A 72,089-nucleotide genomic window follows, 5' to 3' on the forward strand; every position below is an offset into this window, starting at 1 on the left:
AGGAAGAGGCAAACATCACTGCATGAGATGGGGGACAATGTAGACACACAGAATTTTAAAAATTAAGAGCATAGCACAAACCATATGTTTTAATAAACATGAACTTTGAAATACGATGGATCGATTTCCTTAAAAATATAACAAATAACAAGGGGCAAAGACACAAAGTGGAAAGCTTTCTTTAGAAATCTCAATCTTAATTTGAATCCTTTTTATAGTACTCCAGACCCAGACAGCTTAACTAAAGAATTCTTTCAAATATTTAGGGGAAAAGGAACATATAACATACATAATCCTTCCCTCTAAATACAAAAACAAGACACGTTTTCTAACTTGTAATAACAAAAGCATTCTAAGAGAAGAAAATTATAGGTAATCTCCCTTGAACATAGATACAAGGTTGCTAAGCAAAACATTAGCAAACTATTTGCATAAAAGGGGTATTACTTCTTGACCAAGTTGACTTCAATCCAAAGATGTAAAATTAGATGAATAATTGAATTTTTAATCACTGGAATATGCCACAGAAGAAAAATAGAAAACAATTACAATTGAAGAAAAGCAAAGCATTTGATTTTAAAAATTATATCTAATCTTGAAAAATACTAGAAAAAAGCAGGAACAATAAGTTATAACCTTAATCTTATATAAAATATTTAAAGAAATTATACAGTAAACATTCCATCTATTAGCAAAATATAAAATTTCACTTGAAATAGGAACAAGCAGAGGTCTGCTGTGGTGATATGTTGTTTATGATCTAACAAATAAAGCTTGCCTGAAGATCAGAGAGCAGAGCTAGCCACACTAGTTAGCCATAAACCACAGGCAGTGGTGGTACACACCTTTAGTCCCAGCACTCAGGAGGCAAAGGCAGGTGGATCTCTGTGAATTCAAGGCTACCCTGAGCCTTGATTGATCCAGTATAAAAGAGAAAGAGAGCCAGGTGGTGGTGGCTCACACCTTTAATCCCAGTATTTGGGAATCACATGCCTTTAATCCAGCCCTAGGGAGGTGGAGACAGGAGTGATATGGCTGTCCGCAGCAGGCGGGTTATAAGGTGGGAGGAGACAGGAGCTCATGGCATTCAGTCTGAGGATTCATAGGGACAGATCGCCCCTTTTTCTCCTACTGAGTTGCTTCATTCAGCCTTGATATGAGGGTCTGTGCCTAGTCTTATTATAACTTGTTTTGCTGAATTTGGTTGATATCTCTGGGAGACCTGCTCTTTTCTGAAGGGAAACAGAGGAGAAGTGGATCTGGGGAAGAGAGGAGGTAGTGGTGGGAAACTGGGAGGAGTGGAGAGAGGAGAAATTAATGGTGGTGGGGATGTATTGTATTGGAGAAAAATCAAAAAAGATTAGGAAAATAGTTACTGTTTGTGAGTAACATGGCTTTCTGCCTAGCAAATCCTAAAGAACCTATGGTAACCATTAGAATTTGTTAAGACTGCTAGTTAGAAAATTAAAATATTCAACTACATTCTTATATTTTAGCAACAATTAAAAACAAAACTTAAATAATTACTTCATTTTCAATAAAATTACACAATAATAATTAGAATGAAATCTAACCAAAAATAAAACTGTAAAATGAAAAATAATCAAAGACTAAAATAAATTAATATATTATCATATTCATGATTGGAAAATCTCATTTAAAATATGAGTTCTACTCAAATTGGTCTATAGGTTAAGTCCATTCTTTCTTCTTCTTTTTTTTTCTTTAGAAACAATCGTTTTACATATTCCTCTCCCTCCCATTCTCCCATGCTCCCTACCAACCCCACAACCCACCTCCCACCCGCTCCCCAAGGACAGTGAGGGCTTCCATGGGGGATCATCAAAGTCTGTCACATCATTTAGGGGAGGGCCTAGACCCTCCTCTGTGTATCTGGGTTTTGGGGCCTAGCCCCCACAGGGTCTCTGAGTTATTTGTCAGCTGATAAGCCACAGGTGCATCCTGTTCCTGGCTTACTGCCTCTGCATTGCCCCACTGACATCAACATCTAGCAGGAGGAAAACATGCTCTCTTCCACCTGGGGTTTTTCTACTGTGTTGTAAGACTATATATAAGACTACTCCCTCCTACAAGGGAGAGACCTCTTAACACTTATAAAATAAAGACAAGAGAGAGACCTCTTAACACTTACAAAATAAAGACACTTCTTAATATAAACAGCTGGACATCTGGTCTTTCTTTTCCTGATATCTTGGACTAGCTTGTGGTGCGGATGCCGCATCTGAGCTAAAATAGTATCCCCCCATAGGGAATGGGTGCTTCCAAAGTCCATTTGTGCACTAGGGATAAATACTGGTCCCACTGTTAGAGGTCCCATAGACTGTCCAGACCTCCTAACTAGTACCTACATTCAGAGGGGTTGGTTCAGTCCAATGGTGGCTCCCCAGCTTTACGACTGGGGTCCGTGTGCTCTCAACAGGTCAGGTCAGCTGGTTTTATAGGTTTCTCCAGCACAGTCTTGACTCCTTTGCTCATTCCTCCTCCCTCTCCACAACTGGATTCCAGGAGTTTGGCTCAGTGCTTAGCTGTGGGTGCCTGCTTCTGCTTCCATCAGCTACTGGATTAAGGCTCTAGGATGGCAATTAAGGTAGTCATTAATCTCATTATAGGGGAAGGGTATCAAAGGCGGCCTCTCCACTATTGCTTATTCTTAGTTGGGGTCACCTTTGTGGATCTCTGAACATTTCCCTAGTGCCAGAATTCTCTTTAAACCTATACTGACTCCCTCTATTAAGGTTTCTTTTTCCTTGCTCTCCTCTATTCCTCCCCTGTTTCAGTCTTCCTGATCCCTCTTGTTCTCCCCCCTTCTCTTCTCCCCTTCTCTTTTTCCTACCCCCTCCCCTCACCCATGCTCCCAATTTGCTCAGGAGTTCTTGTCCCTTTCCTCTTCTTCGGGGGACCATGTATTTTTCTCTTAGGGTCCTCCTTGTTTCCTAGTTTCTCTGGTGGTGTGGATTGTAGGCTGGTAGTCCTTTTCTCTATGTCTAGTATCCATATATGAGTGAGTACATGCCACGCTTGTCTTTCTGTGACTGGATTACCTCACTCAGGATGGTTTTTTCCAGTTCAATTCATTTGCCTGCAAATTTCAAGATTTCAATGTTTTTCCCTGCTGTGTAATACTTCATTGCATAAATGTACCACATTTTCTCCATCCATTCTTCAATTGAGGGGAATCTAGGTTGCTTCCAGGTTCTGGCTATTACAAACAACACTGATGTGAACATTGTTGAACATATGTCTTTGTTGTATATTTGGTTATATGCCCAAGGGTGGAATTGCTGGATTAGGAGGTAGACTCCCATTTTCCTGAGAAACCATCATACTGATTTCCAAGGTGACTGCACAGTTTGCACTCCTACCAACAATGGAGGAGTGTTCCCCTTTCTCCACATCCTCTCCAGTACAGACTGCCATTGGTGGTTTTGATTTTAGCCATTCTGACTGGTGTAAGATGGTATCTCTGAGTAGTTTTGGTTCGCATTTTCCTGATGACTAAGGATGTTGAACACTTTTTAAGATTCCTCTATTGAAAATTCTCTATTTAGTTCTTTACCCCATTTTTCAATTGAATTGTTTAGTGTTTTGGTGACTAGCTTCATGAGTTATTTGTATATTTTGGAAATCAGCCCTCTGTCAGATGTGGGATTGGAGAAGACCTTTTTCCATTCTGTGGGCTGTTGTTTTGTCTTGTTGACTGTGTCTTTTGCCTTTCAGGAACTTCTCAGTTTCCCAGTTGTCCATTTCAGTGTCTGTGCTAGTGGAGTTACATTCATGAAGTGATCTCCTGTATCAATTTATTCAAGGGTACCTCCCACCTTCTCTTCTAAGAGGTTCAGTGTGGCTGGGTTTATGTTGACACCTTTGGTTTGTGCATGGCGATAGATACAGATCTATCTGCAATCTTCTGCATGTCTGCATCCAGTTATGCCAGCACCATTTGTTGAAGATGCTATCTTTTTTTCCATTGTATAGTTTTAGCTTCCTTGTTAAAAATCAGGTGTTCATAGGTGTGTGGGTTAGTATCAGGGTATTTGATTTGATTCCATTGTTCTACCTGTCTTTTTGTGCCAATACTAAGCTGTTTTCATTACTATAGCTCTATAGTAGAGCTTGAAGCCAGGTATGATGATGCCTTCAGAAGTTCCTTTATTGTACAGGATTGTTTTGGCTATCCTGGGTTTTTTGTTTTTTATATAAAGTGGAGTATTGTTCTTTCAAGGTCTGTGAAGAATTGTGTCAGTATTTTAATGGGGATTGCATTGAATCTGTAGATTGCTTTTATCAAGATTGCCATTTTTACTATGTTGATCCTACCTATCCAAGCTCATGGGAGATCTTTCCATTTTCTGGTATCTTCTTTAATTTTTTTAGACTCAAAGTTCTTGTTATATAGGTCTTTCACTTGTTTGGTTAGCATTACCTCAAGACAATTTGTGCTGTTTGTGACTATTGTAAAGGGTGATGTTTCTCTGATTTCTTTCTCAGCCCATTTATCGTCTATATATAGTATGGCTACTGATTTTTTTTTGAGTTAATCTTGTATCCTGCCACTTTCTTGAAGGTGTTTATCAGCTGTAGGAGTTCCATGGTAGAATTTTTTGGATCACTTACGTAAACTATCATATCATCTGCAAATAGACTTCTTCCTTTCCAATTTGCATCCCCTTGATCTCCTTTTGTTGTCTTATTGCTCTAGCTAGAACTTCAAGTACAGTATTGAAGAGATATGGAGAGAGTGGACAGCCTTGTCTTGTTCCTGAGTTTAGAGGAATTGTCTTGAGTTTCTCTGCATTTAATTTGATGTTGGCTGTTAGTTTGCTGTATATTGCCTTTATTATGTTTATGTATGTTCCTGTTATCCGCGATAGCTCCAGGACCTTTATCATAAAGGGGTGTTGGATTTTGTCAAAGGTTTTTTTCAGCATCTAGTAAGATGATCATGTGATTTTTCTTTCTCAGTTTGTCTATATGGTGGACTACATTGATGGATTTTCGTATGTTGAACCATCCCTGCATCACTGGGATGAAGCCTACTTGATCATGGTGTATGATTTTTCTGATGTGTTCTTGGATACTATTTGCCAGTGTTTTATTGAATATTTTTGCATCAATGTTCATGAAGGATATTGATCTGTAATTCTTTCTTAGTTGTGTCTTTGTGTGGCTTGGGTACCAAGTAAGGCCATTCTTTATGAAAGTCCTACTATATGTATATGTAAACTCACAATTGGATTCTAAATAACATATGGAAATAAAGAAATTAAGCATAACAATACTGCCATAAAGATCTTGGAGATAATTAATACTCCATTGAAGAATACTACCTTTAAAATGGAATACTATGTTACATTAGTATTAATATCTGCTATAGAGATTATAAAGTAGCAATAACAAATAATGTAAGAGTACACAAACCAATCAAACATAATAGAGTCTACAAAAAGACCTCCCCACATATGACATTCAATGTATGAGAAGTATTTCATTAAACAGAAAAGAGGAAAACTTTTTGTCTAAGTAGATGGTGCTTGATGAATTGTGTCATATAAGAAATTAATTTGATGATGTGTGTCACATTAGCCCCCAAATCAGTCCCAAGGAGATGTATATCGAAATGTAAAAGATAAAATGATAGGGTTTCCAGAAAATAACAAAAGATGTGATCATCACAATTGTGAAGGGAACAAAGACTTCTTAAATGGGACACAGATGCATGTGCCAAAAAGGTCACTGATTGGCAGATTGGATAAGAATTAAAGTTGAAAAGTTCTGCTTATCAAAATACCATTGAGTAACTAAAAAGGGGAAGCCACAGAATTTATTGACAATTGTATCAAGCAAAAAAATTACTCTTCCTGGAAATACAAAGTGTTCCTCCAAGTAAAAAGAAAAGGGTGGGCCTGCAGGCAAAGGGGACAGACCTTGATGTGCATGCCAGTGACAGGGTCTTCATGTGGCAGACATGGATACAGTGACACTCGGTCTCACTGCTCATGAGGGAGTGGCAAGCCAAAACCACGGTGGACATCACTACCTATCTTCAAAGTCTAAAATAAATGCAGCGTATGACGTCCCATGTTGGGGAAGACAGGAAGCAACTGGAACTCTCAGCGCACTAGTAGCACAATTTCCTTGGGAAGTTGCTGCTATCTGTTAATAGCCCATTACTCACCCCTCTTTGGAAACAGCTAACTTAGACAGTGGTTGAATGAATTTGATTACCAATACTGGAATGGAAAAATTGCGGTATGGATTACTATATGACAGTGAATGAATAAATATTCCTGTAAGACAAAATATAGGTGAATATTATGTCTATATAGGTGTGAGCAAAAGAGGCCAGGCACAAAACGCTTTTACAAAATACTAAACACATCTCCCACCACATGCATGCTTAAATAGGCAAAGACAGCATTTAGGAAGGTGAGTCCCTCTGGAGAAGGGGAAGAGAAACTTAAGAAGCTGGTGGGATGTTCTATTTCTTGACCCAGATCATACTTTTTAAGATTTTAAAGATAAATGGAAAAGTTAAAGGAATAATTTTTTTTTTGGTTTTTGAAGTTGTGGTTTTGTAGATACCACACTGCACATCAGCTGTTGGTGACTCTTGTTTCCATTTCCCAGAGTTTGTCAGTTGTGAGCAGCCCAGCTCACAAGACAAGCCTCTGGTCCGAAAGTGCCAAGTGGACCTGGCAGCTCAAACGTGATTATCAAAACTCTCTTCTTTTGGTCTCACAGCTCCACTTAACCCCTCTCCAACCTTATGTTGCATTCAGGCTAACATTTCCCAGTGCTAGATACAATTCCTGCAGAAAGAAATAACAAATAGCATGGGCAGCAAGCTTCTTGGGCTATTTAGACATACTACCTGGAGGGGCTCCAGTGCTTGCTAACGCCAGATCACATATGATTGTACGAAACAACATATCATCTTGAAGCAAACAATCTTTTGCCTCGTTTTCAAATGTTTTGAGCTTTAAAAAAAAGATTTATTTTTATCACACGGTTATGTATTTTGCTTACATATATGTAAGTGTATGTTTATGTGTGCCTGCTGCCCAGGGTGGCAGACATAGGGAGGTACCAGATTCCCTTGTAACTGGAGTTATGGCCAGTTGTAAGACACCATATGGGTGCTAGGAGCCAAAGGTCCTCTGCATGATCAGCAAGTGCTCTTTACCACTGAGGCATCTATCTAATCCCTGCTTTTGAGCTTTTAAGGACATTTTCTGTAGGAATTCTGCAGCTGTCACTGCCTCTGAGTGGAACACCCTATAAGGTGTTCTGCTGAAGTAGCCACAGCCCTCAGGCAGAAGGGAGCGAGAGGAGTAGGGCCCTGCCATTGATAGTTCCTGGAATTGGGTGAGAGGGAGGGACAGCTTCACTCACACTGAATATATACTAAGAACTTCCCTTGAGAATGGAATGCAAATGCTATATGTGTACTGTGTGCTAAGTAATTTTCGGTTTTGCACATTAGAAATAGTTTAAGACTGTGTTAATTTTCCCATTGCCTGAATGAACTACAATTGGACAAGCAATAGAGAGAAAGCCCAACCCTTAACAACAATTTATGGGTGTGGCCGTTGTGCTGTTACCCTTGCTGATATTAGATGTTATCAACATTTAAAGTTAGGTTAGGCAGATGAGCAAAGGTGATGATATGTGATGCATTTTATGCATTTGTGTTTCTCCTACACCTTATCTAGCATGGCAGGAAGCTTGCAAATGTTGATGAGGGCACAAGCAAACATGATGATCTCTGGTAATGAGGGCAGCTTTACCACTGGCATTATTTAGGATTAGTATGAAGAGGAATAAAAAGCAGGCTAGCTGGTAGTCAGTTTTTATTATTATTTTAATTATCTCCAGACAGTGCATCAGCTACCTGTACCTAGATCCACTGTCTACATACTTTCTGACTTGTTTACTTGGTTTATTATTGTTATAATACTATCTGTATTCTGGACATTGATATCCTCTCACAGTTTTTTGTGACCGTCTTTGTTATTACCTTTTAATTTTGTTTATTGCATATGTAGCTGTCTCCCTTTAACTTTTGAAGATTCTTAATTCTTTGAATGGCAGGCAATAGACATTGCTTCAACTTACTCCCTGACTGAATTAGAAGATTCTTGTATTGGTCCCCTAGTAATGTCAGAGGAGCAGCCAGATGGTCCAGCTGTGACAGCACAGCCCATCAATACTGGATATTTTTAGGAGATGAATTGTATCATGGAGGAAAAAAACTCCCCACAGAAAGAATGAGTCATGGGCATGACAGATTGGCTGGCACTATTTGCAGTAAACGCTGGCTTACTACCTTCTGACTCATGATTAAAGTGTAAATGGATTAAAATAATTTCTCTTTGGCTTTTGGTTTAAGGAAACATTCTTAATATCCAGAGTTTCAGTTATTGCTGCAGGTAACGTGGCAGAGATTGAGGAGACTATAATTTAGCCCTTAACATTGCCGCCATGGTAAAAGACAGTGACCAAGGGGGAGCTTCTCCCTCCCCAAGGAAGGCATGAATGAAGACAGCTTGCTTTCCAGCAGCGTGCTGCTCCTTACTCCAGCTGTGGGTCTCTGTGAGGAATGGCATAGAGAATTTCTCAAGATGCACATTTGCCTTCCTGGGATGAGCGCTGTCACCTTGGACTAGTGGCATGTGCAATTATCTAATGAACAACTGCCAGTGGACACGTGCGGCCTCACCCTCCTGCTTGTTTGTTCGGAAGGCAGAGTCAGCCAACAAAACAAAACAACACAAGCAACCAAAGCAAACAAACCCAGTAAGCTTTGTGACTTGTAAGCCAAGGATTTACTGAGCCAAGTGCAGCAAGACGTGCTCCTCTGAAAAACTTGTTAACCACGTGACCAAAATTATATCTTCAGAGTGAGCTTTCAGTCCCTACTCCCCAACACACACAGAGTGAACAAAAATATAACTACACAGACTTATGTAAGTTCATGTTAATTTATTATGCATACAGGGCCATATTTGGTCATAAATATTCACAGATAATACATGGTATGCAGTATACTTGCATAAAGCTACACATATACATATTATACATGCACACATATACATAGCCTTACATATACATACAAATAGCCATGTTCTATTAGAAAGCATGCATCCTCAGGAGAATGTTCTCCACTTGGAGATTGGTGTATCCCATTTGTTATAAAGTGATTAAAACATTCGTTTTTGTATTTCTCTCACAAGGCATGGGGTGGGACTCCTCAGGCCTGAAGTCTTCCTTCCTTTAGTCTTCTAACTACTATCATCATGGGACCTGGCACAAAAACTCACATGCAGAAGAACCTTGATGCATGTTGGAAAAATCCTGTTGTGTGATTTCTAAAATAAAAGGTTGGGGATTTCTTGTCTCCTTTTCCTTTTCTGGCCTGTAACAGAAGTGCCAAGACGGTGCCTCCATCTCTTGGAATGAAGCGCTCCTCAGAGAGTAGGAAGCTTGACCTAGTTTTATGGTCTTGAAGACTTAATCAGAAATACCCAAATCCTCCAAGACCATCCAGTGCAAGTGTATTAGCCAACTGTTGCTGTGTACAGACACCTGAGGTGTGAACTGAGGCAATGAAAAGCTTGTTTTGCTATGTTTGTAGAGGTGTCCACCCATTCCAGCAAGGGCAGGATGATGGAAGAATTCACATCACGGTGTCCAGGAAGGGGAGAGGGGGGAAGGGGGAAGGGAGGGACAATGAGAGGGAGAGGGAAGAGAGAGAGAGAGAGAGAGAGAGAGAGAGAGAGAGAGAGAGAGAGAGAGAGAGAGAGAGAGAATCTCTTTAAATTTTTATTCATTTTTCCCTTTTTGTTCCATCCAGGTCCCTCATCTATGAGACAGTACTACATACGCTGTAGTGACTCCTCCCTGAAAATGCTCTCCCACTCTCAGTCAGTGGCATGTGTCACTAACCCATTCAATGCTTCTCAGTCCAGTCAAGTTGACAGTCAAGATTGGCCATCCCAAATCCTCCTCTTTGTAAGTAAACTTGATACCAAGGTAATTCCTTAAACCATAACATCAAGGTTCTTATTTTGTAGATAAGTGAACTGATGCTCAGAAATATTAGAAAGTTCTCCAAAGTAATTCAGGTAGCTGGCAGCAGACTGAGAACTAGGAATTCAATAGTGATTCTTGGAGCAGTGTCCTCTATTAGACTTGGGCAATGCTATGCCCAATTAATTAACTCCTTAATTAAAACGCTAAGTGAATTGAACATACTTGGAGTCTCAATTTTCCAAGTTTCTGAGTCTATGGATTCTTTCATCTTCTGGTTGATATATTAGCACAATGCTGTGTTCACAAGGTTTCTAGCCTTGCCATACTTAATATACAGGGTGTAGATAATGCTGGTGGATACCATTTCAGTAGAACCACATAACCACCACTTGTTCCACAGATTTTGGAGTGCATAGAGACTTTTGTTGTTTTTTTCTAACTACTGGCTCTACTTAGTCAATGTGGTAATTTTTGAAATTATCATTCTTGTCACTTCATAAAGAGGAGTTTTACTTTTTCTTATGTTATATTGTATGTATGTATGTTTCTAGAATTGGGCTTTTTTTTCGTTTTGAGCTATATCAACTTGTTTAATATTTTGAGACAAGGTTTTGTTATGTGGTCTTAGCTGTCCTAGAACTCATTATGTAGACCAGGCTGGCCTTGAACTCACAGAGATCCTCCTGCCTCTGCCTCCCAAGTGCAGGAATTTGAGGTGCTTCAGCTTTGTCAAGTTTAAATATCTCAGCTATCCAGTGTCCAGTAAGCAAACCTGAAGTGTGTGCAATGGGAACCTGTGTGTGTGTGTGTGTGTGTGTGTGTGTGTGTGCACGTGCACTGCAATAAGTGCAATGTATGATGTTCCCTTGTCAAACTATGCAACTGGGCATCCTGTTTGTACTTGCTTTCACAGAGCTGAGTGTTTTGACTATAGCCTTATTACTATGGTCTTTCCCTTTATTCCTTAGCCCCTCTCCCATTTATGTTCCCCCAAAACTTACTACATATGCATTTTATTTAGAAAGCCCAAACTCAATCAAAATAGAGTAATGCCATATTTTTACTTGGTATTGTTGAATCATGGAAGAATAAAACAGAAAAATAATTTTTAAAAACTACTAGAAAATTTGGGAGAAAAGCCTTTTTGATTGGTACAGACATTGTTATTACATTTAGTAAACAATAATTCTAGTGTTTCTAGAATGATTTGGCATCTCTAAAAATAGTTGCATGAGCTTGATAAAGAAGAGATACATTTTCTGCTTTCAGAGCCTATGACTTATTATGAGTAAGGCCAAGTTTGAACACAAAGAACTCTAATAAAATAATCTTTGACTATTAAAATAATTCTCCCAAAGCCTATATTAAAGCTTTACAGACTTCAGGGAAGTTATAGCCTCTGAAAGTGTGCCAAAGGTACACACACTTGTGAGCGATGTGTTGCTGTGAAACCCTTTTGGATGAAAATAATAAACTTTGGGTGTTAGAATACTTAATTTATTGGATGTCAGTGCCTCCTGACTGTCTGTCTCCCTAAGCTTTAGGTCCGAGACCTAATTGTGGTGATCTTACTGCATTCTTTGAAGCTCAACTCCTGTAAACAGAAGGGATTATTATGGTGAATATTTGGCTTTGAGTTAATTGAATGTTTAATTTCCAGTAGTGTTGAACTTGGCTGGATAGCTTTGTGATTATAATATGCAAAGCCTCTAAAAACACATGGGTTCTCAAATAATGGCATCCTTTTTTTCCCTCTGATTTTTTTCTCAGATGGTATTTTTGTTATTTCCATTACTGTCTACTTTGAACACATTTTGTACAGTTTTATAATTCTTTTAACATATGGCTATTGCATACCAGCTCCTTGTGTGCCTTGGCAAACAGCCACATGCACCACTGAAGAATGGTTTTCTGGATGAGTAGTCAGGAATCTTCCTTTATTCATTTTTCTTCCTGAGGCCAACTTTGTTGTTGTTGTTGTTTTTTGAGGCAGGGTTTCTCTGTGTAGCCCTGGCTGTCCTGGAACTCACTCTGTTGACCAGACTGGCCCCAAACTCACTGCCTCTCTCTCCCCAATGCTGGGATTAAAGGCATTTGGCATCTCTGTCCAGCAAGTTCAACTTCTTAAAGTTGATTAGACATTTCTCTCTTGAAGCTCCTTTTGTCTCCCTCCTTTCCAACTCTTCTGTTTTGTTAGTATAGTCTTTTAGCCTAGGCCAAGTGATATATGCTGTCAGTGTTATTAGAGGTTCTTATCGACAATGAGAGTGTAAAACTTGTAGGAACAGTTCCTGGTGCTTCTAGCTTTTGACATCTATGGAGTCCTCACCTGCTATGTTTGAATTATGAGTAGAGTCCCCTCTCCTTTTTAAATTTTTGTACTTCTGCCTATGCAAAAATTCTTAAGCAGAAAATGTGTTGGCTTTGTTAAGCCTCACATTGTATTGAAAACTTGTGTGGATTTCTGCTTTGGAAAAATACATTTTGCTTAACATTATTTGAGATGTGGGCCAGGCATGATTACTTGATACAGAGGAGGGAATTTGGAAGGAACAGATGCCTTGAGATGAAGACAAGGTTAGAGACATCAAGAAGTGGGTATTTTCTTGAGTAGCAAAAGAGGCAGGTACCAGAGGACATTCAACCCCTCAAACCCTAGATTCTCTTCCCATTTCCAGCTCTTTGCTCACATGTAGCCAGAAGTAGGCTGCTTGTTCCAGAGAAGTGATGCTGGGAAGTTGGGAGGAAACTGGCTCAGAATATGAGGAGAAGCTTTAGAAGAAGGGACCCACCTCCTCGTGATTTTTCCCCTTTACTGTCTAGGATCTCTTGTGGTCCACTTTGCATACACATGCTGTCTGCACAAGTGTTCTAACACGCTTGCTATATCTGTCCTTTGACCATTGGGTTGAGGTTCTTTATCTTAAATTGGGTTACTTTTTTCAACCAAAGTAGTAATGGCCTAAATATTTGTGTTCCGAACCTATTTCTGATTCATAGGGCATTAGTCTACTGCAGTCCAGAATGTAAATTAGAACTTTTGGTCAGCATATAAATATCTTGCAATAGAGAAAAATCTGTAAGAAGTGAAATATACTTGTATGATGACTTTATATACATGTGTAAAAATATGTGTATATATACACATAAATGTATTACTTATCCATACATGTACATATGTGTATTATATACACACATAAGCACAGTGTATATTTTGCTATTTAAATGAAACCTGAATAGTCATTATAGCTCTTTGTAGTTGTGAAAATAAATATAACATCTTAGAATATTTATATATTGTAATGTGAATCCTTAAATAACAAATCTTACTGTTAATAAACTGGATTAAAGTACCAACTTAATGGAAATTAAATGTATATTTGCTATTGGTATGTTTGGCTTCCAATGGGAAAATGATACAATTACAGAAAATTTACACATTAGTTATACAATGCAAATGGCAGCAAAGACTTAACATTAAAAATGTCTTGACCCTAACTCTCTTCCTAGTATTTGAATTTTCTTTCACAGACATTCTGAAAGGAAGATGGAGCAGGGTGAACAGCTTGCAGAATCGATGAGGCTTAGTCTACTCCATCCAGACTGGTGTAGGCCTCTACAGGGAGCCCTGTGGAAGGGCCTGGAGGGATCTCTGTGGCTGCTGGTAGGGGCTGCTCCCTGTGCTCACAGCCAGGCACCACAGTAGGGACTCCCTCACTCTCTGGAGATGGTAGAACAGTGCATTTTGCCTCCACTACAGCTAGGGAACCCTGGGCTGGGGACACTGGGGCCTGATCAGAAGCTTTTGCCTCTGGCTTCTGGAGCTTCAGGTCCAGGGGGTTTCCGGCAGGAAGTCCCTGGCTTTGGAGCTCTGCCCCAGCAGGGGTACAGCTGGCTGTAGAGGCAGGCACAGCCTCACAGAGCCCTCCTGCCTCACCCTGAGAATCCAGAGAAGGCTCAACACTCCCTGAAGCAGTGACAGGGTTCAGAAGGGCTAGTTCGGGCTGCTGGGAGATGATGTCACTTCCACCCTGAGGACCAATCACTGCTGGTTGTCTTTCCTCTGATTGGTCCAGGGTGGACTCTGGATGATGAAGGATGGTGAAAGCTGTGGCCAAGTTTGTCACAGCGTTTTGAACACTGTTGGCTTCCTCTGCATCTGTTTCTTTATCTTCAGAGACATTTGACTCTGGCTCTTCGTCAGAGGTGTGCTGACCCTGGTCTTCCTTTTCGGATACTTTTGCTTCTCTGATTTTTTTATAGAGTTCCTTTCTCTCTTCTTGTAAAGCACGACACAGGTTCTCCAGCCTCTGGATTTTCATCACGAAACACTCGTATTCCTTAGCTCTGAGGGCTTTCTGTGACACACACAAACACACACACACATGGCATGATTAGGGAACTGCTTAGGATGCTTTCCAGAGACAAAACCATTTATCCCAGAATTTGTCTACTAGGTTTGAACGAACATTTATGGAAACCACTTGGCCTTTTTGTTTTGCTTTTTGCACTGATTATTAAACTAATAGAATTTTAATCACCATTGCCTGTTCTTTGAGAAAGATACATGGCGAGCCTTCTTTGCACTTCAATGAAGAACCTCTCAATTCTTAAACCTACATGAATTTTGTGCTTCTAAGAACTAGAGGGTAAGCAAGAGCTTGCATAAAATGAGTAAAACCAACTGGGACTTCACCCTCAGCACTCCTTTATGTATTCTAGGGAGTATGTCTTCTTGATAGATAAACTGCTACATGCTAATCATTGCAGCCATTTGACTCATGTTGATGAGTCATGAACACATGTCTTGGGAATGGTTGCAACTTGGGATGAATAGTTAAAGTGGTAATTATAACCACAGAAACTTGTCACATACTAATTCATGATGCTGGATGATTAAACTGTTCAGTTCTTCTTTTCTCTGGTAATAGTGGTGGGAATGTGAGCAGGAATCTGTTCCTAAACATCTTACTGCCTACTCCCACCCCAGATACTCTATACCTATGAGACCCTTCTTACTTGTTAACATGAAGGGCTCTTCACTTGGAAGCCCTGTCACTCATGTCACAGCTTATATATCTTTGCCTTTGGAGTTGAAAGCCCTGAATATCCTGATATAGCATCAGCAATCTAATACCCAGTGAAGGAGTTTTCAAAAAAGATTTCCTCATAACTGTCTATAAAATAATCTATACATGGGCTACCTGGGCTGGTGTCTTCTCTCAGTATGATCAAACCAATGTACCCATTGTATTTGCTGGGTGCTAAACAGTAGAAATTGTAGGTCAAGTAAAACCTTTATCAAAACCTTTACAGTCCAGCAGGCATGGTACCACAGCTTTCTACTCGATAATCTTGTGACTAAAGTCCCTAAAGGTCTTTGACACTTCCTTAGGTTTCTAAATAAACTTTGATCTTATTTCCACTATATTTTAGTGTGTCACATCTCCCTTGAAATTCAGCCTATTTTCAAGCACAATCATTTTCCACTAGTAGGTTATATTGATTATTTTGACAGGATTGGGGAAATGGAGATAAAAGCTAAGAAATGAATTTCCTCACCTCTTCAATCATGTCCAGTAGAGCTTTGTTGCAGTTCTCAAATCGGGCTTTCCATGTGGCTGTATCCTTCTCCAGCTTCTTCATTTTCTTGGTTGTCTAACAGAAATTAGAGTGTTTTAGTGTTAAGCCTGAGGAAGCAATTAGTTCCACATGTGACACCAAGGGCAGTTCTTTTGCTACCAGCTGGTGAAGCAAACAAATATTCAATGTCAACAATGAAGATTGCAGAAGAGGAGTGATTTATTTCTGAGTCCTCTAGAACAGTGATGAATAAACTTATTTGCACCAGAGCCAATTCAGGAGGAAGGAAACTACTTAGGAACACATCGTTGTTGTTGACTTTTCTTTCATTTGAAATAAAAAATTTCCTTAGTTGAGACCCATGAATAAGCTTGCATTTAGATCAGTTACTTTATTGAATAGAAGGCTATCACAGTGAGAAAGCCGGCATTGCTTTTAGGCATTTAACTGTAGATAATAATTCGTGTATACACAAAAACTGCTTTCAACCTCTTTATTTATGCTTAAAGGGTGAAGGTGAGTTCACAGAATGTGGTTATTACACATTCATTTCATCTTTGAAACAGTCCAACGAGAAAGGCCCCACTCCCATCCCTAGTTTATAAATGGGGAAACTGAGGCTCAGGGACATGTGGTAATATCTAGGCAAGTTGACAAAAGAGCCAGGCTGTAGACACCTCATTTTCTGCAACAGATGAAGTAACGTTTAGTCATTGTGTATGAATGTGGGTGACATAGAAGTGATCAGATCGTTTTTGAGTATAAGATTGATGGATATTATTGTAGGCTCTCCTCTCTGCTTCTATAAATTGAAGGGTAAGGCTTGTGTTCAGGTATTATTTATTCCCTTTCACGAGTCACACCTAGGTGCTTGCTTCTTTTTTATTTTATTTCAGTTATTTTGAGACCAGGTTCGTTCTGTAGCCTTGGATGGCCTAAACTTGGTAGAAAAACAAGACTAGCCTGGAATTCACAGAGGTCTGCCTGCTGCTGCCTCCTAGTAAGTGCTAGGATTAAAAGTGTGAGCCTCCATGCTTGCTTCTTGAGCAAAGTTGTCTTGAGGCACCACGGACTAAGGTCAGAGACTGAGCCCAAACTATCAGTTCTTGCTCTAAGAGAAGCTAGATGAGTCTTGCATTTATTTTTTAGTTTTGATCATATGTTAGCCACATTAGGCACTTGTTAAAGTTTAAGAGGTTAACTTTAATAATTTGATGAAAGATATAGGGCCATATTGAGAGTTATACAAACACGCATGCCAGGTCTTTTGTTGTTTTTTAATCTGGAATTTATTGGGTTAACTAATAGTTATAAACAGATTTCAGATTAAGAACACTTGATTTAATATCCCAGTCTGAAAATATGCAATTCTGAGAAAAATTCTAATCCTATAATCTTATATTTATAATTAATCTAGAATTAAAAAAACAACTAATGGATTGATCTATTCAGAACCAAGAAAACTAACTTAGCAAATATTAGTGTAAATGTTACATTATTACAATAAAATAGATTTTTGAAAGATGCTTCTTGCAATTATAATTAATGCCTGTGGCTATTCAGGAACCCAGTGTGTGTGTGTGTGTGTGTGTGTGTGTGTATGTGTGTGTGTGTGCATGCCAAACTATGCTGTACTTGTGGAAGTCAGAAGGACAACTTTTAGGGATCAGTTGTCTTTATCCGCCTTGTTTTGAGGCAGGAACTCTCTTGGTCTGTTGCTATGCTCCCTATGCTAGGCCAGCTGACCCATGAGCTTCCAGAGGATTTTCCTGCTTCTGCCTCCCTTGTTGCTAGAGGATGACAGGTGTGCCCCCACCTCACCCAGCTTTGAGCATGATTCCAGGGATCTAGAGACTCAGGCCATCAGCCTTGAACAGCAAGTGCTTCCACTCTCTGCCCTTAGAGACAGAATGCTGATGCTGACTTTCTGTTGGGAAGATTCTGTTCTGAATATAATGCCAATGTTACTTCCGTCAGTAATATTTGTACCTTATATTTGTAAAAGACTCCCAAAAACCTTTTAATAGATTAATTTACTTGAACATCAGGGCTTTCTGACTTGTGCAAAGAAAATAATATCTCAGTTTATAGATTAAAAAAATGAAAGTTAAGAGAGAGAGGCAGGTGGATCTCTGTGAGTTCAAGGCCGGGCTGGTCTGGCAGCCTCCAAAAAACAATACAGAGAAACCCTGTCTCGTAAAACCAAAAAAATAAAAATAATAAAAAAAGAAAGTTAAGAGAGGTAAGTAAATAGCCCAACAGTACTTGGCAGACAATTACAAACTCAGTATTTGAACTTATTCTTCCATCCTCTTACTCATATTCTTGTCCATCAGTTATATTACAATTATGGGAAGGAGTCTATCAACTCTAGTGTTGTATTTTTAGATATTTAAAAGTTTGTCTTTAATTGTTAGGTGAGACTTAACTTAATGCTAGCTCCTGTCCTCTTTAAAGCTAGCTATCAAGATGAAAAATATTGTTCATGTTAGTAAAAATGAGTTCTAGAATTTTAAGACTGTTAATTAATTTACTGGAAAAATTTTCAAAGATTAAAAAAAACCCACCCAGTGAAAGTCTCATTCCTGCCTATAAAAATGTCATTACATTGTGAAATGCATTAAAGTATCTTAGCCAGAGAAAAATGAATGCAAAGAACTGCCTATCAAAACAAAAAATGATGTCAGTCTTCATGGATACACAATACTCACTTTATCCATTTCCTGCTTGAAAGTGGCAAACACTTCATTGCTTTTCGACAGTGTGCTCTGGAACTCTTCAAACCTTCCTGAGTAGAGGGTGAGCTGTAAGCAGAGGGAAGAGCACATCTGTTTTAGCGCTGCTTCCAGAAAAAATGTCATTGTTCATTATCTGAGAAGAAAAATTATTTCAAAGTATTCTCAATACAGGGTTAGTCATATGTCTAGTTATTCTGTTTACTACAAGATCCATCTAGCTTGGTGAACATGATTGAAATTTTTCATTTAAAAAGTGTGTGTGTGTGTGTGTGTGTCTGTCTGTCTGTCTGTAGGTATCTCCTATAGCTCTACACCGTACCATTTGAAAGAGGGGCTCTCGGTGAGTCTAGCGTGTGTGTGTGTGTGTCTGTCTGTCTGTCTGTCTGTCTGTCTGTCTGTCTGTCTGTAGGTATCTCCTATAACTCTACACCGTACCATTTGAAAGAGGGGCTCTCGGTGAGTCTAGCGTGTGTGTCTGTCTGTCTGTCTGTCTGTCTGTAGGTATCTCCTATAGCTCTACACTGTACCATTTGAAAGAGGGGCTCTCGGTGAGTCCAGCGTTTGCATTTCAGCTGCACTGGTTGGCAAGGAAGGCCCAGGAATCTTTCTGTCTCTTCTACCCATCAGTGCTGCGTTTGTAGGCATGTGTCACCACACCTGACTTTTAGATGAGTGCTTGAGATTCGAACTTGGTTCCTTATTCTGTTACAGCATGCTCTCTACCCACTCAGCCACCTTTCCAGACCCACCACCATTCTCTCCCTCTAGTTTCTCCCTTATCCCCTCATCAACCTTTCCCTTCCAATTTCTTGTGCTCTATCTTCTGAAGAATCTATTGAATTCTCTTCAGTGTTGCCTAAAATGTTGTTTAAAGAAAAATAAAATGATAAGATATGTCATTACAGATTTATTACATCTTAATTTTTGTAAGCATTTATTGATCATGAACATACATATGTACCACATATATAGATATTTATTTAACACATGGGTCTTGCTTTTGAGGTACTTGCATTCATAATGGGAAGACAAACTCTATGATAGCTTGACTATGAGATGTTCAATACAAATTGCCAGGTCAGAATTTCATTTGCCTTGTATTCCCATGTAATCAACCTAAGCTAATAAATAGCTATAATCTTAAATTATGTACTTTTCCATGCTCCTGACCCAAGAGTAACACATAATGGGTTTGTACATGTACTGTGATAATCATTTGCTGAAAACAGCAAATAGAGATCAACATCAATCTTACACGTGCATATCTCTCATAAATATTGAAAGGGGCCTTTGGCTATTGCTTGGCAGTATTTGTTTGATATATGGGCCAACTGGAGCCATTGGGGTCAGCTGGAGTCAGTGACTCAATCCCTTGTAAGACTCTGTTAATGATTCTGTAAAGTTCCTTCCCATTCCTTCCCCATGTGATACTTTCTGTGCTGATCAATAATTACACAGCAAAGCCCTTCATTAGGGACAGACAGAACTGGGACAAATTCACAAGACAGTTTTCAGGCAGAAAACAGATTCTGGCTCTTACAACAGGTACATCAGGATGACAGAAGAAATGGGGGGGGTGAAATAGAGAATTCAAATCTGGATTCATTGAACTGATATGCTAGTTCAGAGGTTAAACACACGGTTACAGCTAAAACATCCTATCTGGACTCACTCTTGGTTACAACAGCAAGGGTCAGTGCTTTGATTTCTTTCCTTCATGGGACACTAATGCAGCATTATTATTGACTCTGAGTTTATTATTGTGTTCAAACCGACACACTTAGTGACAATAGTATAAAATAGTAAAACAAATATTTTAAAATATATGTATTTAGCATGTGGGGTGTGTTTACATGTGTCATGGCATGCATGTGGGGGGCAGAAGAAAATTCAGGAGGTGTTTTTCTCCTGGCACCTGTGGGAGGGTGCTCTGGGGCAAACTCAGGTTGTCACATTTTTGCCAAGAACTGGATATTTTTCATCATCTCCTTTATTTTTTTACTAGATTATTCCAATTGGCCATTTTTTGTTTTGCTTTGTTTAAAAATTAAATTGTATTATAATACACACCAAACTAACCACCCTAACCATTTGAAGTATACAGATCAATATTGTTATGCGGGCATTGTTGTATAGCCAATCTCCAGAATGTTTTCATGTTGCAGCATGGGAACAAATCACACATTAATGAACTCCACAGACATTAAACAACTTCTCATATACTCCTTCAAGTAGTCAGGTTTTCATATTCTTTTCTTCCTACTGGACTGATTTGTCATAGATGGAACAATTTGTGTAGTTTATCAATGGTTCAGGTAACCAGCACCATCATTATCTTATTCTGTTTTATGTTTATGCTGCATTTATTCTCAGGGTACATATTAACCCTACTTCTAATACTATGTAAATGGCTTCTCACAAAGATGATTTCACAGATTTATGATCCCATAGGTTTCTTTCACTTACATGAAAAAAAATCTGCAGTAAAATAGTTACTTGTAATGTTTCATCCCTATACACATACTTATTTCCTTTAAAATAATAAACATTTGGCTCAAATTAGTTATTAATTTAAAAATGTGTTTCTGTGAATATAAAAGACCAAACTTCTATTGGTATAGTTGTAGGAATTTCAGCTTCTTTGGAAAGTCATCAGCCTTTCTGTAAATTCAGAATTTCTTTTATTTAGGAGCATTATCTTATTCTAACTAGAATTTTGTACTTCACATTTCCTTAGTGGATGTTTATACCATAGAGTTGACCTTCTATTAGTATGTTGTTAATGCATCACTTGATGGGAGCTATTTCCACTTTCACTTTGGGATTCAGAGAACTGTGGAAAGGCAGTCCGGAAGTCACACCAGGGACATGCCAGGGACAGAAGTAGAAGCTTACTCCTCCAGGATTAAAAGTAACAGAAAGTGCTACAATATATCACCTTAAAATGCACCAAAGGGCTCACTTATTTTGCTTTTATGTTCAGTTATTTGTGTTTGGAGGTTCATGTATGCAACATGGGCTAGTGGAGGACCGAGTATTACTTTCCAGGGTTGGGAGTTCTTTCTGCCATATGGAATTTGGGGAATCACCAAGCTTGGCAGTAAGTGCCTGTACCCACTGAGCTATAACAAGCCGGTCCTCATGTGTTCCTTTAACTAAACACCAAGTTCTGGTTAGAGTAGGAAATGAAAGGACCGTGCCTAGAAATTGTCTTAATAAGACTGGGAGACTGGACATGGAAACAAGTCCTGTCCCAGAGTTGATGCAGAGGCTCTCCCTCATCTTAAGGTAAGGAGAGGATATTTCGTGTCCGTGCTGTCAGATACTGCCCGACATCCCATGTTTGCTACTGTCTTCATCCTTGCTGATCTGATGACACGACATTAGTCATGACAGTTGTATCTAACTGAACATCTGGGATGGCTGCTCTGTTGCCTCGGTTTATATAACTGAAAGTCAGATACCGCTTTCCTAAGTGAGAAACACGTTCCCAACTCAACAGTGTTGTCTTATGATTGACAGTGACTTCAAACCACGAGAACGAGTAAAGTGCCCTTGGTATTTTTCTTGCTCAGGTTTTAAAAATGATCGTCAAGGCTATGACTTCCTGCTGTTCCTACTCTTTTAAGGATAATTAGAAACAAGGAAAGTATGTGAGTGGAATGTGGTTATGTACGCTGGATAGGGTCACACATGTCTCTGTGTAAAGAGTCAGTCTTAATGCCTGGACTCATTCAGGAATGCCTGGCAAATACTCCAGTTTGATGGGCAGAGTTGAGAAATTGTATCACATGTTTATATTTTGATTTCTCACACCATTAAACTCCCAGATCCTTGGTTCTATTGAGACGTTCTGTCAGTAAAGTGTTTGCTGTGCCAGCATGAGGATCTGACCTTGGATGCCCAGCACCCACATTAAAAAAAATGTCAGGCATAGGAGAGGGACTCTGGCCTGTGACAGGGAATGTTTCCCAGGCAGGCCAGAGCCCCATGGCATTAAGGGAGATGGATAGGCATGGCTTTTGCACAGAGCCGCTGTGCTAGGAGTCTATGTTTTTGAGCCTGAAATGGGAACTCCAGTAATCTGACAAAAATAATAGTAATGCCAATACAGCTGAAGCCAAATCAGAAGGATTCCTGATTTTCCCACCACTCCTAGTCACTCACTGTTGACAAGGCCAGTCTTTGATAGCATGGGAGCTTGGCTTCCATTTTTCTCACTTTCTTGTGTTAGTATGAAAATGTGAAGACCGTTTAGGATTAACGGTTATAAATGATGCTTCTGAACAGTTTTACATTTCTTTTTACCTTAATTGGGCAATGGGTCAGGTGAGAGAAAGGAGATATGATAGACAGGTGAGAAGCTGGACATTAGTTTGCTGTGGCTGGCCACTTGAATAGCATCGTTTGTCATTTGTCACAGACCTCTTGGCTACCTGATGTTGGTACACCTTGTTTCTTTTTCCTAGACATAATACTCTACTTTCTTAAATATAGGAAATGTGAAGTTGTTCAAGTCTCATTCCTCCCCATTCCCTGCTACCTGTAAAACTGTGCAGAGAATCTTGGGTCCCAGACCCTTGGTACCAGAAGGAGGCTGCCCCCCCCATGTGTTGGTCTCCTCACTTCACCTGAGCCTGCAACACTGTCTCTTGTTCCTTCAGCACTTTGGCCTGGAGTTTCCACTCTGCTGCCTGGTTCAGCAACTATGAGAAAAGAGAATGCATGGGAAGAAAGTCCAGTTGTTTTCAAATTGCCATTTTACCATATATGTATAAAACTAATTTTCTTCTTACCCCCTTTCCCTTAACCATTTTTCTTTTGACAGGAGAGACTTTTGCAAAATATAAGCTAGCAAGGTTAAAGTAAGAAAACAATTAGTTTAATATGTTTGATTTCCCAAGGAAACTAGTGGCTTTAACAAAAAAAAAAATTAGGGATCCAAATCAAATATCTATGACACAAAATGTAACTTCCCACTAGACCCATTGATGAAAAGCTTCCCTAGCAATTTCAGGAGCTTCTGAAGCGACCCTCTCCCACCACCATCATCAACCTTAGCTTGGCCGTCTCCATACTTTCCCACCCGGACCTGGCTGCCTGTAACAGGTCCATTATATTAACACATGGTTATTCTCCAACACTGCACACATGATGCCTTTAGAAATACACATTTGATCCCTGGTTTTTGACACAGCCCTTCAAACATGTGTGTGACTCTCCTCAAGGGATCACTGAAGAATAGATCCCCCTTTGGAGAATGTAATCTAGGGTGTATAGGGCATGGTCAGAATCTGTGCTTTTCCAATATCAAAGATGATTTGGCTATCAGTGACCCATGCAGCACATTTGAGAAACAGAAGTTTGAGTGGTTGCTTTGAACTCTGCCTCTGATACTAAGAGTCCTCATCTCTCTCTCTTACACGGAAGCCTTTCATATATAGCCACCGTGGTTAGACATGGTCAAACAGGGAGTGAATGGGTAAACATGTTATTTTAACTTAAGATGTACATTTATCTGTTAATCTGTTTTGATATACAGCTCTAGTCTTTGGTTTAGGTTTGGATCTTCTGGTCAGAGCTCAGAAGGGGTTTTTGTTTTGCTTTTTCTAAATAAAAGTTAAGTCTACAGTGGGCCATGAAAATTCTAGTTGTTGATTTCCAGATAATTATACAGTAGCCTAGAGATGGTAGTAAAGTATACGTTATTGGTCCTGAGAGAAGCCAGGTACACTGTGGCTTCTGAGGGTGTGGTGGAGGTGTGCTTTAGGAGTCTTTGGAGCCATCAGTGCCGGCCTGTTGGATATCTCTGATTATTCTGTTTGCATGGAAAAAACTCCAGTTTGGACTTGATATCTCACCGGAAGTGAGATGTCACTGCTGTGAGCTGAGAACTGTGGGTGGGGTGGGGTGTGGGTAGGGGTGGGTGGGGCTGGGCAGGCTTTGAGAATTACCAGTGAGGATTTGTTGTCCAAATTGACTTGCTTCTGTCATACTTGAGAACTGGTTATTTTGTAATTGCTATGCTAACAGATTAAGTGATTCTAGCCTGGGTTCAGCCAAACAAAAAGCTTCTTCTGGTCAAGTGTTAAGTGGTGTCATTTGAGTAACTGACCTAACAACTAACTGTCTTACAGACGTTTCAGTATACACACACACACACACACACACACACACACACACACACACACACCTCTCTCCCTGTCTCTCTCTTCCTCCAGTAACTGGTACATGTTTCACACATGGGAAACACACGTCTGAATGCGATGCAGTGTCACAGAGTGCTTAAGGATGGGGGCAGACACGTGTGTTTGAAGCTTCTCTTAGCAGTGTGAAACCTTAAGCTGCGCGTCCCCTTTAAGCCTCAATTTTGTCATCTGTGCAGCTTTGGGTGGTTACTTGGAGGTAAGAGCAATAAGTACTACCATTCAGTGTCTTCAGTCCTAAATGCAGAGGTCACTGATAGCTCACCGCTCTCCACATTGTCACCCTCTTTGGACTGATTGCTGCTTGTACTTCAAAGTAACGTTCCCTGGATCTTTCTTCTTTTAGCTGCTTCCTTCTTACCCAAGCCCTCGTCACCCCTTGTGTGGACTGCGCTGGGAACCCCGCCTCCTTTCCTTTCTAGTCCACTCTCCATTCGGGAGCCGCAGTCACCTGTACATGTGGGAAGCCAGCCATGTCACCTCCTCTTCTAGAACTACTCAGTCATTTCCCGTTATATTTGGAATGAAATCCAGCCACCTCTCCAAGTCCTACAAAGCTGCACGGTTGGACCTCAATCACCCCCAGATCTTGAACATTTTTCTACTTGTTCCATTTTCTTGGACTTTCCCCCTGAGTGTGGAACATGCCATGGTGGGTCTAACATCAAGTCTTGTCACTGACAAGACACCACTGCTGAAGAAGACTCCCATGAGGCAGTTCCTCAGGAGGCAGGGCGTGGCTCATACATCCTCCCCACCTGTCCTGATAACTCAGTCTAAGTAAGCGCCCCGCCCCCCAGCCCCATCTCAGTTATTCCTTGTTTGCCTAATAACTTACTATTGTCTAAATACCCTTCCCGCTTCGCTTGCTACAGCTCGTCTCTGCCCACTCAGCCCCTAATCTGCCTGGTAGGCGATGGCCCTTCTCTGTCTTATTCATAACTATAATCTGGCACCTCAGCTGCTCTCAGCAGATAATAGGCACTTGAGAAACACTTGTTGAGTACGCTGAATGACTATTCAGTGTGAATAATGGTATAGGCCCAGTGCCTCCTACTGGGCTAGCCCATTGACTTCCCCGTAGATGCACGGGCCTTTATGTGAGTGGAGTGATCTTCTGCGATCCTTGGACGGCTTTCCTAGAGAGCCCCCCCGAAAGAGATGAACTGCATATGCACACCGACTAAAAGGATAGATACATATTCCTTTTCCCGTTTGTGCCGCTCCTCTGCTTCCTGCATCATCTCTTGAGCCTGTTCGAGTTTCGCATCCACCAGCTTCTGCTGTAGTTCTCTGTGTTTAAATATTTTGTCCAGATGCTAAGGGAAAAGAACACATACAAGCCAGGCTTGGGATCAAGAAATGCAAAACTGGAAAATAACTCACACGAATGCAAATTTCCTAGGAATAAACACTCTGGCTCACCGAAGGCGTTATATTAAAGCCCTAAGTTGGTGAGAGCACCCCACTTTGCACTGTTCAGAGGCAGCTTCAAAAGGTGGAGGTGCCAGAGGTCACCGGTATTAATGCCAGCATGATTTTTCTCAATTTGGTAGCCAGTTGATATGATGCTTCTCATTATGCTAGACCTCCCAGATAATGCTCCACTGTATTCTGGCTTGGTATTATGGCCCCTTTCATTACCTTATTTCAGTGAATATAATTTATCATGCTGAATTCTCTGTGTATTTGTCTCAAGGGTTGTAAGAAAGCTTTGGTGTTCCAGTATGTAATCCCTAGATGTTTGAGATTGAGGCCCAGACCCCTGAATTCTTTGCTTACTTTGTTCAATGATAATGTAGTTTGGATCTGAATGTCCAACTATTAAACTCTTAGTATCCAGCCTGACGGTACTGGGATGTGGTAGAAAATTCAAGAGGTGAGGCTTGCTAGGAGACCCTCTAGTCTTTGATAGCTAGTGCCCTCCCTTCCCAGTTGCCATGGAGTAAGTAACTTGGCTCCTCCACACCTCTCACCATGGTGATGTGCTGCTTTGCCATAGGCCCCTCATTGATGGGGTCACTTGTCTGGACTGAAACCTTCAAATCTGTGAGCCACAGCGAACCCTTTTCTTGATGACCCAAGTGTCTCAAGTATTCCTTATAGTGAAGGGAAGCTGACTAACATAGATATAACATGACTGGGGCTCATAATGAACTGGTAAGCAGTCATTCTCTGTCCTCCATACCTTGACCTCTGGAAAACATTAGGCTTGCCTGTGAGGGACTGTCTACATTAGGTTACCTTCTGGGCATGTCTGTGAGGGACTGTCTACATTTGGTTGATTTCTGACCCTGCCTGTGAGGGACTGTCTACATTAGGGTACCTTCTGGGCATGCCTATGAGGGACTGTCTACATTAGGGTACCTTCTGGGCATGCCTGTGAGGGACTGTCTACATTTGGTTGACTTCAGGGCTAGCTTGGCTAGGTTTATTGAGATGGGAAGACCCCCTTAATTGTGGATGGTACCATTTCATGGCCTGGAGCCCCGGACTGAATGAAGACAAATAAGTAAGCATGGGAATCCATTGTTCTGTTTCCTGTCTGTAGACCTGGTGGAACCAACGGGCTGCCTGCTCTTGTCACTGTCTTTCCCCTCCTACTCCCGTGCTTTCCATGCCATGATGGAATAATCCTCCAAAACTGTTAGCTAGAATTTACCATTCCTTCCTTATATTGCTTCTTGTTAGATATTTGGTCACAACAACATATAAAGTAACATATAGATAGTGTTTTCTGTTTGAGAGTAAAGTTGAGACAAATGACATATTGTGTGCAAAGTAATACGTTGCTTGACACAAATTAAGCACTAAATAAATGATAATTATAATCATTACATTATCCATGCTAGTCTCAGCTTGTTAACTGAGTTGACATGGTGATTCTAATGAAGAAAGTGGAATTATCTCTTGTCTACATGGAAAGGATTTTCAAAGGACCGAAGTATTATGCCAGGTAAGTGTGCCCATAGGTTTACTGCTTTTAGTTTGGCATGAATTCAGCCAGGTGTTTTGTAGGACTGTCTGTTTTTATTTTGGCTAGTAAAAGAACCCCAATCTTAACTATTAATTGGTTGAGAGGACTGGCCATGAATTGTTTCTTAAACAAGCTCCTCACTTTCAGAACCCGGATCTAGGCCTGTGTACAATTCTGCGAGCTGTTTGATGTGGTTCTCACCTCCTCTCTGAGCTCATACTGATCGATGATGCTTTTCAGTTTTTCTGCAAGCTCTGTGTTCTCCTGGCAGAGCTTCATATTTCGCTCGCTCTGTTGCTCTATCTGAGTCTGGATATCTGTCAGGGTGGTCTGAAAATGACTCGTGATCTCTTTCCTCTTCTCTTCTTCCTCACGTGCCCGTTGGAGGGTTTCCTCCTGTGGATGAATAGCAGAACCTTTGGTACTGGTTTAGAAGTGCCCAGGGTTTAGAGACCTCAAGGTCAGATCACTGAAAGGTGCAGTGTGCAGAGTAAGTGGGGTGTTTCTTTTCAGTCTCTATAGCTAAAGTTGCCCAAGCTCCAAATAAATGTCCAATCAGGGCTTCCACTGTGAGTGCAGTCATAGGCAGCCACAATGTTCAGTGATGAACAGGCTTCCTTTAAAGATGGCAGTCTCTGGGTGAGGGAATGGTCAGCAGTGACTTCTGACAGTCACATAGTCACACGACTTTGATCTCTTAGTTGTGGCCTGGAGGAAAAGGTCACTGGGATTTACCGAGTGATGGGTCACAGATCATGAGTTGTTTGTCTGGTATGTGTGTGGGGGGGAGGGGGAGGAAAGCAATAGATATAATATTACTCTGTAAAACCATGGAATATAAACCACATAATTGTATCACCCAGATTTTTATAAGAATAAGTGATCATAATATCAATTTTTTCTTTCTTTTAGGTTTTATTCCTATTTATGTGTGAGTATAGTCACATGTGTGGATCCCAGAGAGGCCAGAAGAAGGTGTCAGATCCTCTGAAATTGGAGTTATAGGTGATTGTGAGATGCCTCACATGGATGCTGGGAACTGAACTTGAACTTGGGCTCTCTGTAAGAGCAGCAAGTGCTCTGAATAAGAAAAAAATATCAGGAAGCTTAATGCTGCATTCAAAGATATAAAAGAGAATCTTTCTAAATATACTGGCTATTTTATTTCTGGACAAACAATCATTTTATGTGTCACCTGGGATAACTAAAATGCTTGCAGTGTAAATTTTGAATTAGAAAGCAATAAGTTTGATATCTCTTTAGCTCTAGAATGATAACAAAGACACATTTTACCACCCCCTTTACCACTTGTTACTGTCAAGGAACTGAAAGTTTGCTTTTATATTATTTCTGTTCTCTTTTCTCTTACATCAAAACTCTACATTCATTGCTAACCATTAATAATGTGCCCAGATTCCTGTCTCTATACCAAGAATTATCTGTGTTGTAATTAATTGTTCCTTTCATTCTTTTAGAATAAAGGGTTTGTTCTTGCTATATTATCCCAAAGATAGACATGTTTTCACTGCTGACAGATGATACACACGTTTTCAGATTCCTTCCAGTACTGGTTAATTGTTAATAGAAAAGCTTGTTTCATGCTTGGCAACTAAAACTACACTGCATTTAGTTGCCTACAAACTTCAGATTATGTGACAGGATTTAAAAAGAGAGAATTATTTTAGCAGAAGTAATTGCACAAGTCTTTATTAGGACAGAACAATGTGATCAAAACACAAATTGATCTGGAAAATATATACTCTAGAAGTAATTTATCACTCATTTCCATATTTCCTACAGAATATTAACATAGTGCCTAACTTGTTGGCCACCAGAATTGTAATTTCATCATAGTGTATCTTCTGAAAGATATTGTAAAAGATATTTTCTAATCTAAAGATGGAGATATTCATCTCTGTGTATCAATTCTTACTATATATATCACTAAGAATTATTGCACCTATCAGCTAAAGAGTAACAACATACCTGTCAGAGTGATTGTCACCTCATTGCTCCTGATATACTTACAAGTCCCAAAATTATGGCTTACAGGACTTTAGACCATCTTAATTTCATTTTTATTTATAAAGATTTCTTGTGTGAGTTTAAGAAACTGTTATGTTCCTGAGAAAGTTTGAGATTTTCCAGATCTTAGCAAGTTATTTTTATTCATTTATTTTATTTATTTGTTTATTTATTTAGTGAGAAGTTTTATTAGAAAAGAGAGGGCAGGGGCTGGGGGAAGGAAAGAGAAAAGAGGTGAAGAGACACAGAGACAGAGAGAGAGGACAGAAGAGAAGAGGGAGACAGGAAAAGCCCTGTCTGTCCCAGGGGAACAGTGGCAAAGAGCCTTAGCAAGTTATTACACATTTGTCAAGCTAGTAAGTTCTGCCTTATGTAATGGCAGCTTGAATTTTGTACTGTATTGCTTCCCCAAATTTTAACAGGAGGACAAGTACAAGGTCTTGTGAGCTTGTGATCCTCCTGCCTCATCCTCTCAAATAACTACATTCCTAGCTATGCTGTTTTTTCAACTAGACAAAAAAAGGTGTTGCTAAATGTTATTAAATTGAGTTCATTGATAAATAATTTGCCATCATTTGAACATTAAATTTTTAAATTAATCAAGTGTGTATATAGATACTGAAAATTATTAAGACAAACAAGACTGAGAGACAAAAGCTGAAAACAACTTTGCAAGCAGCATCATATATCTTAAAACTGATGCCGTGCCTGGCACATAATCCATAGGTATTCAGTAAATGTTTATTTAATGATTAATACATTATTAACTTGTGTACAGACACTTGAGGAGCTTGAATGGTATGATTTCTATGGTCCTTTCTGTGTAAAAATTCCTTGATAGTCTGTTAACAAATACTACTTCTTTCTTTACTCAAATCATGTTCCCTAAGCCACCTACCCACATTGTACTAGAAAGTTGTTTTTTAATATAGTTTCAGGCTTAAACTTACTACTTTATGTAATTACAGGAACTGTTGAAACAAGTGGCTGGCTCTGGCTTTCACTGGCCCTTTCTAAATTATACTAAGCTGTTAAGGTTTGCATTTGTGTTTCACTCACTGAAGAAAAAAACTATAAAGAGTATAAGAGTTAAAACGGACAGTGCTGGAGAGACCCAACTGTGCATTCGTTTTCCATGCTTTCCTCAGCTCCTAAAGTGTGGGTTTTAGAGCCCAGTTCTGAGGCTGCCCTATTAGCATGGACAAAGAAGGCTGGGGCAAGTTTAGTCTTCTACAGGTAACATCTGTGGACTCTGGAGGCCAATTGGCACTTGGTGTAATGTAATGGAAGTTTCTCACCCTTTCCCCTTTTAAACAGATTTTAGCTTGTAGGAAGACTTGGAAACCGAAAGAGATGTGTTAAACTTCCCCCGAACATCTACCATCTCTCAGATAAGAACAAGAGTGTGAAATTCTGGGAAACTGTATAACCACAGAAAGATGAGAGGGAAGTTTCAAGAAAAGAGTCAGTGAGGTAGAAAAACCCGAATTCTGTGGAGAAAAGTCACCAGTCTCTGAGCAATACCAATCACACTTCTGCAGGAAGGATTCAAAGCAGTCTATCTAAGGAAGAAAATTGAACAGGCATTTGGACGGCTGTCCAAGAGACAAAAGTTTGTATTTGAAGGTAACTATAGTAACTGAATTAAAAAATTGTCAATATTTTTCAGAAGAGTACAGTTAGGGTTTAGATATGTAGTGAATACACTCCAAAAGCTCATGTGCTAAAAGTCTGTTCTCAGATGATTTGGTTTTGAGAGATGATTATAGCATGATGGTGCTAATTTTGTCATTGATGCCTTTGTGGCTGAATCAGTTGTTCAGAAGTGGGCCTTAGTTGGAGTATGTGGATTCCTGGTGCGTGCCTTGAAGACTCTGTCTTGTCCCTGGAGCCCTTTTCTGTGTATTGCTGCTTCCTCTCTACCATATGTTCCTGACAGTGATGTCCTTCTTCGTCATGACCCAGAAACAAGCATCAAGTGACCATGAACTGAAATCTCTGAAACCATGAGTCAAATTAACCTTGTCCTCCTTTAAGTTGATTTTTGTAAGGTACTTATTATAGCATTTGGAAAGTCAAATAACATAATGATAGACTCTAGAGTCTCTACATTGTCATATCATCTAGGATATTGTTGGCAATGACCTGACATATGAAAACCCTACAAAAAAAGGCACACTATCAAAGCAAAAACAGTAACCGAACAATTTGCTCTACAACGGTCCAAATGTGAAAATAGTAGGAAAGAATTATAAAACAGGTGTTATAATTCTGTTCCATGATGTAAAGAAAACTAGCCAATGAATTAAAAGCAGGATATCCCAGACAAGAAAAACAATCTGCTAAACAAGTGAGAGTCCTGGAATTTAAAACTCTGTAATTAGAAATTTAAAGATCACTTTGTGGGTTCAGAGATAAAAAACAAAGGACTATGAAGTAAGCTGATCAGAAGATTCAGGAAGTCATGAAGGGAACTGTGGGACACTGTCATTAGGTTAATATACATGCAATTAGGGAGAAGAGGCGAACATGAAGTAACAAATATATCTGAAGAAATAACACTTAAAAATTCCAAGTTTGGTGAAAAACAGATACATAAATCTCAGCAAATACCAAGTGGAATGTAAAGAAAACCTTCAGGGACTGGAGAGCTGGCTCAGTGTTAAGAGCACTGACTGCTCTTGCAGAGTTCTTGGGTTTGGTTCCCAATACCCACAGGGCAATTCACAACCATCTGTGAGTCCAGATTCAGGGGATTCTTCATCTTCTTCTGGCCTCCATACGTACCACACATATGGTACACTTAACACACCATTTTTTAAAAAAATAAAACCATTAGAAGATACAGAGATTCTGAAAGTAAAAAACACTAGACAGGCTTTGAAAGTAGTCTTAGAAAGATGATGTCATGTGAGGAGGAATAACAGCTGAAGTTACTGCTGCCGTCATCATCAGGATTATGGGGATCAGGGTAACGTGGGAGACCCATGAACATATCCCATCAGTGGACAACTTCAGCATCCAATAATTACAGCTCTCACCAGCAGGAAGAGCAAATGAATCAATAAAAGATAACATTAAGATAAAGGACAACTAGGAGAATTGACTGCCAGCCAAGCTGGGATCCAACAAACTCTAATGGGGAGCTCTTTAGGCTGAGAGAAAGTGGAGCCAGACAGGACACTGAAGTTTTACACCAAATAAAAAAGGCAACAGGAAAGTTCAGTATCTGGGGAAAGATAAAAGGCAGTTTTCTCTTTCATTTTTCAAGGGATACGGATGATAATAAAGACAAAAACACATGATATTGTCGTCTAATGGGCTTTATAAAGTCATACAGTTGTATGCTTAGAAGATTCTAGCTTAAAGAAAAATAATTGGACTTAGCTTTAATGTTTCTACATATGTGATGTGGTATAATATTAACTCTAGGTAGACTAGGAACAGTTTAAAATGTTGATTGTAACTATAGATCGACCAATGTAAATAATGCAAAGAGGAGATAAATGAAAAATAAAAATAAAAGGAATCTTCACATTGGAAGGCAGGAAAAGAATAGAAGAACAGAAAAGAGAGGTGGAATGTATGTTGTAAATAACTAAACATGGTATCTGCTGTTTAATATAGTTGTATCAGTCATTGTTTTGTGTGTTAATGGACTGGCATCCCAGTTAAAGGCAGACACTTTGGGTATATTTGTAAGTAATATTTTGTAGACCCAGGTAGGAAATAAGCAGATAAAAAGATATATACTGTGCAAACAAACAAAAAAAGCAAGAAACTTAAGGTGCTGTATGGATGTCAAATAATGTAAATATCAAGATAAAGATTATTACCAGGGGAGGCTAATGATGATAAAATGACCAGTTATTCAAAAAGACAGAAAGTGAAACATGAATAAAATTAACATCAGTGCTTCAAGAAACAAAAATTGATGTATTTGAAAGAAGTAGACTGCTCCGTAATTAATACTGGGATTATAGTGACAATTCCAAAGCTAGTTGTTGCTTCTTGAATACAGCATACAATAGTTGTTCATCAAGAGAGGATATACATGATGGGCTATGCAAATTAAATACTCCCCAGCTCATGGGTAAATAATCAAAGGTAGATTAGTATTTTGGATTTGAATTATTTTGACACTTAAAATATTCACTACTTTAAAGGACCAATTAAAATCAGCGGGGTTCCTTGTCAGTAGAGACATGAACTCTCCGAAGGTCATTTGTGCAGATCAAATGAAGTAACATGCAAAGTCCCAAAGAGTCAAAGCCACACTCTTCTCCCTTGGAGTCTTTAAAGTGACACACCCCCACCCTATCTGGTTTAATTACCATTCCTTCACTGTGTGACACCGTAGAAAGCCTGGAGTCTTTTGTAAACACAGAACGCTACCCCTTGGGTTGAAGATGATGCACCCATCTCAAGGTCCCCACCTACCCTGGACTTGTGGTGGTTCCCAATACAATACTGAAGAAAGCCCATCCTCTGGAACTTGTGAGACTCACAGTTTGTCACACTGGCTTCCGATTTCCCAAACATGACAGGATAATTGAGCAACAAGGAACCACTATCTCCTCCTGCTTGTCAAAGTAGTTAGTGATTTTAATGTCTGGTTGCTTCTTCTAAGGTATCTCCTTGTAAACAAACATAGTAATAACTTCCTTGGAGGAATATTGCCTGCTTAATTACTGTGTGTCTGAAGCTTTGGGATCTACCACTGGAAAAGGGATTGTAAATGCAAACAGACTTATTTGGAAGAGCCCTACATCTTACTTTTGAATGGAGCTGGTAATCAAATTAAATATGTTGTTAGAGACCCATGCTGTAATTAATGAAACCCATGCAGACATAATGAAGCGATCAGTCTATTATTTTTAAATTGAGTAATTAAGACTTAAAGAGCTCTCCAGCATTTTTTAAAGTAGCTTCTTTTCTCAGACAATTATTGGCATTTTTGACGCCCTCGTCATATCAATTAGCTTTGTGGCTATGCCTTGTCATGCAGAATTCATTAAATAAAAATAAATGCTGAATTTTTACAAATTTTTAAAGATGAATCTAAGGGATGAAGAGATGGTTCAGAGGTTGAGTGTTGACAACTTTCCCAGAGGACCTAGGTTCAATTCCAGCACCCACACAGCAGAGCTCAACTGTCTATAACGATAGTTCCTATGGCTTCTTCTGGCTTCCTCAGGCACTAGGGACACATGTGAAGCACAGACATACATGCTGAAAAAAACACCAGTCACATAAAGTAAAAATAAAAATAATTAAATAGTAAACAAAGGACCATCTAAACAACCAATAAAACTCAACCTAGCAAAAAAGAAAGAGAGACGACATTTCTTTTTCCCTGGGCCTGCACTGTTGTCATGTGTAAGCACCTTGCAGATGGAATCTCATTTAGCTTTTCCCTTCTGACCACATAATCGGATGATGGAGGAACCATTCACAGAGGTAAAAACTTGAAGATCACAAAGCAAGTGACAGAGCCAGTATTTGACTTCAAGCTCTCTGGTTGTAACTCATGCTTTCTCCAGGTAACAGAGGCCTGTGTCTATGCAGCCAGCTAAGAAACGAGTCATCCCAAGCCAAGGTGCCACATACCTTCAGTGTCTTGTTGTGCCTCTGCAGCTCCCGACACAGACTCTCAAGTTTGCTTCGAGCGAGGATGGCTCGGTTGTGTTCACTCTGCAGCTGGTCCTTCTCTCTCTGGGTCTGTGCCTGCTGCTTCCGTAGGAGTTTTAGTTTCTTTTGCTCAGCTCGATGCTCATCCAGCTAGACATGGGGATGCAAGCAGCAAAGAAATCGGCAGGGGTGTCTTTGTGGCTCACAGAGAAAAAGCAAAGCCTAAGGACTTTCTGTGTGGTTGTTTAGAGCTATTTTTCGTCATTATCTGCCTCTCTGACAGCTCATAAGCTTCACAAGTCCCACTCCTGTATAATGTGTGGGTATAATTTGTAGAGCATAATATGTATATGCTCTACAAATATGTATATATAATGTGTATATATATATAATATGTATATACAATTTTTACATAACTATTACTTCTATTAGCCTCTTTGATTTTTTTTTTGGATGTCTAGAAATACTTTCCTTGTTTCTGTCTAATGATGTCATCTAGTGCTATTCTAAAAAGAAAGACACACTTATAACATGCTGGAGTTCATGGCAGTATTTTGTATTCAGACCATGGCTAGCAATTTTGTTTGCTTGGCTCACATTTCACTCTCATAACTCTGTCTGAAAGTAAGCCAACGGTGACAGTTTTAAAATAGGAAAGAGAAAAACAGCCTCCTGGTAACATAAAGTGCAGTTATCCTCTTTATAATTTGGGGATTTAGAATGTGGACTCTTTGGGTATGGGGAAAGCAAGAGAAAACATAACACCCAAACACACACAACACAGTGGGCAAAAGTCAAATATTTATACCATTCCCTGCTGCCCAGCCCTGTCCCCAGCCTCTCTGTGACTACAGTAAAGATATCATGACCCTTGTTTCTGACAATCCAGATGCAGTTTATTCCCATACTGTCCATGTTGAGATACTAAAATGTGAGTGCAGAATTGCCAGATTTGATACAGGATACCTAAGGAAATAGAAATTTCAGATATTAAACAATAATTTTAGTATATTCCAAATATTGGATGGACTGTAATTTTTTTACCCAACATTGTTTGTTTTCTAAAATGTAAAGTTAAATGGATCTTTTATCTTTATTTGGTAAATCTGGTAACATTTTCACGAGATCTTAGTTCTAAAGGAAGAATTATGGGAAACAGCCCCTAGAAGCTGCCAGAGAAAGAGTGAGACCAGTGGACTCTAGGAGTACCCGTGTCAGTGTAAGCATCAGTATAGCCCACATGGCAAGCAGCAGACTTTGGTCTAGAATTGTTCACTCTACTGGACTTGTTTCTTGGTGTCTGGGTGTTGCCTAAGCCAGGAAGGGACTGGTTATATCAGTAACCATGTTGGCTAGGAGCAAGGAAAACTCCTGGGGATCCACTGAGTACTTCTAGATGCCAGGTATTCCTGGTGCCTCATAGGTCCCGATGGAAATGGATATACATTCCACGTGGATCTTGACCACATCTAGTTTCCCCATTTTAGAAGTATTTTCTCCCCACCCCAACTATTTGAAGATTGTCACACTTTCTTCCATTCATATTTTATTTTTTCTTCTACCATGTTGAATAACTATTAAAAATCCTACTCAGATTAAACCAAGAATATGCATATTTAATATTCTAAGTTTATGCCCATGTGCAATTTTTACTTTTTAAACATTAACATTGGAAAAAGAGAACCATGCTACTAGAAATAATGGTTAGCTTGGCACCCTTCTTGAAAAGCCAGTGATCCTATATTATGCATTTCTCATGCAGAACTCCTGCTTATAAGATAGATGTGGTCCTTTCATTTTGTACCATAGTGATTAGACAAGTAAAATTTCCCATGATTATAGCAAGACTTTTCTTCCTTGAAATTGATATAATATTGTCAATATAGATTAGACTTCATTTTTGATGGTTAAGCTACATGTCAAAACTTTGCAAGTTCACCACTGTTGACAAAGTGGACATAATTTTGTATTGTGCAGAATCCTCTGTATTATGGGCTGTTATGTGCCCATCAACCTGGGCCCCTCTATCTACTGTATGACAGTAACATATATAATTGTGACATGAAGAAATATCTCCAGTCAGAGACACTTATAGCTCCTTGGTGAACAAGACCACAGCATTCTTTGTGTGCCCTGAAACAAATATATACTTTGTGTGCTTTATAAGGCGGAAGACAGATGATTCGTACTTTGCCATGTTTAATCTTTGGCTGTGTTATAAGGTCATGCACATTAAAATTTTAGCTAGATCTATTTTCCTTAGGTTTAAAAGGAAAGATTGTGAATGTCCTACATTTCTTAATGTTTGGCTGATGTTTTCTTTACAAGTAATTCAGACTTGAACACGGGGTGGGAGTGTTAATGAATTAAAATGAACATTACAACCAAGTCACCCTCAGCCCAGATCTGGCTGTGAAGTTAAATGATTCATGTAGGCATGGTTCTGGAAATTTGTAACAGGTATTTTTCTGAAATTCTTGTTTTTTCTTCTTTATTAAGTTAAAAAAATAAATAAAAGCACAATCAGTGCCAATGACTAAATTAGAATTGTGTTAATGATTCTTTTTAAGTATATAGAAGTTGAAGAAATTTCCAGAAAATGTTTTTCTAAGGCCATTTCTGAATGCAGCCACGAAGTGTCCTTACTTATTAATGGACATGTCCTTATTTATTGATGAACACAATGGCAGATAATATTACAGGCTTCAGGCTATGTAAGCATGAGTGAGCTACAGTGACAGTTCGATTTAAAGAATTAGAGTTAGGAATTTACTCCATACTAACCATTATATTTCAGACATTTTCTATACTAATATCCTAATCAATGAGCAAGGGAATAATTATTTACATGGAGATAAAAACTTTTTGTCGCCATGCAAATAATTAAAAATTTTCATGATTTTTTTCCCTGAAAAGGAAATGTAATTGGCCTTTTGGGTCGGTTTTTGAAAATGACCTCTTAGGTCTTAAACTTTGTTACAGGGATAAGACAAATGCTCTAAGGCTTGAACTGGCTTATCTCTGTTGGGGTGATTTCTGGCTAGTGAGTTGGTATATGGGATTTCTTGGGACCAGGGTGAAAAGCCCTGGCTCTTGGAGAAATCCCCCTTAGACTGGAGAAGTATTCTTTTCTTGTGTACTGCTGTAGAACGGTGTCAGGTGACAGTCCACAGTACCTCCTGGTCCTCCCAAGCATAGCATATGGTGCTAGAAAATAGACAATAATGGCCTTGGAGTGTAGTCGTTCAGTCGAAGGGATGATGGACAGACAGTACAGAAAGTACTGAAAAAAGAGCAAAGATGAGTGAGAGTCTTGTGGTGTCCATGAGAGAATTTGACCCAAATTCGGCAGAAAAGATCTTTGACTTCCAGTTTAGGTTATGCTAATTTAAATTGCTAATCATCAATGTTAAATTGCTTTGAAAATTTCTACCCTTCTTTTGGCAAGCAGCATGGCCATAAAACTGGAAAGCAAACATTCTTCTTGCTTGACCCAGGTCTCCTACTTCTAGAACTTTCCCTTAAAACCATAATGGAGAAGGAACAACTCTAATAAATGATGGTGTTCACTGCAGCAGGAGTCTCTGAAGTGGAAGGACACTGTCTCCCAAATGGGTGAGTCAGCACATAGAGCCACTTAACAGAGTATAACACAGCCTTAACAAAATATGCATATGCAGACTGAACGACACCGGAAAATGCCAGGTGAGCCAAGAAAACAAAAAATCAACTCGTCTGTGCCGTATGGCAGGAGTGACTCCATCTCTGGCTGCATAGAGCTTGAAAGGATCAGGCATAAAGCAGAACTTGTGTTTTAGATGATGGATTGGAGATGTGGCCATTTTTCACCAATTCAGCTGCTGCCCCTTAAGCAATTGCCTTCCTAATTAGCAACTGCCATTGGGGCTGCAGCTGGCAGGAATTCTGTTCCCTCATGCACAGCCTCTCTCAAAGCCACTAAGGGAAACTATATCTAGATCTCTACCCTTCTATAGAACTCAGGATCCAAAGGTTGAGGTGAAATTCTGCTCACTCTCCTTGTAAGTGTCTCTCCTTGTAAGTGTCTCATGAAAAACCCAGGAGACCTTCTCTTCAACTCCCACTTAAGAACACTCCCTACCTAGTTCCTCCCTACCATTTCCTGTAAGCTAGTTGCTGGCTCAACCTCCTGACCCCAGGTTAATTTTATTTAATCGAACAAATGGAAAATGTTTTTTCATTGTAACTGAAAGCAATAGAAAGACATGTAATACACCTTAAAATAGTCCACAATATAATCCTGCTGTGTCTTTGGGACTCTTAGGTCATCATGATGTGGAAGTATGAATAAAAATAACTAAAAGTTAAGCAATCAGCTGGGCACTCAGGGTTTCAGAACTGTATTGTGTCGATGGTATCACAACTCAAATTACCAGGATCTGTCAAGTCATTAGAAAGGAAAGAACACACAGGGATTACAGGACCAGAGTCATTGAAAACCAAACTATCATCAGACATGGAGTTTGTGGGCCCGATGCTTACGAGGTTTGGGAGGCTCTGCTAAAAACAGAATTAAGAAAATGAAATTACTTTCAAGGCCTCCTGGGGTGGGGGAGCATGCTACTAGCAGGAGGCCCCGAACAGGAGCATCTGAGCTGGAAAACTCATCTGCCCAGGAGGGGAGATGGTTCAGCTCCTGCCAGGAGGAAGTTCTGTGCTGTGCTTTGTTTACATGTTGCTTCTCTAGAAGAGAAGCACTTTCTTAAAGAATATAATATAATAATAATCCATAATATAATAATTATAATTCATGAGTCAAAAGCACCTTGCCATCTCATTTCTGGGGGAAAAGGAGGAAGGTAGTGTACAGACCTCAGATGGTTCCTTTTGGCTGCCTTTTCCTGCCCGTCTTATTGCAGCAGGTGTTGGTGAGGCTTCCTTAATACCAGAGCACTGACCTCACCAAGCCCTTCCCTTTTCTACACTGGCCAATTAAAGCACAGAAGAGAAGACAACCTTCTGGGATTCTTGGACGGTTTGAAGTGGCCTCCCTTGCTCCCAGGACCCTGAGTTATGGAGTGAGGCTGTTGGTAGAGGAGATGGAGGTGGGCACTAAGCAGCCCTGTAGATGGCTTTGTCATTGTAGGGAAGGGAAAGAATGGGGAACAAAGAAGAGAACTGAAGAAATGGGTTAGGCCAGACAAGAAAGTGCCCTGGACTGTGAGGTGGCAATAACGCCACTCTGAACTTTCCCTTGTAGCCCTTGGGAAACTTACATGTAGAAGATGAGTGAAACTTTAATATTCATTCATCTTTATAGAGACAGTCTTGTTTTTCTTTAAAGCTGACAGGAACTTTAAAATGTCCACAGATTTAAACTATCTCTACTCCTCTTCCCCAAACTATGCACATAATTGAACACAGGGACCATTATCTGCTTTTTCCTTTCTATTGTTACATCTCAGCTTTCCTTTTTCCTTAAAAATACTTTCCTTCTAGAATTCTGTCAATCTGGTTTGGGCTTGTTTATGGTAACTAGCTGTGTTCTACAATGATGTCCATGAGAAGCTACCATCTCTCCGCAGCACTGACTAGAGCAGAGAATTTCCGACAGAAAGAATAGATCAAAGATCTTACCAACTCAGCATACTTCTTGAATAAAAAATCAAGCTTGTCTTCAGCTGTTTGCAGCTTGTTCAGATTTTGCATTAGCAAGTTAGCTTCTTTGCCTGAAAAAAAAATTTAAAAATCAGTGTTGAACTTGTAGTAGGATGATAGGGCTGTTATTGCCTACTGATCATTTGCAAATTAGGGTCAACCTCTTGCAAGTTAGAACCAATTTCAACCAAACCACTAACTTGACTGAGCCTCTGACAACAGTTTTGTCATCCTATGAGAAAGGATGACCCCTGCCTTTCAGAGTGAGGATTAGCTTGGGTGAATCAGTGTCGAATTCAGGTAGAATTCAGTAAATGTTTGCTAAAAACAGTAGTCCCAAATTTTCCATTACTCCCCGTTATGTATCCTAAATATTTTAAAGGTAAGTATGTCACAACACTGACTTTATGAAATGATAAATTACCCATTTCCTATGTCAACTAATGAAAAAGAATTCCTGATGAGCTAGAAAGAGCCGGTATCACTACATGTTGCTGGAACTTCAGCCCAAGCAGAGCCTGCTTGTCCTCTACTGTCCTGTATCTTCCTTTAAACCAATCCTCTCCTCTTGGCCAAACCTATTCATCAGGCTTGAGTGGGAATAACTCTAATCACATTACCTACCAGAGAATAAAAACCAATGTATAAGGGAAGAGATCCAAACCTCGGAGATGTTTCTTTCACAGGTGTGTGGCCCATGACTTTGGGCTCAGCCTTCTCTTGCAGTCATTCCTTCTACCCAGACCTCAACCTCTGCTGGCAGCTTCATTTTTTTTTTTGCTCCCCAGTTGGTCATCAAGCCATATTTTAAACTCATATGTTCCTGATTACTTAAGAGAGAGATTTAGGTTCTCCCTGCCTTCTTCCTTCTGTCTCCTTTAGCTTTGTCTCTCTGTGGTGCTAGTTAACCATCTGGCCAGTGTCAGGAGGGATGTCTGGGATGCTTGGGCCCACATTTACTATTGATTACATTTTTGCAAGCCATCCTGCCCTGGTGGAGGATTTTTTTCCCTTCTTCACCTATCTGTGATAGCTACTTGGTGTACTCCCAGTAAGGAGGTCAGACCACTGAGGAGAGCCCATGTTTCTTGACATAACCTTGACAAAGAATGTGAGCAACTTTGAAACCTTTTCCATAAGAACTGACATTTCCCCTGGGCTGGAATACTTGCTTTCATCCTGGAGATCGAGCAAATCGATCAGGAATTAGGATTGCCTTCAAAAGACAGGCATGAGACATGCATGTATACAATTACATACATTGTTTACTCATGACTCAATTCTTGTGGACACCTTATATTCTTATTTGTTAAATATGGCAAGCCCACATGGAATTACAAAATTTTAGGTCTAGAAGGATCTCCAAAGACATCTAGATTAGCCAATTTAATTTTCTAGATGAAATATCCAAGGCCCAGAAAACGCCAACAATATATAATTGCTGCTGATACTGCAAAAGTTTAATCCAAGTTGACTTGCTTTAAGATCTCACTTGGAATTTCGGTGGTAGAGAAACATAGTGAAACAAGGGGGGACATCATTTCTAATGTTTATCTTCATAATGGTCTCTCTTGGCTCAGTGAGTCAGTTCAGATCTGAGACTGGCCTACCACAGGAGAGAAAGTGGCTGTGAGGGGCTCCACCCAGCTCCTAGCCCTTGTTCTTTGTGGCTACTGAATCTGATGCTTGCCTCTGCTCGGCATGTACTTCCGGCTGCTCTTCTGACAGCTGGAGCATCTGCACTGGCTAGACCATCCTTTCACCCTTGACTTCAGAGCCATGAATGTGGGCATGCGGAGATTGCTCTCCTGGGTCATTTTTACCTATCAAAAGCAAGGAAGTCGCTCTGTTCCTCAGGTTAGGGCCAGGGCCTAGCACAGTATTTGGTCCATGGCAAATGTTAAATAACCTTAATAATATAGTGAAATAAAGCTAGCTGTCAGCTACAGGCATCAGAAAACTCAAATGTCATTGTCCTAATTGAGTAGAGGACGGTGAACCTTCACCCTCACCTGGAGATTCAGTGTGTGGGATCACTTCTCGTGGTGAGTATTAAGCTATTGCATGTCTTACTGGAAGGGCAAAGAAATGAGTGACTCCAGTGGTTTCTTCTTTTTCACATGAAGGGTTTGTCTCTGGGTTGTATTTTCTGTAGCTGTACAGAGGCCATTTTGTTGTTCTTACTGTACAATATTCATGTTAACTGAGGTCCCATTCTGCTTTAGAAGTTTGCCATTTAGTGTAAATGTTTATCATTCCAGTGTATCGATACACCTTCAAAGATTGTTCTCAGCCTCAAAAGAAAATTCAAGAAACTAGAGAGGGGCCAGGTGGTGGTGGCGGCGGCACACGCCTTTAATCCCAGCACTCGGGAGGCAGAAGCAGGCGGATCTCTGTGAGTTCGAGGCCGGGCTGGACCGACAGCCTCTAAAACAATACAGAGAAACCCTGTCTCATAAAACCAAAGGAAAAAAAAAAAAGAAAGAAAGAAACTAGAGAGGGGCATGGTTCAGAACTCATCAGAAACCTTAGGTTTTAAACTTGCATGGGTTCCGTGGGGCTGGGGTTCTGTGTGGGACACTCATGGAGGAGAGGGACAGAGATGTATGTACTCAATCTCTAACAGAACTGTTAGTCCATTTCCGTGGAAACAGAACCGTGTGCTGGCATATTAGACACAGGAGGAAAACCTGACTCTACCCCAGGACATTTTATCAGGTGGGCATCATCTGCCTTCTCCCTAATGCACCATTCTGAAGGAAGCCTCGTTTCTCCCTGTGAAAGCTGAGGAGGGCCTGCAGTGGGCATATGACCGTCAAAGCAAACTATGTTGGGAAGCTATATGAAAGTTAAAGACCTGTGCAATGAGGACGACACTGTGGCACTGGCACTGTTGCAATTGAGTATGAAGGAGCTATTTTTACACAAAAGACAGTTTTTAAGCAATTATTTTTTGTCAATAATTTGGAAAAGAAATTAAGAACCTTAATTTTTGGACAATTGAAATAGCTGTAGAAATTTTAGTTATAGTTGCATTTGGAACTTCAGCCTTTCACTCACTGTGAGAAGAGACCTGGGTTTCTCATGAGGTCAGCTAGCTGGTAAGGTATTTTCACTACTAGTAATCATGAAAAAAATTCAGAAAGAGTAATAAGGAATTAACATGTACACCATCTCCTGTGCCCAAAAGAGGGAACAAATTGTTTCACTGCAGACTTGTTTTCTTGAGCCTTGACTCTGTTTCTCTAACACCTCTCTCTACTCAATTCTGACCCAAGTTTCTGCTTCTCTGTGAACCTACTCATCCATCTTTGAGTCCCGACAGTTCCTCTTCTCCTTGAGTTCAAGCTCTCCTCCCTCAAGAACATGAAGAATTCATATCAAAGCTACATGTTGTTGTCCTTTCAGAATATGTATAAGTCAACCAAAAATTGACCAGATCTTCTGTTGCATAAGTGTGTGTGTGTGTGTGTGTGTGTGTGTGTGTGTGTGTGTGACTGTTCTAAGAAGATGAGGAAGTAACTGGGTGTCTGAAGATGTTACGGAGTTAACAGTGTCCTGCTTATGGGTATCTCAGTATATTGAAGCTTTACCTGTAGTCAGTGGTGATGAATGGAATATCCCACAAGGGACCTGTTTCTCTGGAATCTTTAGGATTATTATTCAGAGAAGTGGCAGCCCTCTGCAGTCACAGGTAGGCTACTGAGCAGCTTTCTTTTTATAAAAAGACTTACAAGTATCTACTAGTAAATGGGCAGATTCAGGCAGAGCCTTATCTTGTCTGACACCCTCCTTCTGCCCAGGGAAGCTCTTCCCCTAGGAAGAAGCCCTCAGTCAGAACGTTATTACTCTAAGGCTGGAAGAAACAGTTTCTGAAGCCAGAGCACCCTTTTCTCCCACAACCTGCTGTCTGTCCTTGTCATAGTGCCTTGAGCTGGCTTTATGTACACCAGTTCTGAATCCCTATGCAAGGCAGAGTTTTGACAAGTTCTGAACTTAGCTTAAACACAGTCAAGTTTGTAGACAATGCTTGTAATGCAATGTAATGGACAAGTAGCCAAGAAGTTTCCTAAAGCCACTTGTAGGCAGCTAAGTTGGAAGTGGTGGTTTTATGTGTAGGCTGGCCTGAAAATGTTGTTATAACTGGGGGCATAGCTGAGACTGTGCTGTGTGTAGAAGAATATGTTAATGATATAGAGTGGTTTATCACCGAAAGGCCACCAGCCCACACATGCTGAGAGTTGGCCTCTGATGCACAAACAGAAATTCTAGCCAAACACATTGGGCTGGAGCATGGTAATCTGTAGGAGGTGGCAGGGGGAATAAAGGAGTGTAATTTTTTCTCATTCTGCAAAATTGTCCTAATTATTTGGTATTTTAAGTATGATACAGATTTATAAAAAAACAATTCATGGCAGAGAAGGTAGAAGCTCCAATTGGTTGTCTTTAATTTCCCCTTATTTTCAAACTCCTACTTTGCTCTTAGTGCAGCCGATACACAGAAATCCGAACATAAATGGTTCAGAGCGATGTGCACAATGGTTCAGGAACATCCTGGATCCTTAATGTGACAGTGCCAAGAGGCACATCCAAGTTGATTTTATTAGAATTAGTGAAACATTGCTCTTGAACACAGAAGGACGTTATAATGACTCCTGGTGTTCTAGAGTGATTCAGCCTTGCATTTTGGGATGTGAGAGTGAATTAAATGCTGTTGTGATCTTTATGTGTGTGGGGGGGGTCACCATTCCAGAAATCCTTTTCATGTGAGTTTTATGCACACAGTGGTCCCCTACTCTAATGAGATGACTTCGGTTTATAGATCGGCATCTGTTACTGGAGCATGTGGGGCATGAACAAAGTTCGGACTCAGTGTCCTTGGCATTTCACTCTGTCACACTGCACAGATGAACAGTGCGTGGTTACCCCTTGAGAGCTCCCCCCGTCGAGCACGGGAAGCTGGAGAAAACCTAATGGAGAAGTTAGGAAGGTGATACTAACAGTCTACTTGGGGAGTGGTCTTTGAAGTGAGCGCTGTAGTGGCAGCCACTAGTGGGGACAGACTGAGGGGGTTTCCTGTGTGAAGTAATGTTTGCAGCTACAAAATCAGTATTCTTTCCCTTCACCTACCGTTACTGTCGGTGCTCCCAATCCCCCATGCTGCTCAAAAATATCTTCTCCTCTGCCTGTTTCTGCTGTGTAACTGTGCGCGTGTTTGCTTTTCTCTCTGTACCGAGACCCTTAGCCAAAGGACCATCTCTTTTTGGGCTCCCAACACAGTGAGGCCTTAACCAACGGTTATGGGATGAGGAACTGATGAGCGCAGGTAGGGTCCTTTGCCATTTGTGGCAAACGTAACCCCAGTTTGTGTGATCTGTGCTCAATCAAAACTATTTTCTAGCAAGTGATCGAATTGGTAATTATTTTATCAATGGACTTATCCCTATTTATTATATTTTGCTTATTTACCAGGTTTGCTTTAGGTTTCCCGTATAAATTTCCCTTTCATATATTCATCCTATAGCAAACATCTACTGAGCCTTTAATTTGTCATCTCCTGTTCTGTACTCCCATAAACATGCATTGTTCTTGAGGTTGAAAAAAAAATTCAACTGGGAATTAGCTACATTAACCAAATGCTCTTCCCCCAAAATGTGTAATTCGAAATGCTACCTAGTACTATGAAAAAAGGACACATGGCTAAGAAATTGCCATTTGGTTTTGAGCTAAATGCTAAGTAGGGGTTCTCTGCTCAGCAGGCTGGAAGGGCGGCAATGCAAAACGAGCAGAGGAGAGAACAAGGAAGTCCAGAGAATCAAAATGCAAGATGAGAATGGCTGCAGCAGAGGTGGGGTCAAGGATAGAAAGAGAAAGAAAGAGATACTGTGAAATGAGATCGAGCTTAACCTGGTTAGGGTTAGATCCGTTTAGGGGACTAAAAAATCTCGTAAGAATTTTGGTGTTCTCTCTGAGCGGAGTGGGAAGCCACATAGGTAGAGTAGATAGGCACCATGTTAAAATTTTACTTTAGTTTTATTTAAAGGAATGGGCTAGGGACAAATGCAACCCAAAAGGGGGATACTATATTAATTCAAACATATTAGGCATGGCTTTTAGTGAAGTCAAAGCCAATGGGATAATTAGGAGAAAAGTCGTCTATTAGGACATAGTACTTGCCTCGCCCTTTTAGGACCTTCTTCTCCAGTTTCTGCTCTTTATTGCTGGCAGGATCTTTGGCTGAGGCTGGCTCTTCAGAAGCAGTGGCTTCTCTGTCTGTCTCTTCAACGGTCTCTTCACAGTCCCCATCCTCATTGTCTAGTGCCTCTGTGTTTTCGGGCTGCTCCTTAGTCTCAGTGGTACCCTCTTGCCCTGTGGGACTGGCTGCTGACCCATACATGTTTATGATGTCCTCCAGCTGCCGGTTCAGCTCTTCAGAGATGTCATGGGCTCCCTTCTCAGGATGTACACTTGTCTCCTGCTCTGGTGCTCCGAGTGAGGTTGAGGGCTGCTGGCCATCTGGCTTTCCCAGGCCATTTTGATTGAGTGATGAACTGTCCCCTGGGGGTTTTGGCTGTTCAGCTGAGAGTTGTTTAGGGTGATTAGTCTCCATGTGGGAGTGGTATCTGGTGGGAAGAAAGGTTAGGTTTTATGTAATGAACACACTTACAGATTAACAATAAAGATATAGGTACCAGCTAACTTTAGTTTCTGTCGTAGAAAAAAAAATGAACTATCATATACCACGACACTAAAAATAAAGTCATGTTACTGTCATATTTTGGGTATAATCTTCACATTTTCAGAGTATCTTATTGCTGAAATAGTCTGAATTAACTCATGGTATTGTTTTGTGTATGAACATATTTGTCAATTTGTATTAAGATTTTCATGTGTGGACTTCACAGTCCTCCAAAGTACATGCATATAGACATTCTTTTCCAAAGCTAAAATATATAATACAGGAACCATTGTGCTTACTAAAAATCATTCATTATAGTTACTTCCATAAGCTATTTTTAATCTTTATGTAAAATTCAATTTGCATAATTTAATATAAATACATTATTAGGTAAAAATCCTTTTTATAGTATTTTCTTCCTGATAATAAGCAACATGCAAGGAGCAAAAACATCAAGGAGCAAAAAATTTTTTGAGCTTCAGGCCAGCATTATATTTTAATTAAAGTGGGGAACGGGGAGATGTATAAATAAGCCAATAATATGGAAGAATGATGGTGCTTATAAGTGTGTTCTCATGTGCTTGCATGTGGGCACATGTGGGGGACAGAGGAGGATGCCAGGTGTCCTGCTCAGGCACTCTCCACCCTATTCCTTTGAGACAGGGTCCCTCACTGACCCCACCTCTAGGCTGGCAGCCAACAAGGCCCAGTTATCTTCCTGTCTCTGTACGTAACAGCACTACAATGATAGGTGCATTTGACCACACCAGGTTTTTACATGGTTGTTAGGATCTGAACTCAAATCCTTTTGCTTATAGAGTAAGTGCTCTTATCCATGAGCCATCTCTCCAACCCACTTACAATGCTAGTTCCTTAATTGCTATGCTATTCTTCTACTCCAAAAGTTGACCTTATTTTAGAAGAAAAGAAATTACAATTTTCTGAGTCATAAAGTTCTAAGAAAGGGTAAGAATTTTAAGAAAAGGCAATGTATAATAAACAGGGAGATCAACTAGAGAAATAACTCAAATACAGTATGAGCTCAAAGCAGGATGAATGGGGCATGCCTTAGCTATATACTAAGTTCTGGGCCTGCCTCGGCTTGTGATCCTGTCCCCCATCAGCAGCAGCAGCTGCTGCTGTAACAATACCACCCAGATATAATAGGGACTCTGAGAAATATGGAGCAATACAATCAAGGCTTTGCTCTTACCACTTCGAGTGGAGGATAGATTTGGCACAGGCTTTTTTTTTTAACCTTCTGGTACATTTTGTTTGCAAATAGAATGTAATAATGATGCTACTAATTAGCAGCATAAAAATATGGTGAAATCCTCAAGCCTCACAGGTTTTGCTGTGGTGGCATGAAAGTAAGAACAAAAGCATGCTGTTCTCCAAACCACACGGCTTCCTTCTCCCACTTTTAGGGCAGTGGGTGTCAGAACGTTTCAATGCCAAGACAGTGGAAAATGCAACGTACAGACACCCCCACCTACCTGTGGAGCTCGCCCAGCCTTTGCTGACTTAGAAGGAAGTTCACTAGTTTTAGTACATCAACTTCTCATCACAAAATTCAACAATGTCTCCATTACAGCAATTTATATCCTGACTTTATATCCTGACCTCTGCTTACTACACTCTCATCTATAAATAGCTCCTGCCTCTCCCCAGTGCAGAGAGAGACACGTGTCACCTGCTGTCCAGCCAGAAGTTATTTTCGGCTCTTCTAAAATAAGTTCTAACATTTCGATTCTGTCCCTAAAGTCAAGAAAACAGCGGCAAAGTCATACTGGAAATAGGGAGCATTTACTGGTTTGAACCGTATGTGAACTTGTAAGTGTAGGGAGGTTATTGTTGGATGAAATCTAAAGTAAACCTCAAGGCAGCTATTTCAAATCGTCCCTAGGCATTCTACCATGGTTAGGATGCATGAAAGCGTTTGTGTGATCCATTGTTCTTTTTCTATACTTAGGCCCATGAATATTCTTTAAATTCCTGTTCTGTGTTAATTGATGTGTGTGTATGCATGAGAGAGAGAGAGAGAGAGAGAGAGAGAGAGAGAGAGAGAGAGAGAGAGAGAGAGAGAGAGAGAGAGAGAGAGAAGCACTGGGATCAATCCTGGGACCTCAAATGCTCTATTATTGTGCTATATCCCCAAACCCCAACTTTCTTTTTCAAACAGAGTAAGCTGTGTTTCTTCACAGGACAATTTACTGCCTTAACAAATCCCCAGAACAAATTAACAAGAAAGAAAAACAAATACAAACAAAGTCAAAGAACTTTAAATGATCCCTTTTATACAGTAATTTATTTTCTAGCAAAGAAACTCTAAAATCTGTCTTTTACAAACTTTATTGGCTCTGTGCCCCTCCTGTGAGGAGAACAGTTTCCCCTGTCCTGGGGATCCCTGCAGCTGCTCACACACCGTCCCTTCCAGATCCTGATCGACATGTTGTCTTTAGAAGTTGAACAATGGAAAGCCGTTCCAGCATTCACTGGCATCTGCAAGTTTTGAACACTACAGACTACAGGCTGCACCTCGCAGGGCTTTGGGGGAGTGTTTGCCACACTTACCAGCAGGAAGGGAGCTAAGCAGGAAGAGAAATAGGGAGGAAAGAAGTGGCAGAGAGTCAGGCAGCGGCAGCAGGAACAGGCAGCAGGGTTGTGTTCTCACAGGGAGCAAGAAACCACACACACACACACACACACACACACACACACACTCCCACACTCCCACAAAAGGCGGGGGTGGGGAAGGGAACATCCCATGATGCAGCAAGAGAGAAGTCTGCCCACGCTCCAGTAGGTATCACCAGGGAAATATCCTTTCAAAGAAAAGCAGCTGGTGGTGGCCTGTGAGAGGCTTCATGTTTAGTCCTCTTCAGAATTCAAACCCAGATGAATGGCCGCCTGGTGCAGTTTTCCACCACCGTTCTTCTTTTGGGTAACTCAGGGACCGCTTGTTTATTTCTTGCTTTATCTCCAGGGTGGTTTATGATTCAGTCCCTGTCCCTTGGGCTGAAGTAGTTAGTGTCGGGTTTCTTTAAGGATTGCTGAAGACGCAATGCCACACTGCACAGGAGAGGTGGCAGAGACAGCGGTCCTGAGGCCACTGCTTTCTTGCCCATACTATTGCTTTTGCAAGGTTTGAAACACACATTTGGGTGGCTGCTTTGGAACTGTGGTTCAGGTAGTCTTCACAAGTGTGGTAACTGGTGTGTCTAAAACTAACATGTCCATGAGCCCACTTGCCCTAAAAATGCCTTTCTCGGGCCTGGAGGCAGAGGCAGGTGGTTCTCTGTGAGTTCATGGCCAGCCTGGTCTATGTGGTATGTGGGTAGCCAGAGGTATGTAGTGATGTCCTGTCCACAAAGAAACAATGCCTTCCTTCTAACTCATAGTCATTCCCAGGTTTCTCATTTATTTTTCTGGAGAATATATTCCCATGCTTTACCAAAGCAGATATTTATTTATTTTCTATCAAAGTTTCTGCTCTGGGAAGAATCCGGGCACAGCATCGCTAAAAAGAATACAGTCACCCCAAAGATGTCCATGTGTTGTTTTTCTTAATTGTTTCTGCCTTTTATACTACAGCTATCCTATTCAGCCACTGCAATTCTGCTGTTACCAGCAGCAGCTAGGCCACAAGAGCTGAAGCCTGAGGGAATTCTGTCCCCTCAGGCACCAACTCTTTCAAAGATACTAAGGAAACATATTTAAATCGGTCTAAAGAACTTGAGATTCAAAGGTTGAGGTAGAATCCTGCTTCCCACAGAGGCTGAATAGCAAGCAGCTCACCTAGATCATCTCCTCAGGTCTCTCAACGAGTCCCGCTTTTTCTTGCCCTCCTTATAAGCCCTATTCCACCTTGCTCCTCCCTACAACTTCCTGTCAGCCAGTTGCTGACCCAGCTTCCTGAACGCAGGTGAATTTTATTTAATCAAACACATCTTTGCATCTTTAAACAATTGTCCCAAAGCATAAATAAAATTAACACGCCTTAAAATGATATTCTACAACATCCATGTGTGTGGGGCAGCTCATGAATCTGTCACCTTACACAAGAAGGGGACTTACAGATGTGATTAAGCATTTGGAGATGGGGAATGATCTAGAATTATCTGAGCAGACCCACTAATCACAGAGTAATTATCAATGAGCCAGGTGAGCCAGCTGAGAATCAGAGCAGGCGGTTTGTTGGTGTAAGCAGGGTGTGTAATGGAGTGAGCTCCTGAACCATGGAGCATAGAAGCTTAGAAGCTGGGAATGGCAACCAAACGCTATTCTCTCCAGCCTCAGGGGAGATGCAGTCCTGCTGACAGCTTGACTCCAGACACCTTGAAACTCACTTTAAACCTCTAGGACAGTGAAGCAGTAAGTTAGCGTTGTGAAAGCTCCCACCTTGGCGGCAGATTGTTGGAAAAGAACAAAGAGGAAAGAATGCACCCCACTCCAGAGTGCTGCCCTGCTTCCTCTGAGTGATGTAAGTCACAGAAAAGGGCGCAGGAGCTTTCAAGGACACAGAGAAGGCCCAGCCTGACAGGGGGAAGCTGTATGGGACAAAGACACTGCAGGGACAAACACAATGAAGCCGATGAAAGAGAATAATCCTCTTTTGTAACTTAGTGTCCCTTAGGTAAACACCGCAAGTCAGGAGACTGCACATCCTGGATTGGCAAAATCAACCCAGTCACATCTAGAGTAAACACAAATGACAAATCAGTACCAATCAAAGTTAAATAAGGTGCAGATCCTTCTAACAAGAAAGCATTGAAACTAACTAGAAAAGGAAATCTAGTGACTGAACTGAATTTTATATTATTGTATATATCAGTATGTCCTAATATGAAAACAGTCATATCTTTCCTATACCTTTCTTATACTTTTTCTAAAATACTCACTTTTGGATATGTATTACTTTAACATTCCACAAAACTGAATACAGAATGATACAATTCTCTCTAAAGAATTTTATATAGGATTTGGGCACTGTTAAACACAGTTAATGTTAATTTCCTAGATTTTTTATAAGTATCCTTTGGTTTTTTTAAATGATATTTTAAATGACATGTGTGAGCTAGTCAGCTGCTTGTTTGATTGACAACTGACATATTCTCTTCTCTATGTGGCTCCCTGGATTAAGCAGCATCCTCACTGCACAAACAAGCTTCTTTGGCCCTCTAGGTATAAGTGGACTTTTCTGTCCCTCCAGCCAGCTTCCAAATAACCACACAGACACTTATATTAATTATAAATTCTTGGCCTTTGTTCTTACTAACTAGCTCTTACAACTCAAATTAACCCATGTTTCTTATCTAAGTTCTACCACGTGGCTCAGTTTCCTTTTTCAGTATGGCATGCTCATCTTGCTTTTCTCCATCCTTCATCATCCCCAGGCTTTCTCCCTGTTGGCAAGTTCCACCTAACCCCTTCTTGCCTAGCTATTGGCCATTTAGCTCTTTTTTAAACCAATGAGAGCAACACATCTTCACAGTGTAAAAAATACCGTTGCACAGCATCCAGGAATCACTTTACTTGAGCTTCAAGAACTATTGCAATGTCGACAGCAATGAATCCAACAAGGCCTGCTCTGGGAGACCATGTTCCAGCCATGACCTCTTTCTGCACAGTCTGTACCAGCTTTGGAAGACTTAGTGAAGTCGGCAAATCCTCCTGCTATGACTCAGCAAAAATCTTATGATTGGCCCATTGGTCCTTGTATGGCTTGGGACCAGTGGAATTGCAAGCTGTGCATATATGGGACTACGAATGGTGGGATTAGACTGAACATAACATCTGAGCCCCTCTTCTGGCTTTTTAAAAGCCCACTTTATTCAGGAAAGTCTGGGTAGTTTCTGCCCTGCTCTGTCCCCTGGTATTACAACAGTAGACACTGATACAGGCTTTGCTTGAGTGTAGTCTTTGCCTATTTGGGATCGTTATCAAAAATAGAATAGGTTGGTGTGGTTGCACAAGAAGCTGGGTCCTCAGGTATTCTAGGTCTGGTAGCAGCAGTGCTGGTGAGGAGGCCACTGAGAATTCCAGAGCTAAGAGTCTTGATACCCAAAGCTCTGAGGTACATCTGTCAGAGGCTACAGAAAGACTTCAGAGGGTTACCAAGGATAGAATCTGCAAGAGATTAAGGACATTAAGGACAGCAGGGAAATTTTGTTCATGTAACCTGCCATGTTTTTATTGGACAGATATGTGCCCCCCTGCTCACTATTTTCTGTTTGTATTTCCTGTAAGGTGGCATTGGGTGGTTAGGTCTTTGAGAAGTCATTAGGCAATGATGGAGATCACATAATTTCAGTTGGGTATGCCCTTCTACAGAGACTTGGAGGAAAATCCCTCCTCTCATGTGAGATTACAGTGGCAAGGAATTCTCTGTATAGCTCTGTAGATCGGGCTGACCTTGAACTATGCCTCCAAAGTGCTGGGATCAAAGGTGTGTGCCACCACTGCCCATCAAAAGACTTGATTTTCAACAAGAAGCGTTATGTTCTGCTAAATGCGGTAGTATTGTGACACGGCTTCCTTTCTTGTGCAGCTTTCTGTGTCTCCTGAAGTTCATATTTGTCTTTTCTTCTTTCCCATTTTCTCACCTCCTGATCTCTCCCCTCTCCTCCATTCATTCCTTCTCTCATCTCTGCCTCCTGAGCCCTGGGGTTCTAAGTGTGCACTACCACAACTGGCTGTGCTTTCATTTATTTAACATGGGGACGTCTCTGTCTTCCCTAACTGCACAAGAGCCCTGTCAATTATATAATTCCCCCAGGATCAAAACTTTTAGATAACTCACAGGTCTTAGTACTTCTGGGGTGGTTCCATCCCCACACCCAGAAAGCTTTGATCTCTGCGCTGGTCAGGTTGCTCCTGTGTGGTGATACATTTTTTTATGATCTATTAAAGCTTGCCTGGATATCAGAATGCAAAGCTAGCCGCAGGCACAGAGGCCAGGCAGTAGTGGCACACACCTTTAGTCCAAGGACTCACAAGACAGAGGCAGATAGATCTCTGTGAGTTCAAGACCACCCAGAGCTACATGAGCATGAATCAGTCTACAAGAGAAACAGCTCACACTTTTAATCCCAGCACTAGAGAGTTATGTAAGACAGGAGCAGAGTCTCAGAGTAGGCATTCAGTCTTAGGTGTTCAATTTCCAGTCACGGTGAGGACAGGATCACCCCAGTCTGAGACAGAGGTAAGAGCTAGTGGCTGGCTGTTTGCTTTTCTGATCTTCAGCTTGAACCCCAATATCTGTCTCTGGGTTTTTATTATATGTGTTACATTCCCTGACCTGCTGTGCGGCTGTGCTAGCTTTCTCTGCCATCTAGGAATTGAATTCCCGTTTGCTTCTTTCATTTCTTGGTCTCCTTCCTCTTTCTTGACTTTATTTCCTCATTCGGTGGAGCATATCCTCAAGTGGCTTCCTGAGATGGCATTCACGGGAGACTTTGTGTCTAAAATGTCACTTTCTAGCCTTGCGCTTGATTGATTGTCTAGATAATAACTTACAAGTTGAAATATCATTTCTCTGTTTTTTTAAAGGTGAAAATGCCTGTTTTTTAGTTGTCTTTCTTTCCTCTTAGAAGTACATACAAGATCATTTTTGTTCTTTATCCTTTGTACCTGATCCACTTCTTTCCCCTTTTCTGAACCCTTTAGGACCATTTCTGAGTTTCTAGAGTTATGGTGATAGAATTTGATGGAAACCTTCTGGATGTAATGGCTTTTTTTAAAAATCTGGATTCTCATCTTTTAATCTCCCCTTTGTCATTGTTCTTTGTCGTCTTCTGGACCCCTCTAACTGTGTTTCTGTTTTAAAAAATGATGAATATATATATATTCATCCCTTGGGTATCCTGAAAAAAACTTCTTTTTGTGAGATGGGACTGGGCTTTTGACTCTTAATTTTAATATTTCTTCTTATTTATTTATTTATTTGATTATTTATTTTTGGTTTTCAAGACAAGGTTTCTCTGTAGCTTTGTAGCCTGTCCTGAAACTTGCTCATGTAGACCAGGCTGGCCTTGAACTCGCAGAGATCCACCTGCCTCTACCTCCCAAGTGCTAGAATTAAAGGCATGTGCCACCACCGCCTGGCTGTAATATTTCTTTTTTTCATATACTATATTTTATGTATAATGTATTTTGACCATTTCCCTCTCTACCAACCCCTCCCAGATCCTGCTCACATCCCTACCCTCTCAACTTTACTATCTCAAAAAAAAAACCCCACAAAACAAAATTCAAAAGATCAATAAGACCAAAATAATAATTATAGTAATAATAATAATATTTTTAAAGCCAAACCAAGAAGAAACAAAAAGCATATGCACACATAAACACAAATTGAGTTCATTTTGTGTTGGCCAGGTATTCCTGGGCATAAGGGCTGTTCTGAAGTGTGACTGCTAGACCCACTCCACTGGGGAAAGCTGATTTCCTTTCGCTGGTGGGCATCAGTTGAAACAAGCTTCTTGGTTGGGGATAGGACCCTGTGGCCATTCTCCCCTCTCACTGCGGGGACCCTGTCTAGCCGGAACCTGTGCAGGCTCTGTGCATATTGCTATAGTCTCTGAGTTCACATGTGCATCATTCTGGAAGATAGTGTTTCCTTGGAGTCATTCATCTCTTCTGGCTCTTACAATCTTTCTGCTTCTTCTTCCAAATAGATCCCTGGGCCTTGAGGAGAGGGCTTTGATGAAGGCATCCCACTGGAATGAGTGCTCCAGAGTCTCTCACTCTCTGCACATCGTGCAGTTGTGGTCTCTGTGTTAATGACTATCTTCTGCAAGAAGAAGCCTCTCTGATGATGGGTGGTCGGGGCCCTCATCTGTGAGTATAGCAGAATGTCTCTAGGAGTCGTTTTTATGGCTATATTCCTTTAACAGAACAATGGTACTAGGTTTCCCGTAGACCCATGACCTATCTAGTTTCAGGTTATTGGGCACTTAAGCAGTTTAACATTTCCTCTTTACATTAAAGTAGTCAAACCAAGAGCCATCAAACAGTCCTCGTATGTCGTCTTTTGCTGTATCTTTTGGTAGCTTTTGTGTTAGTTTCAGTTTCTCAGCCATGGTAGCATGCCTTTCGCAGCTGGCCTTCCCGCTGCCAGCCAGTCCCATTCCTATGAATCCTGCTCTTTTTTTCTATTGCATCACTGACCACTCTGTGTTCTAGTTCTTACCCACCGTGGCTCGGAGTTTCCAGATTCAATTCTTCTCTTTTCCTTATGTTATCATCTCTTTTACTGCTTCTCGCTGGTTTGTGGCAAATTCTAGTGGAGAAAGAGCTTGTAAGCATCATTACCCTACCAGTTTTGAGTTGGAGAGATCTGTTTAAACATTTTAGTGGTTCCATAATGAAATGAACTGTCCTCTAATACACTTCAGCAATGAATGTTTCAGGGATACTGAGGGATTCCTGCATGGAGCTAGCTGGAAGGAGGGGTAGATAAATAGGTGATTCATTTGACGATCTCTTTAAACTGTCCATTAATAAGCTCCATAGTTGTCCACCATGACCTGAAGTAAATTAATTATTGTGGTTATATTATGTTGATAAGATTGATAACTAAGATTCTAAGCCTGAGGCTGGTGAGATGACGTAGTGGGTGCCATCCCTGGGTGTAGATGGTGGAAGGAAGAGAACCAATTCCTGAGAGTTGTCCATTGACTTCAACATCCACACATTCCATCTTCCACTCCCCCACATGAATAATAAATAAATACATACGATAAAAATAATGAAAAGGGCAAAAGGTAAATGTTGGTGAAGATTCAGAGGGGAGAAAGTTCTTATGCAATGTTTGTGGGAATATAAATTAGTACAGTCAACCCAGTGACTTTTCCAAAACTAAAATGGAGTGGTGGCCTTGAAGTTAAGAGCATGTATTGCCCTTGCAAAGGACCTGGATTCAGTTCCCAACATCCAGATCGGATGGAGCAAGATTACTTGTAACTCCATCTCCAGGGGCATCCAATGCCTCTGGCTTCAGTTGGCGCCTGAACTCTCATGAACACACCTACACACATGCATACACATAATTACAAAATAAAATAAAATTCAAAACTCTTGAAATAACAATCATATGACCCTGAAATTCCACAACTAGGTATATATCAAAAGGAATCATTTTGTTGTGAAATCACAAATGAAAAATCATAAACGAAATCATTATGTTACAAAGATGCTTGTAACCCCACGCTTATTGCAACACTTCCCCAACAGCTATAACACCAAATCAATCCATGTGCCTTTTGGTGGATGATATGCTATGGGAATATGGTCTGTGTCATAAAGAAGAATGAAATTCTGTCATTTGCAGCTGTGTGGGTGGAACTGTAGATTGTTATACTAAGTGAAATAAGCCCCACGCAGGAAGGTAATAAATAGCATGAGCTCTCTTTCCTTTGTGTAAACTGATGTAAATCTCATAGAATAATGGGGTGGGATCATCATTAGAGACTCGAGGGTCAGCATTGGAAGAAGCTCAGCAAGGGTCACCAAAACAAGGGGGAGGAGCTTCTTTTGGTTCTTAAGAACAACAACAACAAAAGATTTACTTTTTATTGGTGTGTGCTATACCGTCTGTGTGTAGAGATAAGACAAGTTGTGGGAGTCAGTTTTCTCTTTCCACCACATGGGGCTTGGAGATCAGGCTCTGTTTGGTTCACAAGCAGGCACCTTCACTTGCTGAATCATCACTGGGTCCAGGACTGCAAATCTTTGAATACTTTGTACCTTCTCGAAGAACAGCATCTCTGCCTTCCTAAAATGTGGCCAACTATGGGCTTATGGCCAAGTATAGATTTTTTTATTATTTCAAATGCAAACCATGCTGTGAATTATAATATTCGTTTCCTGTGATTACAACTCTTTAATTGGTGCTAGTTGTGTGCAGTCAATCTCCAGATGTTAAAAGAATTTGGTTTTTATTACTTCTAAGCTGCAATTAGGCAAACAAAGATTATTTCCAATAAAGGACAAAGTGGACTTGCTTTCATGAGTCAAATAAATTGTTTGAAATTTGCATGAATATTGCACTCTGTAATTGCATTTACCTGGAAAGATCTCCACTTCTTAAGCAGCCTTATTAAATTACACTTTAACTTTTTCATGGTAACAAATTAATCATGGACATCTGGTAAATAATGCAGGTAAGCTTTGGCTTAAGCTCTTTTTTATTGATTCTTTGTTTAATCAGAGTTAAGAAGATTTTGCTGCTAGCATTCTCCACAGAGGGTATGCACATGTCAGTATTTTATCACAAGGACAAAATGAAGTCTGTCATGCTGCAATAACACTGGGTCTCCTCCTTCAAAATTGCTTGCTGAGTCTATTGCTGGATGCTGTGGAGACTCAGGTGTAGCCCGAATTCTAATTGGTGTTAATAATAAAAACCTGGAGTCAGATATTGGCGTAAATGCTGAAAGCCGAGAGAAGTAAAGGAGCTAGCCACTAGAGTTCTTACCTATGAAATCCTCAGACCCAAGGAGCCAAGATCCTATCTCTATGAATCCTCAGACTGAATGCTATGAGCTCCTGTCTCCTTCTGTCTTATATTCTTCTCTCCACTCAGCCCAGCCATATCATTCCTATCTCCAGCTCCACCTCCCTAGTGTTGGGATTAAAGGTGTGTGATCCCAAGTGCTGGGATCAAAGGTGTGAGCTCTGTTTCTCTTTTAGATTGAATCAGTATTCAATCCTGTGAAGCCGAAGGTGGCCTTGAACTCAGAGACCTACCTGTCTCTGTCTTGAGTGCTGGGATTAAAGGGAGTGTCACCCACTGCCTGGCCTCTATGACTAACTAGTGTGGCTAACTCTGCTCTCTGATCTTTAGGCAAGCTTTATTTGTTACAACACAGACAAAATATCACTACACTCGGGATCACTGGGTCAATGCCATTGGGAGTCAGCTACTGACCTTACTTAGGTAGGTGCGGCTACAGTGATGACATTTTCCAGAAACAGTGATGGCATCCCCTATCCCAACTCCTGCATACCAGAGGACTTCAAGGCCACATGATGGAAGGATGGAGAAATTTCTCCTCTTGGTCCCTTTAGAAACATGGACCAGTGGTTTGTCCTAGAATGTTCCTGGCTACTCTGGGCAGAGATCTGCTTGTTTATGCAGATAGTAGGAAAGACCACTGGCATTTGAACATTCTTAACATAATCTGATGGCTCTGTACACAGCAGCCTGATCCACTCTGGGCAAATGCTATGTGGTGGGAAGAAGTCTTTCCTCCCCCAATGAAACAGTACACCGAGGGTAGTGAGGTAATGGAGTAATGTCTCCCAAACTGAATGAGTCCTAGTGTTGTGCCCTACAGTATCTGGGGCTCCTTTCCAAGGATTCAAATAGGAGTTTTGAGGATTTCTAGCTGCCTGAAAGATTTCTCTAGGTGACATCATAGGGTTTTTGTTCGTTTGTTTGCTTTTTCTTCCACACGGGTTACAAGACCTTCTACTTCTCCTTGAGTACCTCATGAGGCCTCTTCTCCCCTACTGATCACAAGGTAAATCTCCAAAGGAATCTGTTGACCTTCTGTTTAAAGGAAGGCCTATTGTTATTGCTATAATGTGTTCAAAATTAGAGGTGGGATGGCCACTAATTTCGAGTACTGGTCCTTGTTGCAATGCAGTTATATTAAAGAACATTAATTTATTTTAAAAATATGAGGGTATGGTTTTTATTATACAATAATTTTTGTGTAGTTCTGATAAACAAGATGGACCCTGACAATGTAACAGGTTGTCACCAGGATGGGGACTACATGAACAATACTTGCACACTCATGTCTTACCTTCTCATGATATCTTTTATTTGCTTTTTCTACAGCATGAGGACATGCCTCAGCTAATGCTGCCCCTTGGTAGTCTCTGCTATCTTGGAAGCAGACCATTAGCATTCTAGCCTGTCTAGTTTGAAAACCTTTCCTGCCCCTAATATCTCTCCTGTGACAGGTTCATCCCTAGACTAGATGAATTTATCATGTTGTTCCTTGTTCAAGTTTGTAGATGTAGACTCAGAAGGAAATAATACATCTGTTCATCAACAAACCATTCTATGGTTCTAATTCTATATAAAATTGGAATTGTTCCAGTTATGTTTCCGAGCTATAGTTGAACTATGGCTGAGTTAGTTATTGCCTAACTATGGGTTACTATTTAAGCAGAATAAGTGTGGCCACCCTGAGTTTGGGTTCTAGACTCAGCCTGGGACCTTGATTCTATAAATTGTGGCCAGATGGAATCACAAACTCTTAATTGTTTTCCTCACAGAGACCCAAAAGACACTACTAACCATGAAAGAAAACACAGCTACTATTTAAGGCCATGCTACCTATTACTGGTGATGTGAGTGAGTGACTGATTATTCCTCCACTCACTGTTAAGTAGAAATCCCCACTCCAAATCCAGTTTTTGGTAGTGGCAATCCAGTTTGCCTTATTTTTTTGGTGTGTAATAAAAGATTGGATTTTTATGCAACATTGTGTGTGTGTCTAAATTTTTAACAGCTGAACCCAAGTCTTCATGTATACTGGATGAGTCCTGTTCTAACTGAGCTACTGCCCTAGCCACAAGCTTAAAAATTTTTAAATATGTTATGAAAGAAATCGAAATGGAGTAACCAAATAATGGGAGAGACAAAACCCCAACTAGACATTTTATGCCACTCAAGGAAATGTCCAGTGCTAGGAATGAGCTATGTATAATTGGGTTGTTGGCCAAAGGGGCACCATGGGAGCTCCCATATGTCTCAGGCTATTGCTAAGACTTTTGGTTGTCTTCCACAAAATGATGGTAAGGCCTTGTTGCTGAAGATAACATTTTTATGTATCTCATCAAGCATAGAGAAGTCAAGCTGGTGTCTAAGTAGAAATTTCTCTCTAGTTTACTAGCATTTATGGAACGGGAAAGTACTCTGCATACTACCAGAGGAGAAAGGTATCATCATCAGCCCAGTCACGAACCCTGTAACATACAATGGTAATCTGCCTATGAGATACACTGATACGATAGTGGCACCAACACTGTGGGAGTCACCAACCACTCTCTGGTTGAATTTAAGGCCCACTCTATGAGATGGAACAATGTCTGACACTGCAAAAGTATTCAACAACCTGAAACTAGATAAGCCATGGGCCCTGGGGAAGACCAAATATTATTGTCCTGCTAAAGGAACATACCAACAAGATGACCCCTAATGACATACTGCTATACCCATAGGTCAGTGCCTCTTAGCCATCATTGTAGAAGCTTTTGAAGTGATGGTAGCTAACACAAAGACTCACAATTGGAAAATGTGCAGAAGGTTAGAGTCATTGGGGCACTCAGTTGTAAGTGGGATGTCTGTATATCAAAGCATTCTGTCAGGGTCCAGGGGTCTATACTGAAGAGGAGGCACAAAGATCGCAAGAGCCAGGGGTGATAGATGACTCCAAGGAAACAGTGCCCTCCCGACATAGTAGTACTGTTGTGCGTATGAACTCACAGAGACTGTGACAGCCTGTACAAGGTTTTCACAGGGTCAGGCTATACATCGTCCCAGCACTGAGAGAGGAGAGTGGCCATGGCTCCTACTCCTCACCAAGAAGTTGTGTGCAATTGGTACTTCCTTGCAATGAAAAATTGTCTCCCCAGCAGAATCTTACTGAGTCTATTAACAACCCTTCAGGGTAGAACTCCATGCCCAGGAGGAGACGGCCAACACAAAACAAGGTCTATGACATTTTTATACAATTTTTTGTATCATATTACTTTATTTGGGCCTTTTTGTCTTACTGGCCTTGGTTTCTGGTTTTGTGTTTTTTGTGAAGTTTTTTTTTCTCTGTGTGCTTCATTTGCTTTTTTAAAGAGAGAGAAAGAAAGGGCATGGAATTGGATAGATAGGGAATGGGAGGGCCTGAGAAGAGTTGGGAGAAAGGAAAAGTGTGGTTCAAATATGTTGTATGAGAACAAAATTTTTCAAAAAAAATTTCAATAACATATAGTATGTGATATGTATTGTTATATAGTAAATTGGAGAGAGATTAGGGTTAATATCAATATTTTAAAATATCTATATATATTGAACATGATTAATGACAATTTTCTGATAAACATCAAGAAGGAAAGTCACTAGAGAATTTGAAATGGGTTATAACCATATACATTTAAAATTTTCTAGCATTAGGAATGTTTTATAAATAGTTGATAGCATGGACTACACATTGGGAAAATCTCAAGTGTGAAAAATCCTTGGAACAATTAAGTTGAAATTCATCTGTCTATTTTGTTAGTGGACAACATTTTATATGTAGAGGTCTCAGTTACACTGAATGGCTAATCCTGGGTAGGAGGGATGATTTAGGGAATTGGGATAAGTAAGTATTGTATATGATGTAAACTCAAGACTTAGGTTTTGGGTTGAGTGGTAACCTCTACCAGAGTTATAGATTATTAACATGATAACTGTAAGTAGAGGTTTGCACATATCAGCAGTGCTGGGGAAGCATCCAGATCCTCCATCTGTTATTGATAGTAAATAATCCCAATCAATTTGTAAGGCATTCATCTTCTTAATAAGTATGCACCTTTTAAACCCCAGAAGGTAAAGAATTAAGTATAGATAAATGTTCAAGAATCAAAAACAATCTATTGATATTTGTCTTGAGTTGGGGATGATACAATCTGCTTAGCAGTCCATCAGTTTCAGTTACATGATCTATTACCTCTGTCTTTCTATGAGACTAAGTTTTTTGAAAATAATAATGATATTTTTCAACTCAGCGTTCTTACTACAGTCCCTGGCCCCGAGGCAGTGCTCTGTAAATGCTAATGAATGAGTGGATGAGGTTAAGGTTTTTGTGAGATTTGGTTTTGAATTAGTCTCTCCTCCACAGATCAGAGAAAGTTTGTCTCTTCTTAGTACCGCTGAGTGGCTCCCGGAACCATCTCTCCTGGAACCATCTCAGCACCCTCTGATTTTTATTATTTTTTTGTTAATGTCTGGTCTAGGGCATGCCTACAGATGGAGAGGGTCAATTTCCGTAAAGTTCCTGAGACACAACCCTCAACATTTTCTGAGAGAGGATGCATTGTACAAAATGTACCTAGCAGCAACTGAACTCAAGTTGAACATAGTTTTCTTCTCAGACTCTGACTAAACATTTGTTACAGACAACAAGCCCACAGTCATTTCTTCATGATGAGCTTTCTGATATTTGAAAGTCACGTGGGGCTTTTATGCAGTCATTTTCTTCTCTTGTTCCTGTGTGATGCGATGGTTCATCTTCAATGCCAACTTGACTTTATTTAGAATCACCTAGAAGATTGAGACATACCTCTGAGCATACACATGAGATACTGCAGAGGATTAATAAGTACTAAAAAACCTCAAATGTGGACTAGCATAGCTGACCTCCTCTTCTCTGTTTCCTCGTCCTCTTTGATGTGAATAGTCTCTGCTACACTCCTGCTGCTATAATCCGAGCTGCTCCTTCCCTGCCATGACGAACTAAAACTGGAAGCCAAAATAAGCCACTCCTTCTCTCAATTGCTTTTGTGAGTGGTTTGGTCACAATGGGGGAAAGAAGTTCATAAATATCCTACAGACTCCACACTTTGCTCCACTCTGTCTTTCCTCTTCTAGGTCCTATATGTTTATTCTACAATAATATCGCTATAGCTAGAAGAAGTGAGCATGGAATGTGGATGTAGCCTGACCATAGCAGACAACACTGGTGCAATTCCTCAGGGCAGGGCATTTCCATTGCAGCCAAGATGGTGTCGCTAGTTTTGGCAACCCCATCATGTTCTTGCCTCTCAGTACGCTTGCAGCTACCTCAGGTTCTTGTGCTTTTTTATGCTGTATTTGTATAGATTTATTTTCTCTCTCTCTCTCTCTCTCTCTCTCTCTCTCTCTCTTTAGCATCTAGCATTGTTTTTTGAGCCTGGTTAGTTGTAGTTCTCCCTCCTCCTCTTCCTGTAATGTGTATTCCTCCACCCAGCCGTTGCCTTATCCCCGAATAACACACAGGACACTATATTAATTATGATGCTGTTGGCCATTTGCTATGGTTTCTTATATTTTTGGTTGTGAGCCTAGCTTTTAATGGCTGAGCCATCTCTCCAGCCCTGCTATGGTTTCTTAATGGACATCTCTGACTTAACTATTAATCCATAATTACTAATATGGACTTATCTTTCCGAGGACACCTTCCTGACATATCCTCTTCTACCGGGAGATCACATGGCAACCCTCCACTCTTGATTACATTTTCTAGAATCCTCCTTGACTCCTAGTCTCACCCATCTTGCATCCCTATTGGCCAACAGTGCTTTATTCATCATCCAATAAGAGGGACAGATTTACAGAATGACATCTCCCATCATCTCCCTTCCCCTCGTCTTCTTTGGGATGGGTTTTCACTGTGTTGGCCACACTAGCCTCAAATTCATGCTGCTCTGACATCAGCCTCACAAGTATCTGAGAGCACACATGTGCCCCTGTTGTTTTTTAATGCAAAGTTTGTAATGCATGATTCTCCAGTTCTGTAAATACACCTAAGGGTTTAACTTGTGTTACAGAAATTTTGATCACACCTTGAGACTCCAAGACTGTTAGATAAAGTTTACCTTGAATCAGGGAGTATAGCTAGTGATTAGCTGGTTGGAATTGGCCTTAGAGAAGCCAGCAATTTAGATAGAGAAGACTCACAGGAAGGAAAACGCGGGGACTTGATTTTGGTGATGCCTTGTGGTTTGGGGATGATTGAGGAGATACAGCTCTTGCTGGGTCTCTAGCCAAAAAGCAAGGCCAGCTGGTTGCTCCTTGGCTCCTCTGATCTAGCAGGCTTTCACCCTCACATCTGACTTCTGAGTCTTTGTTGGTAAATAGAACAATAGAGACTTAGTTTAAAACTACATATCTCACAACTGCAGTAGAGCCGGGGCCTCAGGACTGGAAGGGCCTCCAGGCTGAGGCCTGGGTGGGCAGTGGGGCATTGACTGTGGGGTGTGGGGCCACAGATAATAATTGAGATATTAATACATTCATATATAGCTGCTAAGCCATCAGGAAAACATCAGCTTGTATTTTTGTTAAAATCATTTGGCTCGTTTTTCTAAACTATTGAAACATTTTGGAATCATGATTCAACACTTAATATTTAAAACCCTGAGCTGTTGACATCTATACTGTTGATAAACTTTTACCACATCTTTATCTGAACATTGATGAAACTATCAACCAAGACAGACTGACGGGGGAGGAGGGGCATGGAAGCTACTAGGGCTCAATAAAAGCTTGTGAATCGTCATGAATCTGACCGAGGGAAGAGAGCAGACTGTAGTTTTTGTCTATGCTCCCTTACTGAAGAGAGTCTTGCTTTCTCAGTCGCCCCACATGAAGTAATATTCTCACCCACGAAATAACTGTCCTGACTTTCTAGATTTTCCAGAACACCCTTACTCTATTCTTACAATCCTCTATGCATTTTTAGTGACTGTTTTTGAGACAAGATCTCACTATGTAGACTTGGCTGGCCTGGAGCTTGCTATGTTGACCAGGCTGGCTCAAACTCATAGAGATCTGTCTCAGACTCCTGGGTCCTCCATTCACTTTTTTGCAACACAGAACCCACGGGTAATACCACACAGTGTTAGTGTCAGTGCTGTGTAAGTAATTCCTGAATCTTAGAAGTGGGGAGTGTGTGTGTGTGTGTGTGCGTGCACACACAGAAATTGATGTCTATCTCTATTGTTTTCCATCTTACTTATTGATAGGTGATCACTCACTGAAGCTGGAACCCTCCAATTGGCCATACTTGCTGAACAGCAGACCCCAGGGATCTTCCTGTTTCTTGCTTACTCAAGAACTGGAGTTTCAGGCATGCATTGCCATGCCTGCCTTTTTTTTTTAAATGTGGATGCTGGGGATCCAAATTCAGTTCCTTATGCTTGCCTGGCAAGCATGCTACCAACTGAGTCATTTCCCCACTACAAAACTTAGGAATCTTAAAACACTGGCAACTTCCTCATGACAGTTTAGCCAGTACTCCTCTCGGAACTGCCTGGGCTGACTCATGTAAGTGTACTTAAAGGATTTCATTTGAGTGTTTGGCTCACATAGGACAAGTAAAATGGCTGAATTTCTCCCTCTATGAAGCTTCATCTTTCAGGTGGCTGTTCAGACCAACAAAATTCAGCAGAAGCAAGAAAGCCTCGTATGTGCAAAATCTATATATGCTTCTTACACCATTTGTTCAAATGATTAAAACTGGTTATATGACCACATTGAGAGTCAGTGAAACAGAGAACAATTCAAAAGTGGATAACTAGTGAATGAGATTCATTTGGCAACATCAATAATAACAAAAATGAGTTCAAGATTTAGGATGCCATCCCTTGTAATCTATAGAGAAAATCTCTATTGTTATCAAATTTTACTCAGTATAAAAGCAAGCTTGTTTCTAACTTAAATATATAATAAAAAGTGTAAAAAAATTTTACTCAGTATAATATATAGGGGGATTTTATGAAAGAAGTGAATATTTGACACATGTAAAACCTGAAATTATAGACTTGCAGCCTAAATAGGAATTTTTACAGATCTTCTAACAAAAGAATATTTTCTGTTAGTTTATTGTCCTGTCAAACTCTGATTAGCCTTGGAGATCTCGAATCCATCTGAGATGTTGAAGACAAGCAAATATGTCTCTGGCACTGCTGTTCTTGTCTCCAGACCTTCCACTTTCCTGCCCTAACCAGGCCTGGAGAAGTGACAGCTTCCTTAGAATAAGAACACCCTTCATTAGAAACACTCTACTTTCACAGAGCATACTGAAGACTCTCTGGCTACAGCATTTGCATTCAGTTACTTCTGCCATTCCCAGAGCTGTCTGGAGGCAAATGATTAGATTCTTGACTTTGATACCTCTCAAAACAGAAGTTATCAACTCTAAATACAATTTCCTTCTCCTATGACTGATTTCATCTGGCAATCTGGCAGTGTGAGCATTGACAGTCTACCTCTCTTTCCAGTTATGAAGATGTAAAACACTCAACTACCTGTGGTGTGTGTGTGTGTGTGTGTGTGTGTGTGTTACATGTGTGCCAATATGCAAGCATGTGCACCTGTATGCATGTATGTAAAGGACAAAGCAAGATGTTGCTTAACTTCCTCCATTGCTATCTGCCTTGAGACAGCATCTCTTACTCAACTAGAAGCTTGCCTTTTATCAGCCTGATTGGCGCCAAGATCTCCATATTTTAATTATTTGCTGATAACATTCGATACTATTGTTAGTAGCCATAAATGTTTTCTATTTTAATGACACAGTTGTTAAACCCTTTTGTATTTGTGTATAAGTACTAATGTATAATGACTGAAGAAATAGTCACCAATTATTCTGGAGATGGATTAAACTTGCAAAGTCTCCAGCACGTGGAAAAGCTGGCCAGCCTGCTAGCCCTTAGTGCTACATTTTATGTCACCAGGTGAATGGAAATAAAGAAAAAGACAAAAGGATACGACTATTGGTGAAGTTTTCTTGTCCCGCCAGGTCCTGCCACCCTTCTCAGCCCCAAATAAGCACACAGAGGCTATATTAATTATAAAACTGTTGGCCGGTGGGTAGGGCTTCTTATTGGCTAGCTCTGTCTTAATTATTAACCCAATTCTATTAATCTAAGTATTTCCACGTGGTCTTGGCTTACTGGAGATTTCCTGAACCTGTTAGTCTTTTGGCAGACTACATGACATCTGTCTTTAGTGGGCTCACTCTACCTACTTTTCCCAGAATTCTCCTTGTCCTAGACCTACCTCATTAGCCAGACAGGGCTTTATTCATCAAGCAATAAGAGAAACACATATACAGAAGGACATCACCCATCATATGACTGCTTCTAAGGATGGTGGGTGAGAAAGTTTGTTGTAGATAAGAGGGATAACATAGGCAGGGACATCTGGGAGAGTCTAGAGTGAACATGACCCTGAGCTGGCCCATGTGAGGAAAAGGGAGAGGAAAGAAACCAGGAGACCAAGAGGTAAAAGGTAAAAAAGAAAAGAAAAAAAAACAAAATGGCTGGATTATAGGGAAGGGCAGTCCCTAGGCTGGACAAGTTTAGGGTATAGGGCAGGGTGTGCCAGCCATACCATAAAACAGGTGGGGACTGAAGGATGCTGGGAGAACCTGGTGGCCAGGCCTACTTTGATGTGTTAAATAAGCACCTCAGCTAGCCATTTGTCCTACATTTGAGACCCAATACCAGGAGTGCTGACTGACTATGGATTTTGAATTTTGGTGAGTAGAAGATATTAGGGATTTTGAAATCTCAGTCACAGGAAGATATAGAAATGTCAAAAAGTGACAAGCAATCCTGCTATCCAAAACAGCCTCAGCTTACTATTCTTTTATTATTCATAAAACCTTTTGAACGGACAATTTAGTTATACAAATATAAATCAAGAATCTGTTGGAGGACTGCTTGCAGAAAAATGTAGAATATTGTGTCTGTGCTACAAGCTGAAACACTGCTTTGAGCCCAGGCCACACTACAGAGAACAGAGGCTTTATTTAGTGATTGTGTGTGTGTGTGTGTGTGTGTGTGTGTGTGTGTGTGTGTGTGTGTGTGTGATTTATGAACTTTTTAGTCCATTGCCCAAAATCCTCTTCAAGGACCTCACAAAGCTGCCTATATTGGACCCTACATGCTTTGCTATTGCTAGTTTTGTTTTTTACATGAGGTGCACCAAACTGGAGAAGACAGAAGGAAAGATATTCAGAAAGAGCTTTAGGTTCATATGAAGAAGGAAACACCCGTGAGAGCAAGACTAGGTGTTGTGTGCCCGCACCCCAGTGCCCCCCACTTCCAGAAGCTGACTGCAGCTGTGTCTTTGAAAACTACCACAAACCTTGGCTTTTATTTTTCATTACTTTTTATTGCATTTTTTTAGAAGAGAGCTTGCTCCACATGTCAATCCCAGCTCCCTCTCCCTCCCCTCCTCCCACACTGCCCCACCATCTCCCCAGACTCCCACCCTATCCCCACTTCGTTCCACATAGGGGATATCGAGTCTGTCATTTCACTCAGGGCAGGGTCCAGGCACTCCCCTATGAGTCCAGGCTGAGAGAGCATCCCTCTTTGTGTTATGGACACACAAAGTCCATTTGTATGCCAGGGATAAATAATGATCTACTGCCCAGAGCCCCATAGGTTACCCAGGCCTCCTCACTGACTCTCACACCCAGGGGTTCTGGATCAGTTCCATGCTGGCCTCCCAGCTGTAGGTCTGGGGCCCAAGAGCTCTCCCCTGTTCAGAAAAGCTGTCTCTGCTGGTTTCGCCAGCCCATTCTTTGCCCATTTACTCATCACTCCACTCTCTCTGTCACTGGGTTCCAGGGGTTCAGTTCAGTGTTTAGCTGTGGATGTTTGCCTCTGCTTCTATCAGTCACTGGATGAAGGTTCTAGGATAGCATATAAGGTAGTCCTTAAGTTCATTATCAGGAATGGGCATTTAAGGTGGTCTCTCCACTATTGCTTAGCTTGCCAGTTGGTGTCATCCTTGTAGATCGCTAGAGGTCTCAATGGTGCCAGGTCTCTCTTCAAACCTATGACTCCCTCTATTATGGTATTTCTCACACTGTTCTCCTCCTATTCTAACCCCCACTCAACCTTACTGTTCCCCCATGACCTACTCTCTCCTCTTCTTCTCCCCCTCTCTTCTTCCCAGCTCCCACTCCTCCCCACCCCCTGCTGTGTTCCCAATCTGTTCAGGAGATCTTGCCTCATTCCTCTTCTCTGGGGTACCATGCATATCTCTCTTAGGTTCTTTCCTGTTTCCCAGACTCTCTGTCAGTGGAATTGCAGACTGGCACTCCCCTGATCCATGTCTAAAATCCATATATGAGAGAGTACATACCATGTTTGTCTTTTTGTGACTGGGTTACCTTGCTCAGGGTGGTTTCTTCTAGTGCCATCCATTTGCCTGCAAATTTCAAGATTCCATTGTTTTTTTCCACTGAGTAGTACTCCATTGTGTAAATGTACCACATTTTCTCTATCCACTCTTCATTTGAGGGGCATCTAGGTTGCTTCCAGGTTCTGGCTATTACAAATAATGTAATAATGTAATCCACCATATAAACAAACTGCAAAGGAAAAACCGCATGATCATCTCACTAGATGCTGAAAAAGTCTTTGACAAAATCCAGCACCCCTTCATGATAAAGGTCCTAGAGAGATCAGTGATAACAGGAACATATCTGAACATAATAAAAGCAATATACAGTAAATCAACAGTTAACATTAAACTAAATGGAGAGAAACTCAACTCAGTTCCTCTAAAATCAGGAGCAAGAAAAGGCTGTTCACTCTCTCCATATCTCTTCAATATTGTACTTGAATTTCTAGCTAGAGCAATAAGACAACGAAGGGAGATCAAGGGGATACAAATAGGAAAAGAAGAAGTCAAACTTTCTTTTTTTAAAAAGATTTATTTTATTTATTACATATTCAGTGTTCTGCCTGCATATCAGAAGAGGGCAACAGATCTCATTACAAATGGTTGTGAGCCACCATATGGTTGCTGGGAATTGAACTCAGGACCTCTGGAAGAGCAGTCAGTGCTCTTAACCTCTGAGCCATCTCTCCAGCCCCGAAGTCAAACTTTCACTATTTGCAGATGACATGATAGTTTATATAAGTGACCCGAAAAACTCTGCAAGGGAACTCCTAGAGTTGATAAACATCTTCAGCAAAGTGGCAGGATACAAGGTTAACTCAAAAAATCAGTAGCCCTATAATATACAGATGATAAAATGGCTGAGAAAGAAATCAGAAAAACACCACCCTTTACAATTGCCATAAACATCATCAAATATCTGGGGATAACGCTAACCAAAGTGAAAGACCTGTATATCAAGAATTTTCAGTGCCTAAAGAAAGAAATCAAAGAGGATACCAGAAAATGGAAAGATCTCCCATGCTCATGGATTGGTAGGATCAACATAATAAAAATGGCAATCTTACCAAAAGCAGTCTACAGATTCAATGCAATCCCTATCAAAATTCCATCACAATTCTTCAAGGACCTGGAGAGAACATTAATCAACTTTATATGGAAAAACAAAAGGCTCAGGATAGCCAAAACATCCCTATACAATAAAGGAACTTCAGGAGGCATCACCATACCTGACTTCAAGCTCTATTGTAGAGCTATAGTCCTGAAAACAGCTTGGTATTGGCACAAAAATAGACAGGTAGACCAATGGAGTTGAATTGAAAACCCTGATTTTAACCCACATACCTATGAACACTTGATTTTTGACAAAGAAGCTAAAATTATACAATGGAAAAAAAGAAAGCATCTTCAACAAATGGTGCTGGCATAACTGGATATTGGCATGCAGAAGACTGCAGATAGATCCATGTCAATCGCCTTGCACAAAACTTAAGTCCAAATGGATCAAAGATTTCAACATAAATCCAGCCATACTGAAACTCTTAGAAGAGAAAGTGGGAGATACTCTTCAGTGAATTGGTACAGGAGACTGCTTCCTGAA

General features: G+C 40.5%; 1 protein-coding gene across 3 annotated transcripts; it reads right to left on the reverse strand.

Moving 5' to 3' along the window:
- Positions 1-13,332: 13,332 nt before the first annotated feature.
- Txlnb (taxilin beta) lies at positions 13,333-50,438 on the reverse strand. 3 transcript variants are annotated; one of them, XM_021224372.2, is made up of 10 exons: positions 50,104-50,438; positions 47,028-47,473; positions 40,830-40,921; positions 35,193-35,363; positions 27,759-27,953; positions 25,759-25,899; positions 23,006-23,080; positions 18,348-18,440; positions 15,616-15,711; positions 13,333-14,411 (listed from the first exon to the last, which is right to left on the reverse strand). In XM_021224372.2, exons 2-10 carry the CDS (start codon positions 47,458-47,460, stop codon positions 13,638-13,640), a joined length of 2,070 nt encoding a protein of 689 aa, XP_021080031.1. In that variant the 5' UTR covers positions 47,461-47,473; positions 50,104-50,438; the 3' UTR covers positions 13,333-13,637. The 3 variants fall into 3 exon arrangements, with proteins under 3 accessions (XP_021080031.1, XP_005065791.1, XP_040584177.1); XM_005065734.4 differs by having other exon boundaries at positions 25,780-25,899; positions 50,104-50,434; XM_040728243.1 differs by lacking the exon at positions 50,104-50,438 and adding an exon at positions 49,026-49,150.
- Positions 50,439-72,089: the final 21,651 nt, after the last annotated feature.

The sequence above is a fragment of the Mesocricetus auratus genome, unplaced genomic scaffold (assembly GCF_017639785.1).
Source record: "Mesocricetus auratus isolate SY011 unplaced genomic scaffold, BCM_Maur_2.0 Super-Scaffold_100018, whole genome shotgun sequence".
Classification (NCBI taxonomy): domain Eukaryota; kingdom Metazoa; phylum Chordata; class Mammalia; order Rodentia; family Cricetidae; genus Mesocricetus; species Mesocricetus auratus.

Excerpts from the sequence above, each read along its gene's own strand:
- Txlnb (XM_021224372.2), bottom strand. The coding sequence starts at position 47,460 with ATGGAGACTAATCACCCTAAACAACTCTCAGCTGAACAGCCAAAACCC. Across the intron at positions 40,922-47,027 it reads GAAGGTCCTAAAAGGGCGAG|GCAAAGAAGCTAACTTGCTA; the intron begins GCAAGTACTATG and ends TTTTTTTTTCAG. Across the intron at positions 27,954-35,192 it reads GGCACAACAAGACACTGAAG|GAGGAAACCCTCCAACGGGC; the intron begins GTATGTGGCACC and ends ATTCATCCACAG.